Source organism: Neofelis nebulosa, chromosome 8 (assembly GCF_028018385.1).
Source record: "Neofelis nebulosa isolate mNeoNeb1 chromosome 8, mNeoNeb1.pri, whole genome shotgun sequence".
NCBI classification, from domain to species: domain Eukaryota; kingdom Metazoa; phylum Chordata; class Mammalia; order Carnivora; family Felidae; genus Neofelis; species Neofelis nebulosa.
The window spans coordinates 109,546,307-109,618,395 of record NC_080789.1 but is presented as its reverse complement, the minus strand read 5'-3'; the positions used below and the strand labels follow the sequence as shown (position 1 = coordinate 109,618,395).

Genomic DNA, 72,089 nt, shown 5'->3' with positions numbered 1-72,089 from the left:
TATGATTCATTAACTTATATTGTCCCATATTGACTAGGAGCATGAGAACAATTTCTAATAAAAAATAGTTGAAATTCTTTTTTTATTTTAACTATAAATAGAATGATTATGTTCCATCAATTTGATGATTGATAAAATATTTCCTTTTTTAAATTATTGAAGTACAATTATATACAATATTATATTAATTTCAGATGTACAGTATTATCTATCTATTATAAGTTTGTTTTTAATTTTTTTGATGTTTATTTTTGAGAAAGGGAGAGAAAGAGAGTGAGAGCAAGGGAGGGACATAGAGAGGATGACACAGAATCTGAAGCAGGCTCCAGGCTCTGTGCTGTCAGCACATAGCCTGAGGGGGGACCCGAATTCATGAACTGCGAGATCATGACCTGAGCTGAAGTCAGATGCTTAACCGACTGAGCCATCCAGTTGCCCCTTAAGTTTTTAAATTTAATTCCAGTATAGTTGCACATGTTGTTATATTAGTTTCAGGTGTATAGCATATTAATTCAGCAATTCTATACATTACTGCATGCTCACTACATATGTATAGTCATCATTTATCACAATGCAAATTATTGCAACATTATTGACTTTATTGACTATGCTATACTTTTCTTTTCCATGACTTAAGTATAATTTTCTTTATTTATTTTGCGCATTCTCTCACCCACCTTTCCTCTGGAAATCACCAGTTTGTTCTCTGTTTTTAAGAGTCTGTTTTTTGGTTTTGTGTTTTAGTTTCCACATATAAGCAAAATCATATGGTTTTGTCTTCTCATTCTGACTTATGTCACTTAGCATAATACCCTCTGAGTCCATTCATGATGTCAAAATTGGAAAGATCTCATTCTTGTTTATGGATGAGTAATATTCCATTGTGTATATATACCATATCTTCTTTATCCATTCATCTATAAATGGGCACTTAGTTTGCTTTTGTATCTTGGCTATTATAAATAATGCTGCAATGAACATAGAAATGCATGTATTTTTTTTTAAATTAGTGTCTTAATTTTCTTTGGGTAAATACCGTGATGGAATTACTAGATTGTATGGTATTTCTATTTTTAATTTTCTAAGAAAACTCTATACTGCTTGTCACAGTGCTACTCCAATTTGCATGCCCACCAACAGGGCGTGAGCATTCTCTTTTCTCCCATTCTCACCGAAAACTGTGATTTCTCATCTTTTTAATCGTAAGCATTCTGACGTGTGAGGCGATGTCTCATTTTGGTTTTGATTACCATTTCACTCGTATTTAGTGATGTTGAACATCTTTTTGTGTCTGTTCGCTATCTGTATGTCTTCTTTAGAAAAATGTGTTTCAATACTCTGCCTATTTTTAATCGGATTGTTTGTATTTTAATATTGAATTATAAAAATTTATTTTATTAACTCCTTATAGGATTTTTCATTTGTAAGTATCTTCTCCTATTCATTAGGTTGTCTTTTTGTTTTGTTGATAGTTTCCTTTGCTGTGCATAAGTTTTTTTTTTTTATTTTGATGTACTCACAATACGATATTTTTGCTTTTGTTTCCTTTACCTGAGAAGACGTGTCTATAAATATGTTGCTAATACTGATATCCAAGAGATTACTGTCTATGTTTTCTTTAATGAGTTTTATGTTTTCACATTTCACATTTAAGTCTTTAATCCATTTTTTTTATTTTTTTAATATTTATTTATTGAGAGAGAGACAGAGCATGAGTCAGGGAGAGGCAGAGAGAGAGAGAGAAAGACACAGAATCTGAAACAGGCTCCAGACTCTGAGCTATCAGCACAGAGCCTGACACAGGGCTCGAACTTACAAAATTGTGAGATCATGACCTGAGGTGAAGTCAGACGTTTAACTGACTGAGCCACCCAGGCGCTCCAGTCTTTAATCCATTTTTAATTTCTTTTTATGTGTTATGTAAGAAAGTAATCCATTTTCATTCTTTTGCATGTAGCCGTCCAGGTTTCCCAACATCATTTATTGAAAAGACTGTCTTTTCCCCATTGTATATTCTTGCCTCCTTAGTCATAGATGTATTGACATATAGGGGTGTTATATTTCTGAGCCCTCTATCCTGTTCACTGACATATGTGTCTATTTTTGTTCCACTACCATATTGCTTTGGTTACTACATATTTGTAGTATATCTTGAAATCTGGGATTTTTATACCTCCAGTTTTGTTCCTATTTTATTTTATTTTATTTTATTTTATTTTTTATTTTATTTTATTTTTTATCCTTTTAGCAGCTTCCAGTGCAGAGCTTGAACTCATGAGGCTGGGATAAAGACCTAAGCTGAGATCAAGAATCAGATTCTTAACTGACTGGGCCTCCCAGGAGCCACTCTAGTTTTGTTTTCTTAAGATTGCTTGACTCTTACAGATCTTTTGTGCTTTCATACAAATTTTAGGATTATTTATTCCAGTTCTGTGAGAAATGCTATTCATGTTATGATAAGGATTGCATGGAATCTGTAGATTGTTTTGGGTGATATGGACATTTTAACTATATTAATTTTTCTAGTCCATAAGCATGGTATATATCTCCATTTGTATCATCTTAAATTTCTTTCATCAATGTTCTATGGTTTTCAGAGTACAGATCTTTCATGTTCTTGGTTAAATTTATTCCTAGGTATCTTATCCTTTATTAGTGCAATTGTAAATGTGGTTGTTTTCTTAATATCTTTTTCTGCAACTTTGTTATTAGTGTATAGGAACACAGCAGATTTCTGTGTATTCATTACGTACCATGCTACTTTCCTGAATTCATTCATAAGTTCTAATAGTATTTTGGTGGAATCCTTCAGGTTTTCTATATATAGCATCGTGTCATCTGCAAATAGTAAAAGTTTTACTACTTCCTTACCAGTTTGGGTGCTTTTTATTTCTTTTTCTTATCTGATTTCTGTAGCTAGGACCTCCAGTATTATATTGAATAAAAGTGGTGAGAGGGGACATCCTTGTCTTGTTTCTCAGCTTAGAGTAACAGCTTCAACTTTGTCACCATCAAGTCTATTAGCTGTGAGTTTGTCATATATGACCTTTACTATATTGAAGTATGTTCTTTCTAACCCCACTTTGTTGAGAATTTTTGTCATGAACAGATGTTGTATTTTGTTAAATGCTTTTTCTGCATCTATTAAGATGATCATATTATTTTATCCATTGTTTTGTTGTTATGGTGTATCACATTGAATATGATTTGCAAATATTGAACCCCCCATGCATGTTTGGGATATATCTTACTTGTTCATGGTAAAAAAAAAAAAATCTTAAATATATTATTGTTTTGGGGTTGCTAATATTTTGTTGAGGATTTTTGCATATGTTCATCAGAGATATTGGTACCTTCTCAGAAGGGACCAAACTCCCTAGTTTCATTTTAATGCAAACCTTTTATCAGGATAAGGAAGTTTTCCCTTTATTCTTACTTTGTTAAGATTTATTGTAACAAATGAATGTTGAATTTTAGAAAAATAAGGTTCCCAAAAGGTTTCTTTTTTTGTAGTGTCTTTGCCTGGTTTTGGTATCAGGGTAATACCACCCTCACTGAATGAATTCAGAAGTTTTCCTTCTCTTCTATTTTTTGGAATAGTGTGAGAAAACTAGGTATTAACTCTTCATTAAATGTTTGGTAGAATTAAATTGTAATGGTATCTGGTCCTGGACTTTTGTTTTTTGAGTTTTTTATTATTATTACAGATTCAATTTCTTTACTAGTAATCTGAGTGTTTAAGTTTTCTTCTTTCTTTCTTTCTTTCTTTCTGAGAGAGAGAGAGAGACAGACAGAAAGCCAGTTTGGGGGGGGGGTGCAGAGAGAGAGGGAGAGAGAGAGAATCTCAAGCAAGCTACTCATTGCCAGTACAGAGCCTCATGCAGCACTCAAACCCACACACCCTGAGATTATAACCTGAGTTGAAATCAAGAGTCAGATGCATATCCAATTGAGCCACCCAGGAGACCTAGACTATTCAAGCTTTCTACTTCTTTATGACTCAGTCTTGGAAGATTATATGTTTCTATAAATTTATCTATTTTTTCTAGGCTATCCAATTTGTTGGCACACAATTTATCATAGTATTTTCTTATAATTCTTTGTATTTCTGTAGTGTTATTGGTTGCTATTTATCCTTCATTTTTTATTCTATTTATTTGAGTCCTCTCTCTCTCTCTCTCTCTCTCTCTCTCTCTCTCTCTCTCTGCCTTTTTTTTTCCTTGGTGAATCTGGTCAAACATTTGTAAATTTTGTTTATCTTTTGAAAGAACCAGCTCTTGGTTTTATTTGTATTTTCTATATCTTTTGGTCTATATTTCATTTATTTCTGCTCTAATCTTTACTATTTCCTTCCATCTCTTAGCTTTGGGTTTGTTTGTTCTTTTTTTCCCCTCTCACTCCTTTAGGTATCAGTTTAGGTTGTTTAATTGAGATTTTTCTTATTTCTTGATATAGGCTTGTATTGCTGTACACTTCTCTCTTAGAACTGCTTTCACTGTGTCCCAAAGATTTTGAATCTTTGTATTTTCATTTTTATCTGTCTCATGTATATTTTGATTTCCTCTTTGATTTCCTCATTGACTCATAGGTTGTTTAGTAGCATGTTATTTGTTTCCATGTGTTTGTGTTTTTTTCCAGTATTTTTCTTATTGATTTCCAGTTTTATACTAAGGTAGTAAGAAAAGATGCTTGATATGATTTCAATCTTTTGAACTTTATTGAGATTTTTTGTGGCCTAACATGTAATCTATCATGGAGAATGTTTCATGTGCACTTTAAGAGAGTGTGTGTTCTGTTGCTTTTAGATTAAATGTTCTGAATACATCTATTAGATCCATTTGATCTAATGTGTCATTCAAAGGCCCTGTTTCCTTGTTGACTTTCTGCCTGGATCATTTATCCATTGATGTATGTGAGGTGTTAAAATTCTCTACTATTATTGTATTACTGTTAATTTTTCCCTTTATGTATGTTAATATTTGCTTCATATATTTAGGTACTCCTATGTTGGGTCCATAGGTATTTATTAATGTTACAACCTCTTATTGGAATGATTTTTTTAATCATTATGTCATGGTCATTATCTTTAGCTACAGTCTTTATTTTGAAGTCTATTTTGTCTGTTAAAAGTGTTCCTACTCCAGATATTTTAAACTACAATTTGCATGGTATATATATATTTTTTTCCATTTTACTTTTAATCTGAATGTGTCTTTAGGTCTGAAGTGAATCTCTTACAGACAGAATATAGATGGGTCTTATTTTTTATCCATATAGTTACCCTGTGTCTTTTGATGGATGTCGTTAGTCCATTTACATTTAAAGTATTTATTCATAAGCATGTATTAGTCACCATTTTGTTAATTGTTTTCTGTTTCTGAAGCTTCTTCTGTTCCTTTTTTCTTCTCTTGCTCTCCTGCCTTGTGGTTTGATGGTTTTCTCTAATGTTATGCTTGGATTCCTCTCTCTGTATGTCTGTGTATATATTATAAGTTCTTGATTTGTTATTACCATTGGGTTCACATATAACATCTTATATGTATAACAGTATATAATAAGATGATGGTTGCTTAAGCTTCAATACATTCTAAAGCATTACATTTTTACCCCTCCCTACATGTTTTATGTATATGATGTCATAATATACATATTTTTACTTTATGTATCCCTTGACTATTTTTTGCAAATATAATTGATTTTACTACTTTTGTTTTAATCTCCATACTGGTTTTATAAGTGATTAATCTACAGCCTTTACTATGTGTTTGCTTCCACCTGTGATATTTTCTTTACTGACTTCTATTTATGACCTTTTCTTTCTACCTAAAAAATTTCCTTATAAAAGATCTGTATTGTGAAAACTATAAAACACCAATGAAAGAAAGTGAAGATGACACAAAGAAAGACATTTCATACTTAGGGATTAAAATGACATATATTGGTAAAATGTCTATATGCCCAAATTAATCTACATATTTAAAGCAATCTCTACCAAAATATTGCCAGCAGACTAGGACAAACAATCCTAAAGTTTGTATGGAATCACAAAAGACCCTGAATAGCCAAAGCAATCTTGAAAAAGAAAAACAAAGTGAGAGGCATCACAATTCTGTATTTCATGTTATATTACAAAGCTGTAGTGATCTAGACATTATGGCACTAGCAAAAAAACAGACACAGATCAATAGAATGGAAGAGAAGACTCAACGCTGAGTTTTCTGAACCCACACTGTATAATCAATTCATCTTTGACAAATCAGGAAAGAATATCCAATGGGTAAAGACAGTATCTTCAGTGATTGGTATTAGGAAAACTGGAGTATGACATGAAAAAGAAAGAAACTGGACCACTTTCTTATCCCATACACAAAAATAAATTCAAAATAGATGAAAAACCTAAATGTGAGACAGGAAACCATTAAAATCCTAGAGGATAACATAGGCAGCAACCTCTTTGACATTGGTCATAGGAACTTCTTACTAGATATGTCTCCTGAAGCAAGAGAAACAAAAGCAATAATAAACAATTAGCACTTAATCAAGATAAAGTTTCTGCACAGTGAAGGAAACAATCAACAAAACTAAAAGACAACCTTCAGCATAGGAGAAGGTATTTACAAATGACATATCTGATAAAGGGTTAGTATCCAAAATACATAAAACACTTATAAAACTCAACACCCAAAGACTACTAATCCTATTTAAAAATGGGCAGAAGTCATGAATAGACGTTTTGCCAAAGAAGATATACAGATGACTAATAGATACATGAAAAGATGCTCAATATCACTCATCGCCACGGAAATTCAAATCAAAATTACAGTGAGTTATCCCCTAATACCAGTCATAATGGCTAATAACACAGGAAACACCAGATGTTGGCAAGAGTGTGGAGAAAGAGGAATCCTCGTGTACTGTTAGCAGGAATAGAAACTTGTGCTGTCACTCTGGATAACAGTAAAGAGTTTCCTTAAAAAGTTAAAAATAGTACTACTCACAAACTTTTCAGAGTTTGTCATGTAGACATAGCTGTTATCTCAGAACGTCCATCAGATGAGGTGAGCTTGGGATCCTCCTAATTCATTTTCCAAAATTCCCTAGTTTCATTTTAATGCAAACCTTTTATCAGAATAAGGAAGTTTACCCTTTATTTTTACTTTGCTAAGATTTATTGTAACAAATGTTGAATTTTAGAAAAATAATACTCAAAAGTGTTGATATAATTACATGTTTTTATATGTTATGCCTTAATAAATATAATTCCATTAATTTAGTTTATTTTATCAAATCAGTACTAAATTTATGGATTTAAACCTATTTTCTCACACTCTATATTTTAAGACATTTTTGATCAATTTGATTTTATACTCTATATAAAAACTGCCTTTAATTTCCTTGATCCTCTCTTGTTTCATGTTTCATTAATTTCAGCTCTCATTTATATTATTTTTATCTCTCTAATTTTTTGGAGTTTTTCAGATGCTCCATTATTAATTTTTTGAGATGAATGTTGGCCCTAGAAGGCTTAATCTTGCCTTTCTAATATATACGTTTAAGACTATATAGTCTCCTGCTTATTGGTTTAGATTTATAACCATAGTCCACTAATTTGATATTAAAGTTTGATATTAATTATTTTGTGGGTTTTAAGGAAATATATATATATATGTTACACCTATTGTCAATTTTTTTATATTCTAACATACGATCATTTTTTAAATATATTCTGAGAAATTTTGAAAAGATAGGTTTCTATGTATTATATACAAAATTCTATGCCCATTATGCTAAGTCCACTCTTTTTTTTTTATTTTGATGTTTATGTCTGCTGAAGTATTTCTTTAGGAGGATTAAATTAATTTTTTTCTAATATTACCATGGATTTGTTTGTTTCACTTAAAAAATTTTTTTTTACATTTTATTTATTTTTGGTAGAGAAAACCAGAGCACAAGTGGGAGGAGGGGCAGAGAGAAAGGGAGACACAGAATCCGAAGCAGGCTCCAGGCTCCTAGCTGTCAGCACAGAGCCTGATGTGGGGCTTGAACTCACAAATCACAAACTCACAAACCTGAGCCAAAGTCAGACATTTAACCGACTGAGCCACCCAGACACACCTGTTTATTTCAATTTTTAAATCTGTCACTTTCTGATTTACCCAGTCTGAATTATAGTTTCTGTTTTATCTTTTTGTTAAGAATTCTTTTTAATTTCAATTATGCCTTTTGAATATCTGACAAATCTCTTTATCTAATATGTGTGTTTTTTTTATGGTAGTGGTAATTTTCCCATCTTCCAGTACCACACAGACAGCAAGATTTCCAGATGCTTTTTCATATTATTGTGTATTGTTTTCTAGCTTATAAGAAAGAATATTTTAAATTCTTTATTATAATGGTGGGGAGCTGAGTTGTAGCTCCCTCTTTTTATATATGCTCACATCTTCTGTTCCTACATAAGCATTGGAAGAGAAAGTTAAGTTTCTGGACCCTCTAACCTAAAATCTCTAAATGTCTTGCAGGCTTTAACTTCCTTAAACCACTATCTATTTTATCGCTCTCTTAGTAGTCCGTGGTTATTTCCTTTCATTTTAAACTTGTCTAATTAATTGGAAAAACATGTTGTTCGTTTTAAGTACATATAAAACATAAAGTTAGTCTTCTTTGTTTTCAGAAGTTTGTTGCTAGTTACACATTTTTTAATTTTATTTTATACATTTTTAATATGATTTAAAATTTCACACAGGATCTTATACACTTTAGCTTTTATAAGAACTTCATTTTAGACTACAGGTCATACTTATCATTTAGTTAAGAGTGCAGACTGGGGGAGGAAATTCTATTCATTCTGAGACTTTTGGAATATCTGAAAAGAAAAAAGCACTGGTCTGAACTTGGGTTTGCATTTGTACCCTCTCAGAAGAGACCACACTTCTTGATAGACTTTATAATACTCATATCCATTTGCAAGAGTGAAGATGTGGGTGAACTAAATATGTAAGTTAAATATATAAACATATATTTTAAAAAGATGAGCTCAGAATTATCATTGCTCATAAGATAACCATAGGTTCAGTAAATTCTTCTAATTTGTTAAATTGTGCTATGTTCTGTGGAAAAGGAGGATTTTATTCACTAAAGTATGAAATATAGTTGTTAAATTTGAGAGAGAAAGTATTTTGTAGAATTTTATTTCAATCTGGATTTCACCTCAATTATTTTACAAAAACTGCTTTTGTAAAGGTCAACAATGTCCTCCACATTGCTAAATTGATACTCACTTTTCACTTTTTATTTTACCTGACTTATCAATAGCATTAGACACAGTTACCACTTCCTCTTCATAATACTGTCTCTTCCTTTGACTTCCAGAACGCTTCTTACAAATTCATAGTTTTGTTCCAGTCACATTAATGTCCTTTCTCAGCCTCATCTGTTGGCTCTTCCTTTATTTTCTGACCTCTTATCAAGAAGTTGTCTCAGAATTTTAGTCTTTGATTTACTTTTCTAGCCATATTACTAGTTCTTTTATGATTTTATTTTATTTTATTTTATTTTATTTTATTTTATTGCTATCTATATGCCCATATATTTAAATACTTATCTTTAGACCACACATCTTTATGAAATCCAGATTGTTATATTCAGTTACATCATCACTTGAATATAATAAGAGTCTTTTCAAGCTTAACATTTCCAAAATTGGTTTCTTGATAAATTCATTCCAAATTGCTTTAACTACAGACTTCACCTCAGTCTGTAGAGATGAAATTCATCTTCCTAATGTCTCAAACGAAAGTCCATAGGCCCATTCCTGACTCTTCTCTCCCACACACACAACTAGCCAATACAAGAAGAAATCATGCTGTCTCTGCCTTCAAGATGCATTCAGAACTTATACATTTGTTCCCTATTAGTAGTTTGATCTACTAATATTATAGCTTCCTCCTGATTGAACTCTGAGCTCCAGTCTAGCCCCATGGAAAACTTACTCTAATGCAGTAATGATTTTTCTTAGAAATTAATGAAATCATGGCACTCCTTTCTTTAAAATGCCATTATGGTTCTTCATTGTATATTAAATAACAGTCAATATCTTTACAATGATCTACAACAGGATCTTCTGGGTCTGGACCACAGTTACCTCTCTACTGTCATTTCTGACTACTTCTCACTAAGCTCATTTGACTTTCTTGAGATTCTTTGAACATGTCAGGCATTCTCCCACCTCAGTGTTGGTGTTTCTTCTGCTTGAAACTCTCTTTTGGCCATGGCCACCTCTCATTTCCTTACAGTTTTTTGTTCTTATGGCATCGTTTCACCTGATCACCCCATTTAACAATGCAATCTGGCTGTTTTGCACACTCAAAATGCCTTTATCGCACTTTACTTTCTCTTTTTCCCATAGAGGTATATTTTTGTGTCATGCTATACAATGTATTTCCTATCTATCTTCTCTAGAATGTAAACAGTATAAAGATTAACAATAAAAACAAAATAAACAATAAAGATTATTGTTGATTCCTTGGTTCACTGAAATATGCAAACCACCTATACCAGAACCTGATACAGAACATGTCCTTAATTTTTATTCATTGATAAATAGATGAAAGGTACATCAATTAATATTTCATACATAAGAGTTTAAAACAAATCTTCTATGAGACATACTTAGCAACTTAGAAGAACTTTATGGTAAGTCATTTAAATTTATATGACAGTCCTTTATAGTAAAGCCAATTTAAACATGAATTTAAGAAATAACCAACTGCATACATAAATGAAAGACTGTGAGGTTCATCTGTTACATACATTATGGAAAGTGGTCTTTCTCATACATATACAAAAACAAAACTATGCCATTACCAGAGTACTACAAATTTTAAAGCAATTATCTTGATTGGTATATTCTATTAATTAATGCATACCAATTTATTTAAAACAGTCTTTTTTAACTTCTAAAGCATACTCACTTCTTGTAATTAACTGGTAAAAATTTTGATAAAATTGACATGATTAAAACCAAAGTGCCTTCTCGTTTATAAACACATAAAGTGTCAGTAGTGTAATGAAATCTTGTGGAATAATTGTGCCTCCTCTATACCAAATAAATTCCTAATTCTTTGATAAATTTGATTTTGAGAAAGAACGTTCACTTCAGTAACCTAGTTCTTTTATAAATGTAAAGTGAAAGGCAGGTTTGGAATAATATTGATCTTTCTTTTTCATAGATATATATGAGTTTTATATACATGGAGCTAGAACTATCTGGAAACTGCTTGTCAGGAGCCTGTCAGCTCAGTTACAGTATTTTATGTTATTGAATAACTTTTCTCTTGCTGCCGGTTCATGGTAAGGTTTGCTAAGCCTAATAGAAACATTTTAATTACAATTTGAACTCTAGTCACTTATTCTTTAAGATCTAGCTCCAGATCACCTTCTTCACATTATTAATGCTTAGTAAAATCAATTTGTAGTTTCTCAATGTGCTTAAATGGCTTCTCATTGTGTAGAAAAGATACATACCATTAGTATTCTATATAATGACAGGATCATTAGTTTGTAAATTGCTGGATAAAAAGTACAAGCAATATTGCTGCATCAGTTATTTATACAAGACGTTGTTTTCTTACATTTTTAGTCTGCCACTTTAGGTCCCTCATCCATAGCTTGCTGTAAAATAGAAGAAAAAAACACCTTAAATGTAATATGCAAGATCCAAATAACATGAGAGGTGTTCCCACCTAAAAAAATGTGGAAAAGATACTTGATTTTGTGATGAAATATGCCTTCACAGAAATACTCTTGATATGAAGCAGTTGCTCTTTAAACTTGCCTAACTATAGTTTAAGCATTCAAACTTATACCACGAATGTAAATAATTGCATTACATATATAGTAAATGCACTTATGATATATTTCAAATTAGACAAACATCAGATTAAAGGGGTTAGTTGAAGTGTATCCATGGATGGAGCCTTGATAATGTGTCTACATTCTGATAGAGCCTTGGTAACATAAATACTGTAGCCTGGCAGTAAATTAATTTTAGTTCATTTTTAGTATATATATATATATATACACATACACATATATCCACACATATATGTGAAAAATACCCAATCTGTATTTCCCTGTGTAAATAGGGACAGTAATATTAATTAAATATATCATGTAGATATAATTGAAAAAAACTAACATTTTGAAACAGCAACAATGAATAATGGAAATTAAATGAGCACTTGTTTTTGAAAAATCCATTTTATTTTGTCTGTTTTGTCAATAAAGCATATTTAAAGTTTAGAATAAGTATGATTAACATTGCTTCCTGGGCTAAATTAGTTGAATTTCATAGTACAATGGCTATATCAATAATTCTATTGCTCTGTATTATTATTAAAATTTTTTCTAATATGAGCTTAATGTTTTTGAACCATGTAAGAAACAATTATCTCAATTAATATTTGGATTCATAAAATAACCAATATTGCACATATATTATTGAATATTTCTATGATAATTATATATTGCGTTCTCACTGGTTGATTTCATCAATCCAAATGGCTTTGACATTTAATTACCTGCAAATATTTAACTTCAAATTTCATCTTGATCATAAACTCCAGATTCATATATTCATAGATACGCCACAATGAAATCAAGCTAACTTAGTCCCTTCATTTTAAGTGCAGCTCCACACCAGGAGAGTGCTGGAGAGAAGTTCCAGGTGGTAGTTGCTTACCAGTCCACATTGAAGTAAGAGAATAGAAGATTCCGAGAGGGAAGTCATGGAGATCTTAATAGAGATCTCAACAGAAAATATTTTGTTATTATATAAAAATTATTGCTGCAAAAATGGAATATAAATGAAAAAGTTAGAAAAAACTAAAACAAGAAAAATCGTCAACAAAGACTTGACTGAAATATGAATGAAAATGATATGTAACAATTTTTAATAACTGATGGCTTTTATGAGAGACAAATATACCCTTGGTACATGATTCAGATCTACAATGAACCCAATGAAAAGGAAGTCTAGACTTAGTACATCATTGAACACTATCTATGTAATCATAGTAGTGTACATTTTTTATGCTCAAATCTTTTTTTTTCTGATTAAAAAAATTAATCAGGGGCGCCTGGGTGGCTCAGTCGTTTGAGTGTCTGACTTCAGCTCAGATCATGATCTCTCAGATCATGAGTTTGAACCCCGTGTTGGGCTCTGTGCTGACAGCTCAGAGCCTGGAGCCTGTTTCAGATTCTGTATCTCCCTCTCTCTGCCTCTTCCCTGCTCATGCTCTGTCTCTCTCTGTCTCTCAAAAATGAATAAACGTTAAAAATTTTTAATTTATTTTATTATTATTATTTATTGCTCTTAAATTTAAATCCATGTTAGTTAACATTTAGTGTAATAATGATTTTAGGAATAGAATTTAGTGATTCATCACTTCTATTAAACACTCAGTGTTCATCCCAACAAGTGTGCTCCTTAATGCCCATTGCCCATTTATCCCATCCCCATACAAAACACCCCACTAGCATCCTTCAGTTTGTTCTCTGTATTTAAGAGTCTGTTATGGTTTGCTTCTCTCTGTGTTTTTATCTTATGTTTCCTTACCTTCACTTATGTTAATCTGTTTTGTTTCTTAAATTACACATGAGTGAAATCATATGATATTTGTCCTTCTCTGACTGACTTCGTTCACTTAGCATAATACACTCTAGTTCCATCTATGTTGTTGCAAATGGCCGGATGTTATTCTTTTTTATCACCAAGTAATGTTCCAGTGTGTGTGTGTGTGTATGTGTGTGTGTGTGTGTGTGTGTATGTGTGTATTTTTTTTTTTTGAGGAACCTCCAAACTGTTTTCCAGAGGGGCTGCACCAGTTTGCAATCTCACCAACAGTGCAAAGATTACCCTTTCTCTGCATCCCCACCAACATCTCTTGTTTCCTGAGTTGTTAATTTTAGCTAATATGACAGGTGTGAGGTGGGATCTCACTGTGTTTTTGATTTGTGTTTCCCTGATGATGAGTGACATTGAGCATCTTTTCCTATGTCTGTTAGCCATCTGGATGTCTCCTTTGGAAAAGTGTCTATTCATGTCTTTTGCCCATTTCTTCACTAGATTATTTGTTTTTTTTGGGGGGGGTTGTTGACTTTGGTAAGTTACTTATAGATTTTGGATACTAACCCTTTATCTGCTATGTCACTTTTAAATATTTTCTCCCATTCTATCAGCTGCCTTCTAGTTTTGCTAATTGTTTGCTTCACTGCACAGAATATTCTTTCTTGATGAGGTCCCAATAGTTCATTTTTGCTTTTGTTCCCTTGCCTCTGGAGACATGCCAAGTAAGAAGTTGCTGAGACTGAGGTCAAAGATGTTGCCTGTTTCTCGTCTAGGATTTTGATGGCTCCCTGTCTTGTGTTTAGGTCTTTCATCCATATTGAATTTTGTGTGTGTATGGTATAAGAAAGTGGTCCAGGTTCATTCTTTTGCATGTCACAGTCCAGTTTTCCCAACACCATTTGCTGAAGAGACTGTCTTTTTTTCCACTGTATATTCTTTCCTGTTTTGTCAAAGATTAGTTGGCCATATGTTTGTGGGTCTATTTCTAGGATCTCTATACTGTTCTGTTGAACTATGTATCTGTTTTTGTGCCAGTACCATACATTCTTGATGATTACAGCTTTGTAGTACAGCTTGAAGTTGGGAATTGTGATTCCTTTAGCTTTGTTTTTGTTTTTCAACATTACTTTAGCTATTTGGTGTCTTTGGTGGTTCCATACAAATTTTAGAATTGTTTGTTCTAGCTCTGTGAAGAAGGCTGGTGTTATTTTGACAAGGATTGCATTGAATATGTAGATTGCTTTGAATAGTACCAACATTTTAAAAATATTTGTTCTTCCAATCCATAAGCATGGAATGTTTTTCCATTTCTTTGTATCTTCTTCAATTTCTTTCATAAACTTTCTATAGTTTTCAGTGTATAGATATTTCACCTCTTTGGTTAGGTTTATTCCTAGGTATTTTATGGGTTTTGGTGCAGTTGTAAATGGGATTGATTCCGTGATTTCTCTTACAGCTGCTTTCTTATAGATGTATAGAAATACAACTGATTTCTGTACATTGATTTTATATCCTGCAACTTTGTTGAATTCATGTATCAGTTCTAACAGTTTTTTAGTGGAATCTTTTGGGTTTTACATGTAGAGTATCATGTCATCTGTGAAGGGTGAAAGTTTGACTTCCTCCTTGCCAATTTGGATGCCTTTTATTTCCTTGTGTTTTCTGATTACTGAGGCTTGGACTTCCAACATTATTTTGAATAAAAGTGGTGAGAGTGGACATCCCTGTCGTATTCCTGACCTTAAGGGAAAGTTCTCAGTGTTTTCCCATTGATGATGACATTATCATTGGGTATTTCATAGAGGGCTTTTATGATCTTGAGGTATGATCCTTCTATCCCTTCATTTTTGAGGGTTTTTATCAAGTAAGGATGCTGTATTTTGTCAAATGCTTTCTCTGTATCTACTGAGAGGATCATGTGGTTCTATCCTTTCTTTTATTAATGTGATGTATCATGGGGTGCCTGGGTGGCTCAGTCAGTTGAGCGACTGACTTCAGCTCAGGTCATGATCTCACAGTCTGTGAATTCAAGCCCCGTGTTGGGCTCTGTGCTGACAGCTCAGAGCCTGGAGCCTGCTTGTGATTCTCTGCGTCTCTCTGCCCCTCCCCCACTTATGTTCTGTCTCTCTCTCAGATATAAATAAACATTAAAAAATTTTAAAAATGTGATGTATCACATTGATTGTTTTGCAGATATTGAACCAGCCCTGCATCCCAGGAATAAATCTCACTTGATCATGGTGAATAATTCTTTAAATGTATTGTTGGATCTGGTTTGTTAGTATTTTGTTGAGCCTTGCATCCATGTCCATCAGGGAATTCGGTCTGCAGTTATCCTTTTTATTGGGTCTTTGTGTGGTTTTGGAATCAAGGCACTTTTGGCCTTGTAGAATGAGTTTAGAAGTGTTCCTACCATTTCTATTTTTTGGAACAGCTTCAAAAGACTAGGTGTTAACTCATCTTTAAATGTTTAGGGAAATTCATCTGGAAAGCCATCTGGCCCTAGAACATTGTTTGTTGGGAGATTTTTTATTATTGACTCAAACTCTTTGCTGATTATGGGTCTGTTTAAATTTTCTATTTCTTTATATTTCATTTTGGTAGTTTATATGTTTCTAGAAATTTTTCCATTTCTTCCAGATTGCCCAATATGTTGACATATTGTTGCTCATAATATACTTTTATTATTGTTTGTATTTCTAGGGTGTTGGTTGTGATCTCTCCTCTTTCATTTGTGATTTTATTTATTTGGATCCTTTCCTTTTTCTTTTTTAACAGTCTGGCCTGTGCTTTATCAGTTTTGTTAATTCTTTCAAAGAACCAGCTCCTAGTTTCATTGATCTGTTCTGTTTTGTTTTTATTTTGATATCATTGAGGTCTGCTCTAAAATTTATCATTACCCTTTTTCTGCTGGTTTTTGGCTTTAGTTTCCATTCTTTTTCCAGCTCCTTTAGGTGTAAGGTTAGATTATGTATTTGAGACCATTCCTCCTTTTTCAGAAAGGCCTGGGTTTCTATAAACTACCTCTTATGACAGTCTTTGTCGAACCCCAGATATTGGACTGTTGTGTTTTCATTTTCATTGGCTTCCATATACTTTTTAATTTCCTATTATTTTCTTGGTTAACCCTTTCATTCTTTAGGAACGTGTTCTTTAATCTCCAAGTGTTCATGGTCTTGTCAAAATTTTTCTTGTGGTTGATTTCAAATTTCATAGTATTGTGGTCTGAAAATATGCAATGTATGGTCTCAATCTTTTCATACTTGTTGAGGGCTGACTTGTGACTCAATATGTGATCCATTTTCCATGCATACTTGAGAAGAATATGTATTCTGCTGCTTTAGGATGAAATATTCTGAATATATTGCTTAAATCCATCCAGTCCAGTGTATTATTCAAAGTTGTTTCCATGTTGATTTTCTGCTTAGATGATCTGTTCATTGTTGTAAGTGGAGTATTGAAGTCTCCTACTATTATGGTATTATTATCAATGAGTTTTTTTTTTTTTATTTTGTGATTAATCTATATATTTGGGCCCTACTACATTGGGGCATAAATATTTATAATTGTTAGATTTTCATGGTGGATAGACCCCTTAATTATGACATGATGCCCTTCTTCATCTCTTGTTATAGTCTTTATTTTGAAATCTCGGTTGTCTGATATTAGAATGGCTACTGCAGCTTTCTTTTGATGCCCATTGTATTATAAATGGTTCTTCATCCCTTCATTTAAAATCTACAGTATCCTTTCCTATATATGTATTTTGTGAATTTGACTATGATATGCCTTAGTGATGGTCAATTTTTTTTAATTGAATGGAAGTTCTCTGTGCTCTTTGGATTTTGATGTCTGTGTCCTTCCCCATTAGGAAAGTTTTCCACTATAATTTGCTCACATAAACTTTTTACCCCTTTGCTATCTCTTTATCTTCTGGCACTCCTATGATTTGGATATTATTTCTTTTTTAATAAGTCACTGAGTTCTCAATGTCTTGCATTGTGATCTTTGCCTTTGTTTCCTTCTGTATTTCTGCTTCATTATTCTCCATAATTTTTAATATTCTATATCGCTGATTCGCTGCTATGCTTCGTCCATCCTTGATGTCATGGCATCCATTAGAGATTGCATATAGATTACAACATTTTTTTTTCAGTCTGACTAGATTTTGTTTCTTTAATCTCCAGAGAAAGGGATTTTCTGGTGTCTTCTATGCTTTTTTTCAGCCTAGTATTAGTATTTTCAGTTAGTATTCTTAATTTAATGGTTCTAAATTCTAGTCCAGACATCTTATTTGCATCTGTATTGATAAGTCCCTGGCTGTCATTTCTTCCTTTTTTCTTTTGGGGTGAATCCCTTCATTTTGTCATTTTGGAGGAAGAAAAAAATTAATAAAAAATAAAAAGAAGCAAAACAAAAAATCAAACAAAGGAAGTGAAATACTAGGTGTGTTTCAGTCTGCTTGTTGAAAGAAGCTTGATAGATAAGAGGAAAAAAAACAGAGGGAAAGAGAAAAATTAGGAAAAAATTTAAAAATCAAAAAAGTATATAATAAAATAGAATAAAATAAAATATGGAAAATTAAGTAGAATAAAATTTTTTAAGTATAAAAAAATAAAGTAAAAAACTCAAATTTTCTCTCTGTATCCAAGAAAAAGAAAGAAAAGAAAGAAAAAAATAATTTAAGCAAATACAGAAGCAAAGAAAACAAACGAATAAATGAACCAGCAAACGGAAAGAAACCTGAAAGAAATTATATCCATTTTCCCCTAGAACTGAAGCACTCTATACTTTGTGCACTAAGCAGGTGGAATGACTTGTGCCGGTCTTCTGGTTAATGTACTTGTAGGGTGCAGTGCCCGGGGCCTGGTGTAATGCTTCTGTTCTCCACTTACTGGGGTGAATCAGTGTGTTGCTCATGTACATGTACACATGTGCATGCACAGGTCTCAGTCCACTCCCCACCTCTACCTTGTCAGTGTTGCCTTCCAGGTGGCACCTCCCTCCAGAGCTTTGTCTCAGATGGGGTTGTGTTTCAATACCTCATATTTCAGAGACCCCCATGGCTTGGACCCTTGCTAACTCTCCAGGGAATGATCTCACTGAGCAGTGGCTGGGTGTGGCTTGCCCCAGAAAACATTCATGTAATCACGAAATTGAAGAGGTTCAGAGATTATGACTAATCACCACACACAGTGCCAGATTTAGCACCACTCTGGCATCTTTGTTCCAATACCAGCAAATGTGGCTGCCATCTGGGGTCCACTGGGACCTCTGCATGTGGGGGAGGCCTATGGCCTCTACCAAATGCACTCCAAGCAGGGGAAACACTTCTCCCTGTGTGGCTTATGGAGCCCTCAAACCACACTGCCTGCTCTTAGGGATTTGCCCTACTTCCTCACCAGAGCACCATCAGGCACTGAGCTCCAAAACTTCAGAGTCTGTATTCCATTTTTTTTTTAGAATTCTGGTGGTATTGAAACCCTCTCCTTTCTCCTTTCTCAATGGTTTTGGGGAAAATATTTCTTTTTCAGTCCCCTGTGAGTGTTTTCACTCTTTCTCTCTAGCTACTTTCAGGGGGGAGTACTTTTCTTGCATGATCCTGATGCACTACACTCTCCCCCTTTCTCTTTCTCTATCTCTGTCCTCTCTTCTTCAAAATGGCTCCTTACCCTCCACAGCTTTTCTCTCCCTAGTTCACCTCTCTGCACCATGTACCTACCAAGTATGTGGCTCAAATTATGCAGATAGTTACATTAATCCTCAGATCAATATCCTATGTGTTCAACATGGTTTGTTGCTGCTCTAGCTGCATTTCAAGGATGAGACAAGCTCAGAGTCTCCATGCTGCTTCATCGTCTTAACTCTTTCTACCCCTTTTATGTTCAATTTTTAATCAGTTTATAGACAAAGCACAGAGAACTTTATTGTCATAGCTTAACATAAAGACCATTATCCTTATAAGTGGAACCTAGAGAAATGTAGGGTATGACAAGTATACAATGCTAATATCTGTAGCTTGTAAAGAGACATTCAAATGCTTTCAGAATTTAGTGTTTCAAAATTAGAGATTTAAAAGTATTATTTATTATTTCAAATGAAACCAATACTGAAACAAACATAAGCAAAAGTACATGTACGTATATGTACACTTATAAGACATTATAGAATATGGATTGTAAGTTAACTAAATGCATACCTTTCACATTAAGGGATAAATTGTTATTTTTTAAAGTTGATAAAGCAAAGAAATGTAGTTTTAAAGTAGATGGAAAAGTTTGAAGACCCTTGGTCTAATCTTCTTAGTTTAGCTTGCACAACCCTTGGTCTTGTATATCAATGGCTTTCTCTATACTCCCAATGACTCTGCAGTCTTTACCCACTCAACATCTTTCCCTTTCTAGAGTATGCCTGTTTTCTCTCATTCAGGCCTCTCACACATTTTCCTTAACTCTTTTTTTTTTAACATAGCTGACTCCTTAGACTTCCTGTTTTGGGGAAGACTTCCCTGATGAGCTCAGATCTCTGCTGTGGGTATATCCATTGTGTTGTAGTATTTCTCCTCTTATGGCACATATTACTCTGTAAGATAACCCCATTTTTCATGTTTTAACCCTCCATAATAGATCCTATGAAGACAGAGAACTTTGTGGTAACACCTAACTCAGCAGAGTTCAAGACAAGAAGTAGATGCTTAAAATTATATGTGAATTTGCAGTCCTAACAATGACCTGAAGTGAACTAAACAAAAAAAAATATGTGCAATGTGATCAAAGACCAGGCATCAAATGTACTAAATCACTTTTATATTAAAAAAATTCATCAACCAAAATTATTTTATGTGAAAAATATTTATCAATAAGCAAAAAATATTCCATGTTAAATTTAGCATAATTCTTTGTAAAATATATATTTCAAAATCAGTATCTAACTCAAAAATGAATGTTCAATAGATATTTATTGGAGGATAAATTAATGAGATCACAGTATAGTATCATGTTTGAAAGCTCAGTATCGAAAAGTAAACACTCTTGGTTTCTTGGGATTAGTTATGTAAAAATTTGCCCACCACTGAAAGTCTCAATTTTCTTGTCTGTAAAACAGGGATAATATTGTATCTGTCTGGATTAATTTAAGGATTAAGAAAGAAAATGTAATTGTGCCTAGAAGGCACTATGAACAGTTATTATTATTAGATTTTTAGATTGTCAAAGAAAGATCAAAACTATAGTTAATAATCATGTAAAGTGGAAACACATTTACCAGTGTTCAATACCTTCCCAGAGGGTACTTTTTTTTTCCAAATAAATTTGGCTAAAAAAGTTAAGCTTTTGACTGAGTTCCCTGAGCCTTAGTTCCCAGGCTATGTTTACAATAGGTAATTTGTCTTTGTACCACTTTGAAACACTTTTTTTAATTGTAGGACTCTTTCCTCAGTATGTACTCAATACTCATTTTTTTCCCCCTCAAAGTTGTACAGTTGATAAGATGACCTTTAAGTTTGTTACCTTGGGTAAGTCTCGTGATTTTAATTTCTTCATTGATATATGTCGATATTTCAGTTTGTGCCTCTAGAAGCAAAAAAGATACTAAACATATTGAGAGAGGTTGTGAATAAATATTTAATGTAGGTCTTCAAATATAAGTTGCTAATAGCATTTCACAAAGCTTTGTTGAGATGGGCCTCAAATGGACAAGAAATTAGTGTGGGAATTTCAATCTAATATAGTTAGCAAATACAGTTTTGAAATGAGTAATTATTTGTTGTTACTTTGAGATCTTAAAGTACAAGGAACTATTTACACTATAAATGTAGATATACTGCCTATATGTTACTTATTTCCCTACCTTTATTGAGCTATAACTTCCATGTAACATTGTATAAGTTTAATGTGTTAAAATATCAACATGTGGGCATGTATTAACATTTGATACATATATATATTATAAAACGATTATCACAATAGCATTATTAATACTTTCATTATGTCAGAAAATTACCACTTCATATAAAAATTTTAATGTTTTTATTTATATTTAGAGAGGCAGAGACAGAGCACAAACTGGGGAGAGGCAGAGACAGAGGGAGACTGAGAATCTGAAGCAGGCTCCAGGCTCTGAGCTGTCAGCACAGAATATGATCTCAGGCTCGAACTCATGAACCACAAGATTATGACCTGGGCCAAAGTTGGAAGTTCAACTGACTGGGCCAGCTAGGCGCCCCTCCATTTCATTTTTGAGGTCAGAACATTTAAGATCTACTCTCTGAGCAACATTCAAGTGTGTAATACAATAATATTAACTACAATTACCATTGTGCACACTTTCCACAGAACTTATTCAAGTTATAACTGGAATCTGGCAGTTTGAACCCTTTGATCAATATCACCCCATTTCCCCACACCTCACTCCCTGGTAACCACCATTCTACTCTTTGCTATTAGTTGGTTTTTCAATATTCCACATCTAAAGGTATCATACAGTGTTTGTCTTTCTCTATGTAAGTTATTTCACTTAGCATGTTGCCTTAAATAATTCATGTTATCACAAGTAGCAGGATTTCCTTCTTTCTCATAGCTGAAAAATATTCCATTGTGTGTGTGTGTGTGTGTGTGTGTGTGTGTGTATTTATCCATTCATCTGTCAATTGTCACTTAGATTATTTCCATGTCTTAGCTATTGTAAATAATACTCTAATAAACAGGGAGTACAGACATGTCTTCAAAATGCTGTTTTCATTTTCTTTGTGTATTATATACCCAGAAGTAAGATTAGATCATATGGTAGTTCTATTTTATTTTATTTAAGTTTACTTTATTATTTGTTTTGTGAGAGTGAGAGATAGAGCAAGAGAGGAAAGAGCAGAGAGAGGGGAGAGAGAGACAATTCCAAGCAGGCTCCTCCCCGTCAGTGCAGAGCCTGATGTGGTGCTTGGACTCATGAACCATGATATCATGACCTGAGCTGAAGATAGACACTTAACCAACTGAGCCACCCAGGTGCACCTGGTAGTCCTAATATTTTAATTATTTGAGGAACCTCCTTACTGGTTCCAATAATGGCTGTACAAATTTACATTTTCACCAGCAGTACACAATTGTTTCCATTCATCCACATCTTTGCCAACACTTATTTCTTATCTTTTAACAATAGCCATTGAAACAGGTATCTCATTATAGTTTTGATTTGTGTTTCCCTGATGATTAGTGATGTCAATCACCTTTGCGAGTACTCATTAACCGTTTGTATGTATTCTTTGGGAAAATATCTATTCAGTTCCTCTATTTTTTAATTGCATTAGTTTCTTTTTTCCTTTTTTCTTTTTTTCTTTTTTTTTTTTTTTTTTTTTTTTTGCTATCGAGTTGTATGAGTTCCTAATTATTTTGGCTTAACCTCTTAGAAGATATATGAGTTGCACATATTTTCACTATTTCTGTAGGTTGCCTTTTCATTTTGTTGATTGTTTCGTTTGCCATCCAGAAGATGTTTAGTTTGATGATCATTAATTTTTACCTCTGTTTTGTATGCTTTAGCTATCATATCCAAAAATAAACTCAAAAACCAGATTCAGGGAGATTTTCCTATGTTTTCTTCTAGAAGTTTTTCTGTTTTAGGTCTCATGTTTATGTCCCTAATCCATTTAAAGTTAGTTTTGTAAATGATGTAAGATAAGGGTCAAAATTCATTTTTCTGCATGTGATTATCTGTTTTTTCTGACACCATTTATTGAAGAGACTATCTTTTCCCCATCTAGTATTTTGGACACTCTTGTCAAATATCTGATCTTATAAGTGAGGGTCTCTTTGGGGGCTCTTGATTCTCTCCCATTGGTCTATGTGTCTATTTAGGCAGATACCATACTATTTGATTACTATAGCTTTGTAGAATAGTTTAAATTAGGAAGTGTGACGCCTCTAGATTTGTTTTTCTTTCTCAGAATTGCTTTAGCTATTCAAAACTCTTTTTTGGTACCACACTGATTTTAGGATTGTTATCTTTATTTCTGTAAATAATGCCCTGGAATTTTGATAAACATTTAATTGAATCTACAGAAGGATTTGGGTAGTATGGACATTTTAGCAATATTAATTCTGATCCGTGAACAAACCTTACTGAATGTTTGTGTCTTCTTGTATTTATTTTACCGAAGTTTTGTAGTTTTCAGTATATAGCACTTTCCCATTCTTAATTAAGTTTGTTTCTCATTTTTTATTAGTTTTGGTGTTATTCAGAATAAAAGGGTTTTCTTTCTAAGATACTTTTTAAGATACTAAGATGTCCTAGTCTTGTTTCTGATCTTGGAGGAAAAGCTTTGTACTTTTCATTACTGAGTATTTTGCTGTGAGTTTGTCATATGTGGCCTTTTTTTTTTTGTTGAGGTATGTTCTTCCTACACCCAATTTGTTGAGCTTTTTTTTCATAAAGAGATATTGAATTTTATCAAATGATTTGCCTGCATATATTGATAGAATTGCATGATATTTATCTTTCATTTTATTAATGTGGTGTATCACATTTGTTAACTTGCATATATTGAGCCATCGTTGCATTCCAGGGATAAATTCTGCTTGATTGTAGTTATGATTTTTTTTAAGTTCATTTATTTATTTTGAGGAGGTGGCGAAAGGCAGAATGATAGAGAGAGAGAATACCAAGCAGGCTCCATCCTGTCAGTGTGGAGCCAGGGGTGTAAGGTTCAATCTCATGAGCCATGAGATCATGACCTGAGCCAAAATTGAAAGTTGGACAAAATGATGCATTACTTATAAGAGAACTTCCCGACTTTATATGTATGTTTGAAGGGTGGGGGAAGCTGGGAATTTGCTTTAGAGAATCTCATTAGGCATGGGTGTGCATTTTTGTACTATGCTTCTTGCAGCAGTAAAGCAGGATATGTAAAAATGTCCTCATGCAGAAACAGTAGAAGGCCCAAGATCAGAATTGATGAGGATTTTTAGTATTCCATAATGTAACCACATGAAATCAACATTAAGAAAATGATGTATGGAAACATTTGGTACCCTCCTTCTCTGCCATCCGAAGCCCACATGTAACATTTCTCAAATAAGAACCAGAAATACACAAGCAATGTACGTTAACATTTTAAGAGACCACTTGTGAGGCCAAGTGAAACATACAAGCATTTGTTTTTCTTTATTACTAGATGGACAAAAGTTGAAAGATACTTAGGGCAAGAAATAGTTTTAGTCTCTTCCCACCCACACTACTTCTTTCCAATTTTTTTGTCCCTTAAGTCCGTATGTCATGAGCAATTTTTCAAAAGAAATATACCAGCCAGTTTCCAAGCAATTAAACTTAGACTTGACATAAAATCATAATATAAGAAAAGGATTAAATTTTCAGAAGCAAAAATGGAATAGGAAGGATTCTCTTTGCCCTTCTCTTTCCTGGCCACTAACAAAAATAAATTTTAGGAAGAAAGAGGAGGAGGAAAGAAAGAAAGAAAAAGCAAGCAGAGATAAAGAAGTAATAAAGCATGAGTTTTGTGTTCTGAGAACACCTGTGTTTTATTTGGAAAGACAATAAAACACATCATCCAAAAAGCAAATACACAGGGGCTTAGAATGGTCCTCTTTCAGCTTTGTACCAGCTACATCTATGGTACTCCTTTGCTTTGGTTAAGAATGGTGCATAAACTCTTTCGGGAATATCAGGTTAACCAGGCCAGATTGTATATCTCATTTGTATTTCCTGACAGAGTCCTATCACTACTGTGTTGTCTTTCTGCAAGCAGCTGCATTTGTAAAATGGTAAAAGTGCTCTCTCTTCTCTGTGCCCTGGTGATGATGGGAGAGAAACCCTGGCAAATTACAGAAAGAACATAAACACATATCTTTTTAGAGAGCTGTGAATCACTCCTTCTTACTCCATTCCTCACCCTGCTCCAAGAAAAAAAAATCGCAAACTTCTGTATTTATACTGACAAGAGATTTTCCAGGGACTTAGAGTAAGAAATTCAAATTTTTTTAATGTGATTTCTGACAATATCATTCTTGTTATCTTTATTTTAATGGCGGCTTTCTAAAGATACTGTGTGCAGATCTAACTTTATTTTCATAGAAGGCTATTTCTAATTAGAAAAGTAGGTTTATTATCAAAGGCACTAATGTCTATTTTTCATGTCCAAAACATTACTATAGGTAATTATGTACATATTATTACATAATATTAATATTATGTAATATTGGTAATTATGTAATATTAAAAACAAACTTTATTATCATATTTCCAAATGTCTTGTTGTTTCAAACATAAAGAAAGAATGTCCAAATAACTGCTCAAAATTTTTATTCTATGTTTTAGTGTCACAAAGATGACTTTAAGTGTTTTGTGTTTTAAATTGTTAAAAGCTTCTTAAAATAAATACCACTTCCTAATTCTCAAGTAGTGTTTGATAACTTCACTTAAAGAGGAAATATAAACACAGAGTGTTTTGTTGCATTATACCTTGATCCTTCATTAAAATATACGCACTTCTATTTTGGAAAGTAAAGCTCAGATGACAAAAGTTTTAATCACCATTTCTTCTGTCACATGATGTCTAACAGCTTGCAGAAAATGATTCATCAAAATAATCATGGCTTTAGTGCTCTAAATTTGGATTTAGACTCTAATGATAATTTTATTTTCATGCAAGCAGTTGGAACTTCTTGTTACAACAATTGCAGAGCAGGGCTGAGAAGCTTGGTATACCTGGAATCTAGACATGATTCTAAAAACAGCATAAGTTATGGAGTACCAGAAAAAAAAAAAACAGGCACCTAGAACATCATTCTTTAACATGTGGTATTATCTACCATATCTGTGTTCTATATATTGGAAATAAGTGGGCAAATACAATGATTCATTCAGTGTATTTTACTCTCAGTTGTCCATTTAAGCCAAAGTAGAGTCAAAGCTATAACTGAAAACATTTTACATTTGTCATTTAACTAATAATAAATATTATTGTAATATTCCCCTACTGTTGAGTCATGTTATAATTGACTTGTGCACTATTCTACTTTTCTATATTTATAATCTGCTTCCCTAAACCATGTCTGGGAGTTTGCTAGAGTTTAGTAGTTCCTTAAATTATTTGATAATTAAACTAAATTATTATGTGATTTCACAGGAGTGAAAAAACATTACCAGAAGTTTGTTATCTAATCATGTAAAATAAACAAACAAAAAGATCTGCTAGATAATAGCCTCCCCTAAAGGTAGAGATGCTGCACTTAAGTGATTTTCTTTCTTAATAAATAAGTATTCAGAAATTATCAGGCTCTGATAAAATGGATCAGTATTTGAAATACCAGATTTACATTTGCTAAACCTCAGCACAGTTACTCCTCTTTATGCCAAGTATAAAGTTGCTTCTACTGATATGTTAGAACAAAAGGTGCTCTGAGAAGATGGAGTTCAATTGGAATTTTAATCACACACAAAACTGCACTGTATCAAGCCAAAATGGTATTAGAAATTATAATATTAATTTGGTCCATCAGTTATTATTTTTAATTTTCTGAATTTACCGTGACCAAGTGAAAATCCCTAACTATGACAAAATTTTGGATGGTAAGGATTACTACACTCCCTACACAACGAGCAATCATCCACAATAATCTCATTTCAGTGGGATAAATGGGCACTGGGAACTGAAACACAGCAGTCAGAAATGAAGGCAATATCAATTATGCCACCACAAGATCAGCAAAGAACTAGACATTAATTATTCAATCTCTATGTCTAGAGTCATGCCACAGCACTATTTGAATGTGTAGACAATGTGTGTTAAGTCAGGTGTTCTGCTCCAAATCCCAAACTTGCTTAAACAGTTATAAAATAAACCTTAAGAAGTTGCTGTGTTTATGACATAAAGCAGGGGCCAGAAGTGGAATTCTGGGAGCTGCTATAATTTACTTCATAAAATTGCTTAAAACTGGCCCTGGGGGAAAAGAGAAAATGGAAAATGGGTTTAATTTAATTTCTCTTACTTGAAATTATGGAGTGGCTTTTACAGTCCTGCCTCACTTGACTGACAGCAAAACTTTTCCCATGATTGTATAATGTTTCCTGACTTATGTGAAAATGTGGTAAAGGAACACATGGGGTAGGGTGAGAAAATTAAACACTGATGAAAATGCTTCCATTGATACAGAGTCATGACAAGACTTGATGATATGTCCATAAAGCATGTCCTGGCACTGAATTATTTAACTCTGGAGTTCCCTGAGGTCTAACACATGAACTGGCAAAATGTAAGACTTTAGGATCTGGTGACAAATGTAGTCATCAAAAATTCTGGAATTCAGTGAATTTTGTCAACATGGCTTCAACATGAGGGCTGTGCAAAATAGATAGATTTATTAAATGCAGAACTATAAAAGTCAGAAATTGTTATGCTGGAATGAAAGAACAATGAAACCTTTTAGGATTGTTGAGCATATCTGATAAGAAGCTGAAATTTACTGCATACAAGCAAATCATTTCATATCATATTTTTATCACTAGCAAGACATTCTTTTTAAAAGAATAACCTTAGTGAGGTACCAGAAAAAATAAGCACCCAAAACATAATTCTTTAACATGTGGTATTGTCTACTATAGTTGTGTTCTTTGTATTAAATACATAACTAATATGGCTAACAATATTATAAGATTATTCCTTGATAGTGTAAATTGAACTTTACTATTTAATTATTATTAGACTATTGTTGAATCTTAAAATGAATCATGTAAAGGTTAATAGCTTCCTTAATGAAGAAACATTATGTAAATCTGCATCATGGTGGTTTTATCTTTCTATTATAAAGTTTAATGCTGGATTAACTTAAGTAACAATACACTATGCATTGAATAGAAATGTTGTAATGAACATAGTTTGACACTGGGTTCCTGTGTGATATATGAAATTTAAAGACACTTTAAAGGGTTAAAATAGTTTAGTCACAAAAATATTAGTGGATATATTTAATATAGATACTTTATTTCAAAAATATTTAGTGTTTGTAAGATCTTAGTCAATGAACTTGTTGAGTCATACTCTTTGGTATGGACATTATTCTTATTTGCACAATAGGCATAGCATAGCCTACAAAATACGTTTTTTAATGTTTATTTATTTTTTACTTATTTATTTTGATAGCACAAGCAAAGAAAGGGCTGAGAGAGGAGAGAGAGGATATGAAGCAGGCTTTGTGCTGACAGCAGTGAGGCCGATAAGGGGCTAGAATTCACAAACCACAAGATCATGACCTGAGCCGAAGTTGTGTGCTGAACCAACTGACACACCCAGGTGTCCAAGAATGTCCTACAAATTAGACTGGCCTGTAATCATTTCTATGTTTATCTTAGTTGTACAGATTGGCAATATTGTGGCTTATCCACAGATATTTCTAAATATGTCACTGGATACATATCTATCAAATTGCAACTTTTAGTCTTAATAATAAAAGCTCCTTTAACAATATGTGGGGGGTTTTTTAGCCAGAAGAATAAGATGAGACGAAACTCTGCAATTTATTTTTTTATCATACTTATCACATGTATGTGATTGCCAATAAGTATGGAAGAAAATACTTAAATTGTAAAAATTATGGAGCCATATATCTGTCATCCAGCACATGTAAGAGGGATTATAGGTGGTATAGTAGTATTAGAGAAAGATTAGACAAGCAAGTTCAATAATACATAATTTTATATAGGGAGGGATATAGTGTAAGCAGTGGAAGAAATGCTGATTGATCTTTTTTGGTCATATTTAGAATAAAAAATATTGTTGAGTATACTGTGGACCTGTTTGTTCTACTTTATTTATTTATTTATTTATTTATCTATCTATTTATTTATTTATTTAGAGAAAGAGAGACAGAGTGCAAGTGGAGGAGGGGCAGAGAGAGAGAATCCCAAGCAGGCTCCATGCTGATGACCTGGGGCTTGATCTCACAAACTGTGTGATCAATCCCACAAACCATGAGATCATGACCTAAGCCAAAATCAAGAGCCAGTCACTCAACCGAGGAACCCACCTGCCCCAGGTTTGGTCTACTTCTGCAATCTTGTAATCAAGTTGTTTTAAAACCTTTTGACAACTATCCAGAATATAAAATTCATTGATATTCACAATAGGAAATATATTAGTCTTTAAGTCCAGTAAACACACATACACACAAATTGACAGAATTGAAAATATTATGAAACTATACTTACCTATTAAGATACTTGTGTTTTCTATTGTATAGTTTAGTATAAATAGTAAGATACTGTATACATTTTATTCTAATTTTATGTGTTTTTAAAATATCAATTTTATAATTCTGTAATGTGTGGTGACCTGCAGAATGCAAAGCACTGTCTAATGCTGCTGTTCTCAAATGGGGTGATTTTGTACCCAGGGGGATATTTGGCATTGTTTGTAGGTATTTTTGACTGTCACAATGGGGAGAGTACTGACATATAGTGGGTATAGTCCAATCATCTTATAATGCATAGCACAGCTCCCTTCAACAAAGAATTATCTGGCCTAAAATATCCATAGCACTGAGGATGTGAAACCCTCATTTAATGTATTGCACTGCAGAGACTAAAATGTTAATACTACACTTTCAGACTTCCTTTGAGTCTGATTTCTAACTGTGATTTGCATTTTATCAATATATTTGGAAGTATTTAATTCAAATCTGATTAGGCAGAGAAAAAGGAGGAAGGTCAGTCACAAAGCAACACTTTTGAGAAAAAGATCCATGGCAGAAACATGGGAGATTTGCAACCAGAAGCTTCCTGACTTGGCAGGTTCCCTCAGTGACAGTGGCTGCTTTCCTGTTCATAGAGGCAGTTTTAAGTCCAATGACAGAGAGGTGTTCTTGCAAACCAAGCATGAGACCTGATCCTGCAGCTGTACAAATTGCCTGGTAATAAATTCTTGTCTGCCCAAAGTTTAGAGCCCTGTGAATTATCAGTAAATAAGGATAAAATTTACAATGTCTCCAAGATAGTAATATGTACATTTCATAACCTCAAATCAACCAATGAGTTGGCCAATGTGTAATCATTCAGTTATTACAGCACACAAAGATACCAGTACAAATGGAAAACATTTTGAAGCTGATATGCCCTGATTCGAAAGACCCCCCGAAAACAAACCACCAGAGTCCAGAGTCAAAGCCAAGCGGCAAGGGTCGTTTATTGCAGGTTTGAACTCGGTCCTCCGCGCACTTGTTGCCGGTGACGCAAGAGGCCCTGAGCAAGGATCTTACAGCTTCTTTTATAGACAGGCACAAACAAGTTAGGGATTTTTTTTTGAGGTTACAGAGTTGTTATAGGTTGACATTTAAATTTGAACGCTCAGCAGAACTTGATTGGTTCCCGCCTTTATTTCAAACCATTCAGCAGAACTTGATTGGTTCCCGCCTTTATGTCAGACTATGGGCTCGCCCTGGCTGGTTTCGGGAACGGCGGGGGAGGGGAAAGATCTTTTATTTGCAGTTGTGAGTACACCTGGTAATTTTTCTCTTAGCCTCTCATTCCCCCCTCTCTTTGGTGCCTTAAGAGCCAATCTTGGATCTTATGTGTCTGACTCAAATGTTTTGATAATGACGGGTTGGTATTGGGTCCTAAGGACCATCAGTTGGATCGTGTTAACTCGGTCTTTAATAAAGGCAACTAGTTTTTTAATAATATAAGGCCCGAGGGTGAGGAGAAGGAGGAGTATAAGGGGTCCCGCTAGAGCAGAAAGCAGGGTGGCTAGCCATGGGGACTGATTGAACCAAGACTCAAACCAGCCTTGTTGTTGTTCTCGTTCACGCTTCCATTTGGCCAGGCCTTCTCTAACTTTAGCCATGGACTCTCGGACTACTCCAGTGTGGTCAGCATAAAAACAACATTCTTCTCTTAAGGCTGCACATAAACCTCCCTGTTGCAGGAAGACTAGATCTAGCCCCCTTCGGTTCTGTAGAACCACTTCAGAAAGGGAGGTCAGAGATTTTTCGAAGTGCGAGATTGAGTCCTCAAGTCTGGCTATATCCTCATCAATGGCTGTCCTTAGGCTATTGAACCCTCGGTGCTGAATGGCTAGTGATGAGATCCCTGTTCCTGCCCCTATGGCACCGAGGCCAAATAAGGTGGCCAAGGTTATGGCCGTAAAGGGTTCCCATTTGTTCTTATTGACTCTCTTGCTTCCATCCCTTCTGTCCACAGATCATATATAACATTTTCTCGGTGGTAAATAACCCTTGGAAATATTAATATCATGATACAATATTCGGGTGACAAATTAAAAACATCCCTGCTAACACATGGGGTGAGCCCTGACTTAGAACAAATCCACCAGCTGTCAGGAGCTGGAATCATCCATTTAGATTCACCTATAGGGCGACTAGTCTGGGCACAGAGCTGAATATGGCTAGAGGGGACCTTTCCAATACAAGTCCCGTTGCCAGTGACCGCTTGCAGTGTGAGGCTGGGGCCCTTTCGATTCCACTTGCAAGCTGCTGGTGAATCTTCGTCTGACTGTGAAAAAGGGGCAGCTAGTCCTACGGCTTCATAGAAGGGGGGTTTTATATCATAACATAGCCAGCAGGCCCTTGTTGCCTCAGGGTCCAATCGGTTTAAGGCCTCATACACTGCTGTTAGCAATTTCCATAGGGAGTCTATACCTTCTGGGATAGACTTGTCTCTTTTTTTTTCTTAATTTTTTTAAATACTTGATTTGGCCCTACCGGTTGTAGGAGGGGAGACTTTTAATTTTATTTGAATGGCAGTCCCAAAGAGGGGATATTGATATAAGTAGAGTCCCCAAGTGAGTCCTAAGACCCACTGCCTGTCCTTTTTTCCCTCCTCTGTAAATCTCACACGAATAAGGTTACAGTTTTCATCATACCTGGTGCGGATACATGGTTGGACATAGGACATTTCAATAAATTGGGGTTTTACTTCCCACTTCCATTCCCTATCATTGGAGGTGACACAATTCCAGGCTGTGCAATAGAGGTTTTCAAACCCCCCACATGTGTGCCTCATTGCCCCCGTCCTAAATCCCGGACATGGATAAAATCCATTTCTACTTATTGATACCCTCCTTTGCAGTTGCCTCCATTTACCTCCTTCCATTTCTTTTAATGGACTAATTTTTTCTAAATTAAAATATAAATCTAGCCACCAGGTATTTAATGGGGCAGTTCCTAGGGTTTTGTTGTAGACTTCATGAGTCTCTAAATTAGCAATTTCCCATGTCAAATTATAGGGGTCAGGGGAGTTTGAATTTACAGACAGAATTTGCAGAACAATCAAGAGAAGGGTAAGTACCATAGTTACAGCTCAGTCCGTTGGCGGCATAGGGTCAATTTCAAAGGATTGTCCTTAGTCCGATCAACAGTACAGGTTGTCTCTGAAGGTCCAATGAGGTCTGAGAACGGGTCCACTGGTTTGGCGTGGGCGAAATGGATCCAGGTGGCGATTCCGTCTACTTTGATGGCAGTAGGCATTGTCAGGATGACCTGGAAGGGTCCTTTCCACCTGGGCTCCAGAGTTCCCTGTTGATGACATTTGACGAGGACCCAATCCCCTGGCCGGAATTGATGTGGAATAGGTGGGGGTCCAGTCTCATAGAGTTCTTTTAATTTGGGCCATACATCTTCATGGACCCTCTGCAAGGCTTGTAGGGAGAACAAGAATTCAAGACTATTATCGTCCTCAGCTTTGATAAGGTTATCTTTTAGGTTAGGGATGATGGGGGGTGGTCTACCATGTATTATTTCATAGGGTGTGAGTCCCAGTTTGTATGGGGAATTATGCACCCTGAACAGAGTGTAGGGAAGAAGGACCACCCAATTAGCACCAGTCTCCATGGTCAATTTGGTTAGGGTCTCCTTTAAGGTTCTGTTCATTCTCTCTACCTGTCCTGAGCTTTGGGGTCGGTATGCACAATGTAATTTCCAATCAGCCCCAAGTATGGAAGCCAGTCCCTGACTTACCTTAGAGATGAATGCAGGTCCATTGTCTGACCCTATCATTACTGGAAAACCATACCTGGGCAGGATTTCTTCTAGGATCTTTTTGGCTACAATCTGTGCCGTTTCATTCTTGGTTGGAAAGGCTTCAGTCCATCCTGAAAAGGTATCTACAAAAACTAGCAAATACTTATATCCATATTTTCCTGGTTTTACCTCAGTGAAATCTACTTCCCAATAGGTCCCGGTCTGCTCCCTCTTTGTCTTACCCCTGTTGTCTGAGGATTGCTGCTCGCATTGTTGAGTTGGCACACTGTACATTTAGTGACTACTTGATCGACCTTATCAGAGACATTTCTGATTTTTAGTCCAGTCTGCCTCAGTAAGTCCAGCATTCGCCGGGAACCTAAGTGGGTACTGCGATGGATCCGCTCTAGAACTTGCCATCCTAGTTTATCTGGGAGTATAATGCTGCTTTTAGAGTCTCTCCACCAGCCATCTTTGATTTGGGTCATAGGAAGTTTACTCATCCATTGAATGTCGCTTTCTGAATACTCAGGGCTGGGGGGCAATTCCCGGGGTCCGGGGTCTGGCAGCTGTAGGGTCAGCAATTGCGCTGGGGGCCGAGCTATGTTTTTTGCAGTCTGATCGGCCAAATTGTTGCCCTGGGAAATTGGGTCGGTTGTCTTCTGGTGTCCTGGGCAATGTACAATTGCTAGCTTTTTGGGTTCCCATAAGGCTGCTAGCAGGGCTAGAATCTCTTCTTTATTTCTGATGTCTTTCCCTTCAGCTGTGAGGAGCCCCCGTTCTCTGTATATCGCCCCATGTACATGAGCGGTGGCGAAGGCATATCGGCTATCAGTGTACACGGTTAGCTTGCGGTCTCTTCCTGACTTTAGGGCCTGGGTTAAGGCTATTAGCTCAGCCTTCTGGGCCGAGGTTCTGGGGGGTAAAGCTTCTGCCCACACCACCTCGGTCTCTGAAGTCACGGCCGCCCCCGCATACCTTTGTCCTTGGTGAACGAAGCTGCTTCCATCGGTGAACCAGATGGCGTCTGCGTCTGATAATGGCTGATCCTGCAAGTCTTCCCGGACCCCATAAACTTGAGCCAGTATGTCGGCGCAGTCATGAAGTGGGGTTCCCATGTCTGGGTCTGGCAGCAGTGATGCTGGGTTCAGGGCCGTTGGGGGGGTGAAGATGACCCTGAGGGGGTTCAACAGCAGTCCCTCTGACTTGCAGATTTGAGCCTTCTTTGCTGAGGCGCGGTAGCCTAGAGTTCCCAGAGTTCGCAGGAGACCTTCGGTTCCCTGGATGCAGGTTTCGGGTGTCTCGGCAGCTATTAAGAGATCATCAACATACTGTAGGAGAGTTATATTAGGGTGTTGTTGTCTGTACTCACTTAAATCTTTGTGTAGAGCCTCGTCAAACAGGGTCAGAGAGTTCTTGAATCCTTGTGGCAGTCTGGTCCAAGTGAGCTGGCCATTTATGCCCCTGTCTGGATCTGTCCACTCGAATGCAAATAGCTCTTGACTTTTAGGCGCTAGTGGTAGGCTGAAAAAAGCATCTTTTAGATCCAGAACAGTATACCATTGTTTTTCTGGACTGAGGGCGCTCAGGAGAGTATAGGGGTTAGGAACGGTTGGATGTATGTCCATCACCCGCTTATTGACTTCTCTCAGGTCCTGCACTGGTCTGTATTCCCCGCTATTGGGTTTGCGTACGGGCAGCAGGGCGGTATTCCATGCTGAGTGGCAGGTGCGTAGGACCCCGAAGTCAAGGAGATGGCAGATGTGTGGTGTGATGCCATTTTTGGCTTCCGTGGGCATAGGGTATTGGCGCACACGGACGGGGTCCGTCCCAGGCTTAACCTCTATAAATAGGGCTGGGCGATGTTTTGCTAACCCCATACCACCTGTTTCTGCCCACGTGTCTGGGAAGCGTTGAAGCCAAGGCTCGATGCCCTGATCCTGAGGAGTGGGTTCCTGATGGAGCCTATATTCATCTTCTAGTCTCACAGTAAGTACAGATATGGGTTGGTTGTGGAAGTCAGTCACTGTGGGCCCCCCCGGTTGGAAATGAATTTGGGCCCCCATTTTGGTAAGCAAATCCCTCCCCAGCAGGGGTCAGGGGCTGTCGGGAATGACCAGGAAGGAGTGGGTTACCTTCCCAGTTCCTAAGTCCACAGTCCTCTGAGTTGTCCAGGGGTACTTCTTTATTCCGGTGGCCCCTTGTACCCAGGATGATTTTTCAGATACTTTTCCATGGGGCTTGACCAGAACTGAGTGCTGTGCCCGATATCAACTAAGAACTGGACTGGGGTCCCCTCCACTTGCAACGTTACCCTAGGTTCGGGGAGGGGACCCGAACCCCATCCTCCCTATTCTGTATCTTGGGTAAACAGTATGGGGGCTATTTTAGGCTGCCATTGCCCTTGGCTGGGGCGGGGGTGTTTCTTCTTGGAGCATTCTGTATCCAATGGCCCTTCTCTTTACAATAGGCGCATTGATCTTTATCTAAGTGCCCCCTGGGAGGGCGCCTTCTGGGGGTGGCTGTTCTTTCTGGACTATAGCGGCCAGGACTTTAGTCATTTTCTCTGTGGCTTTGATCTGGCTCTCTTCTGGGGCGTCCCTGTTGTTATAGACCCGTTGTGCTACACAGAGTAGATCCTGGATCTGTTTACCTCCTAAATCCTCTAGCCTTTGGAGTTTCCTTTTAATGTCAGGAGCTGCTTGATTTACAAAGGACATAACGACTGCAGCCTGGTTTTCAGGGACTTCTGGATCCATGGGAGTAAACTGCCTAAAGGCTTCCATTAATCTCTCTAAGTAAGCAGCTGGACTCTCTGCCTTTCCCTGTACGACGACCGAATATACCTTACTTAGCCAAATTGGTGGGCTTGCGAGCTGCAGCCCGGAGACCCGCCATTAGAGTCTGGCGATAAGTGAGTAGCCTTCCCCTACCTTCTGCTGTGTTGTAGTCCCATTCGTCCTGTGGAGGCCTGGTTAGGGGGAAAGCCGCATTAATGAGGTCAGGGTTAGATGTCGGCCAACCGTCGTCTCCGGGAACCAGCTTTCTTGCTTCTAATTGGATCCTCTCTCGCTCCTCTGTAGTGAACAGGACGCGGAGGAGCTGCTGACAGTCGTCCCAGGTGGGCTGGTGGGTGAACATGACACTGTCTAAAAGAGCTATTAGATCTTTAGGGTTATCAGAGAATTGAGCGTTCTGCGTTTTCCAGTTGTAAAGGTCACTGGCGGAAAAAGGCCAATACTGGAGTCGGGGGTTGCCTGTTTCATCGGGGGGTCCTATTTCCCGCAGGGGTAGGGCCACAGTGGAGTCGGGGAAGCGAGAGTTTGGCTCACGCTGGGTGCGCCCACGGGTACGACCGGCTGGCCCCTCGTGGTTGGTTACATTTTCAATGGGGCTCGGCACGGCTGCTGCCTCCCGTCCTCCTGGTTCCGGCACAGCTACCGCTTCCCGTCCTCCCGGTTCCCCTAGGGGGGCAACTAGCGGGTCGACTGGTGGGACGGCTGCCGGGCAGGGCCTGGGGTGAGAGGGGAGGGGGATGATAGGGTGCAGGGTCTAGGAATAGTTGGTCCTGACTATCAGGCAATATGGGATACAAGGGTGCGGCTGGCGTCCTTGATTTTGGGGGACCTGCAGGCCGCATGGCAAGGATCTTACACGTTCCCGAGGATAGGAAGGGGGCCAACCAAGGGGGTGGATTTTCCACCAAACTCCGCCATACAAGAATGTAGGGAATCTGATCCGGGTGTCCCTCGCAACCCGGTAGAAAAATCTTTGATTTCACCTTAGCAATTATAGGGAGGCAGAAAGTTCCTTCGGTTGGCCATCCAACGCCGAAGGTTGGCCATTCGGAGCGGCAGAGGGTTATTAATTTTCCCCGCCGGATGTCTAAACTCAAATTCTGTCCTCTGGTTCTAACATCCCTGAAGTTAGCAACGAGGAGAGAAAGAGGAGTGCTTTGAGATTGGCCCATCTGTATCCTGGAGGTGGAGGAAAGAATTAAAAGGAGAAACAGTAAAGTTATGAGGATTTCTGGCTGGGCCAGGCCAGGTCACCTGTGAAAGAGAAGGAGTTTAACACTTAAAGGTTGTAGAATAGAGAACACAACACTTAACACAACACTTAACACAACACTCAGATCGCTAGCGCGTTTCGGGTGTCTGCCACCCAACCAGAAAAATTCCGATGGGCCCAAAAAGGTGCCCCAGGCGGGTGCCAGTGGACATCTCCTACTGGACCCTACCAACTGCCCTATAGCGCGTCCGCCAGGGCCGTGTCAGTCCCCGATACAGATCCCACGTGGGAGAGCCAGAAATGAACAGACAAACAGAAACGGACAGAGCCAGCTCACTTACCGATCGGTCTTAGGAACAACCCGTTGACTTGGGGTCTGGTGGGTTTGGGGGTATCCCGGACAAGCCCCCAAATGATATGCCCTGATTCGAAAGACCCCCCGAAAACAAACCACCAGAGTCCAGAGTCAAAGCCAAGCGGCAAGGGTCGTTTATTGCAGGTTTGAACTCGGTCCTCCGCACACTCGTTGCCGGTGATGCAAGAGGCCCCGAGCAAGGATCTTACAGCTTCTTTTATAGGCAGGCACAAACAAGTTAGGGATTTTTTTTTTTGAGGTTACAGAGTTGTTATAGGTTGACATTTAAATTTGAACGCTCAGCAGAACTTGATTGGTTCCCGCCTTTATTTCAAACCATTCAGCAGAACTTGATTGGTTCCCGCCTTTATGTCAGACTATGACTGGGTGCACCCTGGTTGGTTTCGGGAACGGCGGGGGAGGGGAAAGATCTTTTATTTGCAGTTGTGTGTACACCTGGTAATTTTTCTCTTAGCCTCTCAAAGCAAGGAAGCATTGAAAAAAAAAAAGTAATTATTTTGAGTTATAATTATTTTTTTAGATAAAAACTATAGCCAAAAATGGACACACCAAAAGTAAGACATAAGTAATTAAAAAGCTACTTTTGAGGGGTGCTTGTGTGGCTCAGTCAGTTAAGCATCAGAATCTTGATTTGGGCTCAGGTCATGATTTCACAGTTTCTGAGTTTGAGCCCTGCATCAGGCTCCACTCTGACAATGCAGAGCCTGCTTGAGATTCTCTTTCTCCCTCACTTTCTCAGCCCTTCCTACACATGCTCGCTCTCTCTCCCCACCGCCCACAAAATAAACTTTAACAACAAAAAAAGGCAACTTTTTATGGCATACCATTTCATCCAGGGTGAGATAGCCATAAAATAAGTTTTATAATCAATTAGATCCTTCCTTGTACAAGTTTTCAATTTTTATTGAAAATATTTGAAATATGTATCACCAGATATTTGTAACTTTTCTTAATGGTTTAAGAATATTTTTTTTTATTTTTTACCAAGCATTAACACATTTTATATACAAAATGTTGTTTCAACATTATGTTGTCTACAATTCTACCTTACAATAATATTATCCACACATTGGTGGGTGGAGGAAGCATGACATGCCCCATTGGAAAGCACTTTATTAGGAGAGTTACATATTTCTCAAATGTACACATTTCTTCAAATGTGGACAAGACAGATAAAAATCCTCTCAGAGTAAAATTATTTGTGTAATTGAACATTCTATTGCTTCATGGAAAAAAGGAAGCTGAAAATCAGAGATGTAGAAATATACCCTCAGCCTACAGCCACCATATGGAGGTTATAATTCAAACATGTCCTCTAAGCTCAGGGTTCTCTCCAGCCCACTCTGGCATATCCTTAGATGACCTGCACTTAGACCAGAGAAGCATTACATTGTCTTGGATCTTCAGAGGTTCTTTTACTATCTGAGGATCCAGGATTTTCCCTCTCCAATTTATGTGAAATAAATTTTGCCACTTCATTTTCATGATGTCACTCTTTAGAACCTACTTATTTATTTAACAAATAGTTGTGCTGATGGTGCTGATGGCAACCTGAACTAATTATTTCACTTCAGTTTTTCATTTTAAACTGGCAATAATAATGATATGAATTTTCTGAGTCTGCTTGGGTGATCATATATATATATATATATATATATATACACACAATATATATATTGATATATATACAATATCATAATAAATATGATAAACATATATAAATATAATAATTACTTATAAATATAAATAAACACATAAATGTATATGTAAATTATGTATATATTAATTGTATAATGTGTTTACCACACAGACAGGCCCATGGTAAGGAAGTCATAAACATTATCTTTTGTTAATAAATAGGTTGAGCTTTATGGCAACAATTTGCCTTTTGGCTGTCTGAGATGCCAATTGGCTAAGATTGCTAGATTTTCCAATGGGGTAAGAAGAATGTACATACAGTGAGGGTGAGCCACTCAAAGGACTCTGAGAGTTTGCACAATGGAATAAACATTTACTGATATGAAAGACCAAAAGTAGTGTAGGCTGTCCTGGAAGATATGCAGAGGTAGACCAATGAGATAGTTACCAAATGAGATAGTTACCAAAATAGAACAGGATGTCGCTAAATTAACCAACAGGAAAATTAACCAGGAAAATGAGAGATGCAGTTCCATGATAAATAAAAGCTTTGCATAAAATCCAACAAGGTACAGACTTGAAGAAAAAGAAATCAAAATATTTTTAACAGCCAAGAAAGAGAAAATGGAAAAGTAATTATTATATTTTTAATATTAACCAAACATTTAAATGCATACTTTAGGGTCTTCTAAAAAATAATATTGGGAAACATGTTGATACTGTACAAGGTTTAAAAAACAATACTTTTAGAGCACCTAGGTGGCTCAATTGGTTAAGCAACTGACTCTTGATTTTGGCTCAGGTCATGATCTCACAGTCTTGGGATCAAACCCTGTGTCAGGCTCCACACTGGGCATGGAGCCAGCTTGGGATTTTCTCTTTCTTTTTCTCTCTCTGCTCCTCCCCTATCACATGCCCTCTATCTCTTTTAAACAATAGTTAGAAAATTTTCACTATAGTGTTTTTTTTCACCAATACTAAACTATTTCACTAAAATTAAAATAGAGTATTTTAATTCTTTTCTAAATGCCTGAAACTAGAAAATCAAGCAAGTCATAAAGAGGGACAAATGTCTCTAAATCTGATAACTATTATCACACAGGATCTTTTTTGGAGTGGTATTATCAGATTTAGCAAATAAAAATACAAGACACTCAGTATAATTTGATTTTTAGATAAATTAAACTTTTTTTTTAGTATAAGTATATTCCAGATATTATATGGGGCATAGTTATATTTAAAAATCTTTGTCATTGCTTATCTGAAATTTGTAGTTAACAAAGCATTTTGTATTTAATTCTAGTACCTCTTTTTGGTAGATGTTTTGTTTAAAGTAATTCTAGATGTTGTATATAAACCCTCAAATCTCAGTAGCATAATACAATAATATTTTATTTCTCATTATAACTCATATGACATTCCCAATTAAGTGGCTTTCCAATCAGAAGGAAGAAAACCCCTTCTACATTGTAGTTCCATTTTCAAAACAAGGTATGCAGATTTGATCTGGGGGTTGTTACCACTCTAGGCAACTAGAAGCTTCAAGTTTGACATCTAGAAATCTTCTCCGCTGACTATCCTCAGAACTCAGAAACTGATTTTTATTTTGACCTAACCATTAACCATTGTTTTCTTTTCTTTCTATAGAAATGCCTCTTGTTTGATCCCTGACTTCTGGAAGCATAGGCCTAACTTTGAAAACACATCTGCATCACCATCTCCTGAAATGAGTTTAACCAAACTGATCTATTGTCAGAACTAAGACTGGTTCAATGAGATGGATTAATTTACCAGTGCAACTTTTAATGTTTGAAACTTGATGGAAGTTTTAGAGGAGGGAACTGTAGGGGCCAAGGGAAGGCTGCCCCAAGATGGGCCACTTTGGCATGAATATTATTTTGAGTTAAAAGTAATCAAAACCCAGCAGATCCAGGAAAAGCTCTCTTGCTGATCCTCAGTTGCCTAAATTTACATTTGAATGAGGCACCTGTACCAGGAAGAGAACTATTAACAAAGACTAACTTTTACCTAAGAAAGTCACTCCCATAAAAGGGCAACTTTGTTTTTCAAAACATCGTTCGCCTTCCTGCTAATGGCTTTCCTTTCCTATGTATCCTAAGACCCTACCCCTCTCCTTAGTTCATATAAAATTCATGCTGTCTCATTGTTTTTGGAATCTCATGTCTGTGTAGATTCCCCATAAATATATATGCCTATTAAATTTCATTTTCTCTTGTTACTCTGTCATGTCCATTTGATTCTGAGTCCAGCTAGAAGGACCTTGTAGCATAGAGGAAGTTCTTCCTCCTCAACAAAATGGAGCCCCATTATTGAATGAAAGGGACAGGTTCAAATATGACTTACAGCCTTCTAATCATATTTCATTGCCTGGAACTCAAATGCATGATCACCATTACCCAGGAACTATAGTGTAACATGTGACCCAGGAAAAGAGATAAAAAATTGGGTTATTACCTAGTCTCTGCTACAAATATTGAAAACAACACCAAAATATGAGAACTGCATCATGGAAGATCTTTACAGCTTATAAACATTCAAGAAGAAAATTACATTAATATAATTTCTAATAGTAAAAATGTAACTTATACAAAAGGTAAAATGGACATCTAGGAATGAATTGCTATTTATTAAAATGGTTAATTAAAACGCAGGTATGCTATCTACATATATTTAGTTATCAACTGTGCATGTAAATGTACACAATGCACATGATCTTATTTTATTCATTAATTCCTTAAGAACTTCTAGTGAAAATGATACTACTTTCCTGAAAATCTCTATAAAGTTGGTTGTGTTATTAACTGTGTTTGGAAGCTATATTTGCACATCTTTATTTCTCCAAATCATACTAAAAATTTTCAGTAATTGCCATTGTAGTATAAGAGTTCCATCCAAGTAAATGCAAAATGCAAAATAAACAAACAGATAAAATACAGATTGAATTATTGATCTAAGATAGTAAACTAAAAGAGCAAGAAGAGGTAAAATAAAATTTATAGTTACAATTCATCAGTTTAATTAACATAAGTTAAGAACACTTGTAAATGACACTAAAAAATATGAAAGAGAAAAAAAAAAAGAAAGTAAGAATAAGAGGCCAATAGAGAGGATATAAAAACCAAAGGAAGCTAAGAGCAACCTTCTTAGGCCAGGAAATAGGGACACGACACAAAGGGAATAAGAAAGAAGCCAGAGAAATAAACAGAAACTAGCATTGTGGTTCCTTAAACATATAAGCAGAGACACATTGGAGAGATTATTTTAAAGCTGCTGCTTTTTCACTACTTTTAAGTATAAGGAAGAAATTTAATTTTGATTCAAAAGAACAGCAGAAACACAAAACTAGGTAAGTCATGAGTAGTAATGTATGAGAGAATGGGGTATTTTTAAAGATGCAAGCAATTAGCTTCCTGTTGCTTATTTGATGTAACTGTCACCTCATCAAGAACTTTTTCACTTGGTGCCATTACCTAATAATTTACTATCATCAATTTTCAGAAAAAGCACTTTATCAGAAGGAAAACTTTCTGAAAGCCACAAACAAGCATGAAGAGCCCAGAGGCAAAAGATTTGTAGAATCTTTAAAAGATAGCTAGAGGCAAGAATTTGAGCAGTGGAAGAAGATCACCAAAAACTTGTCTGCCTAATAAATGCTCTACAGATAAAAATCTATTCAAAGCACAACCCAGAAAATAGAATCAACATCATGCTACTGCAGTCTGCTTCTGCAACCTTGCTAGAATCAAGCCACAGGTCTCCCACTTACACAGAATTAGTCACAAACAGCCTGCCTGCAGGAAGAGCAAAAAAACATTTTAATAATCAAATCCAGTGACAACATATATATTTCACCATGTCATTCTCAAGGTGCAAGCTGGTTTATCTTCTAGAATAATTCAGGGAACAAAACATGATTATCTATAATAGAAAATGTATTGGCCTAATACCTTATTTAAAAAAATAAACTATAACTACTCCCACTGAAAGATATAAGTTGTTCAAGACCTGTTCTTTATCTGAAACTTAAAAGCACTGCTCCAAATAATGGCACACAATCCTGATTCAATTCTAGCTTCAACAGCATAAAGTCACCTTCAGATCTATCCATTTGGGATAACATTGTTTTTTCTCCTGCTGACTCATAATGTAATCCTAGGAGAAGCAAGGTGAGATAAAGCAAATATGAGAAAAGTGTTAAGGATAATTCTATCCAATCCTGTGTTATCTTTACCCAGTTTAATATTAGCAGCATTACAGTATGTCATGAGATATGTGAGTGAGATATGTAGAAAAGCTTTTCTCTTTCTCTCCTTCCTTTCTTTTCCTCTTCTTCTCTTCTTTCTCTCTTGCATGTTCTTTCTTTCTTTCTCTTATACACATAATCAAAACTTAACTCTTCTTTCCTATCATATTTAATTCAGGTTTTTTTCTAGTGTAAATGGAATGAGATGGTTATTATTTGGCATTCCAATTCCTTCCTTTTTATACCTTTCTCTTCTATGGGTCTTTCCCCTTTGTCTGTCCCATGTCCTCCATTTGGCCTATAGCCTACATTATCTTATTAATGCTTTTCTTTTAGGATTTTCTTGCTTTCATAAAACTACAATCTCCTGAGTCTTAAGGTAATTTTGATTACACGCTATGATAAAAAGAAATCTTAAAAGCATGTAATAAGCCAGTGTTTCATGATTCATTATTTTTGGCTCCATGAGATAATTGCATACTAACTGGAGAACTTTAGAGAAACAAAACCTAATCTAAAGGTGAGGTATACATGACTCACATAAAATTTTACTGTCTTTAGCACAACGTTCGATGTCTCACCAATTTCTTATATAGAGCTGAGTTTGAGGAGATAATTTGTAGTCACTGCCTGACAGCTTGCAGGGTTGGCTGGAACAATTCAAAAATACAGAAATATGGGGTGCCTGGGTGGCTCAGTCTGTTGAGCATCTGACTCTGGCCCAGGTCATGATCTCATAGCTTGTGAGTTCGAGCCCCATGTCGGGCTCTGTGCTGACAGCTTGGAGCCCAGAACCTGCTTCAGATTCTGTGTCTCTCTCTCTCTCTGCCCCAAACACACTCGCATTTGGTCTCTGTCTCTCTCAAAAATACTTAAACATTAAAAATAAATAAATAAATAAATAAATATACAGAAATGTGATACAGGAATAATCTGTGAGACAATTTTCTCACAGAATAGTTCTTAAGGTTTTGGAAAAATAGTTATTATTAGACAAAACCAAATATAGTATTTGCCAAATTACCTCGTTTCACAGCCAGTATGAATTAAGATAGACTAGTCATGTGTTAACAATTATCTTAAGTATTTTATCCATTATTTATTTAATTTTTACTACAACTCCTTGAGATATGTACTATTGTCCCCATTTTGCAGAAGAGAAAAACCAAGGTTTGCTTGTTGAGAACTGGTAAATGCAGAGCTAAGATGCAAACCTAAGTCCACCTGACTGCAAGGTAGGGCTGTATGCCCTATGGTTCAGTATATGACAGAATGACATTGAGACTCAAAGTTACTTCTTGTGGTTAGAGGTGTACACCCTTGAACCTGATGCAGAGCTCTCTCCAGTGTTTATCAGCTTCACAGTAAGGGGGCCATTTATGCCTTATTGTGGCGGGTACAGATTAGATATGTGAAAATATGTGAAAATTCTTCATATAAAAAGGTCCTTTGGGGAGGAAGAAAAGCCTATTTTCTTAAGTTCTAGGTCCTATCTATCATTGAGTGAGCATTTATCATACACTATCCCAATAGATGTTTATATAGGCATCAGGGCTTATTTACAGATAGTGAATACAGAAGAATATTCAAATATTAAATGGAAAAAATAAAATAGTAGGTAAGTTTTAAATACAATAACAAATTTAATTTTCTTCTAATCTCAAAACAACTTCCTTAATGTTAAGATCCATTTTACCATTTAAACACCCACATTTATCTTGCTCAAGTGACAGAGATTTCATATTAAGAATATTATGATATGTAAGTATCTTTTAATTTCCCCTGTAACTGTTGTTAAATGCTCCACAACGCAGGGCTTAAAATTCTCATCTTCTAATCAGATTAATTTTTTCTGCCTTACATTAATTTCCCCCCAATCAGTAGAATTTATAATTTTGGAAGACACTTTTTTTTTTTTGCAAACTATATTTAATTCAGGATGGTGTTATCTCTGTTTTTATGTTTTATTTTTATTTTCTTTTAAATTCATGCATTTAATTTTGAGAAAGAGAGAAAACACAAGCAAGGGAGGGGCAGAGAGAGAAGAAGAGAGAATCCCAAGCAGGCTCTGTGCCTTCAGCAAGAAGCCTATTGCAAGGCTTGAACTCACGAAATGTAAAATTATGACTGAGCCAAGATCAAGAGTCAGATGCTTAACCATTTAAGCCACCCAGGTGCCCCACATTATCTCTTTTTTTAAAAGTAAATATTGTTGTGAGTCACAGTGTGTAAACAATAGCTGTCCTGCAATTCCCAATCTATTTCAATTCCCAATCTAAATTCATTTCATTTCATTTACTACTGCTGATGACACAAACCTTAAGGAACAACAAGGAAGACAAAACAAAACTAAAATAGTCCATTTACTTCAGCTTTCCTGCTGAATAATTACTTCTGGTGTTTATGTGATATCTGCTTCCTTAGGCCTGTTTCTATGTGTGTTGCCCTTACAAATAGTGGAAACACTGTAATGGAAAAGGATTTACACTAATTGCTGGCAAATCCTTTATTATCCCATTTAAAATGGAATGAAAATGATAAAGACGATACTACCCTTCCACCTTTAGTTTGTGATAAGTCATCCAAAATGGAAAATTGAAAAGGTGAGTACACTGAAGTGTACTAAATAAAATGGTGGAAGTAAAGTAGAATTTGAAAAAATTTACACAAAAGTAAAAAATATAGTAATAAAAATTAAAGAAAGATATTTTTAATAAAAATTGAAAATAAAAATGAATTTTTCTCTTTTTCTGTATTCCAGAAAAAAAGAATTGCAAAAGAGAAAAAAGAAAGAAAAAAAAATTGAATAGATGAACCTGTTAACAGATTGAAGTAGGACTGAAATTGCTTTGTTTTCCCCTAGCAGTCAGTTTATGTAGCTCTTTATAGTCCATAAATTAATCTGGCTGTGAGGCTTGTATTCTTGATCAGCGAAGTTGGCCCAGTTGGGCGGGGCTCTGATCTCCACTAGATGGCGCTGCCAGCCTACTGGGGTGGGTTGTTGCAGCGTTCCTAGGTGCATATGCGCATGCGCAGGAGCAGTGAAAATGGCACCACCCAGCTACCCATCTGTTCTCCCGGATCAGCCATCACGCACCTGTCCTCTGTCTTCAGCTCTCCTCCACTCCCCACTTTTTCACTCTCCATGACCAGGTCCCAGGAAGTACCTCTCTCCCAAGTTTTCTCTCAGTTTTTTCCCAAGTTTTTCCCTGCCTCTTATTTCCAAAGGACTGTGACTTTGACACATTCCGCCACTCTGCAGGAGGGTCTCACTGATCAGTGGCTAAATGAGCAATGTCCTGATACCGGCTGCACCCAGGAATGCCCACTGGACTCTGTTGTTGCTGGTGCCCCAAGAATGTGGCCAGGTGTCAGCCCACTCCAGAAAAAGTTTGCCAGGCAGTGTAACAGCAGGATTTCAGGGATTATGGAAAATCACAACACACATCTGGCACCAAGCCTTCACCCTTAACGACCTTGCCCCAGCACCAACGAATGTGGCCGCCTTCTGTAGTCTGCTGAGACCAGGTGGCTTCAACAGTCTCTACCAAATGTCCTTACAGCAGTGGAACTGCTTTTCCCCATGGGCCCAAGAACCTCCCAGACCACACTCTGATCCTGGGGATTCACCCTTCCCACCAGAGCACCGCCAGGTATCGAGCTGTGGAGTTGCAGCCTTTGCAGTCTCCTTGTTTACACTCTTAATGGAATTTAAACCCTCTCCTTTCTCCTTTCTCCTTTCTTCTTTCTCCCTATTTAGTTTAGTCCCTGCGGCTATTTCCAATTTTCCACTTTCTCTCTAGCTGCTTTTGGGGAGGGGTGTTTTCCCCATATTCTTCTACCCCCCAGTCTCTGCCTCTCTCCGCCTGTAAAAGCGGTTCTGTACATTTCATGGCTTCTCGTTCCCAAGTTCAACTCTCTGTGCCGTGTACCTACTGAATTTTGTGGTTCAGGTTGTGTGGATTGTTGTATTAATCCTCCAATCAGTTTTCTAGGTGTGTAGGATGGTTTAGTGTTGATTTCATGGACGCGAGACACACAAAAACCTTCTATGCTATTCTGCCATCTTGGCTCCTCTTTATTTTAGTCTACTTGAGTGTACTCACATTTTCAAATTTTCAAACAATTTCCTTTTTTTCCTTTGTTTTACTTTTTTTCTCTTTTTCATTTCTTTTCTTTTTCTTGAATACAAAAAGAGAAAAACTTCATTTTTACATTCAATTACTTTTAAAAATATTTTTATTTAATTTTTATTACATTATTTTTCACTTTTATGTATTGTTTTTCAAATTCTTACTTCATCATTTTATTTTAGTCTACTATACTGTATTCACTTTTTCAAATTTTCAATCTTTTTTTCTTTTTTTATCATTTTTCTCTTTTTCATTTCTTTTCCTTTGTCTTAAATACAGAAAATGAAAAAATCATATTTATTTTTAATTTTTATTAAAAATATTTTTCTTTAATTATTTCTACTATATTCTTTACTTTTGTGTATATTTTTTTCAAATTCTATTTTACCCCCATCACCTCATTTTACTCTACTTCAGTGTATTCATTTTTTCAAATTCTCAAATGATTTCCTTTCTTTTCTCCCCCCGCCACCTTTTTTTCTTTCTCTAATCTGTCAAACCTCTTTCAACACGCAGACCAAAACACACCAGGATCTAGCATCATCAATTCAATTTGTGTGTGTGTGTGTGTAATTTTTAATTTTAATATTTTTTAATTTAAAATTTTTTAAATTTCAATTTTTCTGCCTCATTAATTCCTTTTCTCCATTCCAAAAGACAAAACAAAGGAATTCACCCCTAAAGAAAGAGCACGAAGAAACGACAGCCAGGGTTTTAACCAACTCAGATACAAGCAAGATGTCTGAATCAGAATTTAGAATCATGATAAAAAAAATACTAGCTGGAGTCAAAAATATATTAGAATCCCTTTCTTCAGAGAAAAAAAGAAGTAAAAACTAGTCAGAATGAAATTAAAAATGCTATAACTGAGCTGCAATCACAGATGGATGCTGCAGCGGCAAGGATGGGTGAGGTAGAAGAGAGAATCAGTGATATAGAGGACAAACTTATAGAGAATAAAGAAGATGAAAAAAAGAGGGAGATTAAGGCAAAAGAACATGATTTAAGAATTAGAGAAACCAGTGACTCATTAAAATGGGACATCAGAATCACAGGGGTCCCAGAAGAAGAAGAGAGAGAAATAAGGGTAGAAGGCCTACGTGAGTGAATCATAGCAGAAAACTTTCCTAACCTGGGGAAATACACAGACATCAAAATCCAGGAGACACAAAGGACCCCCATTAGATTCAACAAAAACTGACCATCAACAAGGCTGATCATAGTCAAATTCACAAAATACTCAGGCAAGGAGAGAATCATGAAAGCAGCAAGGGAAAAAAGATCCCTAACCTACAAGGGAAGACAGATCAGGTTTGCAGCAGACCTATCCACAGAAACTTGGCAGGCCAGAAAGGAGTGGCAGGACATATTCAATGTGCTAACTCAGAAAAATATGCAGCCAAGAATTCTCTATCTAGCAAGGCTGTCATTCAAAACAGAAGGAGAGATTAAAAGTTTCCCAGATAAACAAAAATTAAAGTAGTTTGTGACCCTAAACCAGCCCTGCAAGAAATTCTAAGGGGGACTCACGGAGGGGAGAAAAGATTGATATATATATATATATATATATATATATATTTACATATATATACCTATATATATATTTATATTTATATATATATATATACACCAATAATATATATATTAGATATATATTATTGGTGTATATATATATATATATATATATATATATATACCAAAAGCCACAAAGATTAGAAAGGACCAGAGAACACCACCAGAAATTCAACTCTACAAGCATCATAATGGCAAAATATTCATACCTTTCAGTACTCACTCTAAACGCCAATGGATTCATTGCTCCAATCAAAAGACATAGGGTAACAGAATGGATAAGAAAACAAGATCCATCTATATGCTGTTTACAAGAGACCCACTTTAGACCTAAAGACACATCCGGATTGAAAATAAGGGAATGGAGAACCATCTATCATGCTAATGGTCAAAAAAAGAAAGTCAGAGTAGACATACTTATATCAGACAATCTAGACTTTAAAATAAAGTCTGTATCAAGAGAGGCAGAAGGGCATTATATCATAATCATGGGGTCTATAGACCAAGAAGACCTAACCATAATAAACATTTATGTGCCAAATGAGGAACCACAAAAATATATAAATCAATTAATCACAAACATAAAGAAATTCATAAATAGCAATAACATAATAGTAGGAAACTTCAACACCCCACTCACAGCCATGGACAGAAAATCTAACCAAAAAATCAACAAGGAAACAATGGCTTTGAATGACACATAGGACCAGATGAACTTAACATATATATTCAGAACATTTCACCTTAAAGCTGGAGAATAGACATTCTTCTCCAGTGCACATGGAATGTTCACCAGAATAGACCATATACTGGGACACAGACAAGCCCTAAGTACAAAAAGATCGAGATCATACTGTACATCTTTTCAGACCACAATGCTCTGAAACTCGAAATCAACACCAAGAAAAAATTTGGAAAGGTAACAAATACTTGGAGACTGAAGAACATCCTACTAAAGAATGAATGGCCTAACTAAGCAGTTAAAGAGGAAATTAAAAAGTATATGGAAGTCAATGAAAATGATAACACCACAACCCCAAACCTCTGGGACACAGCAAAGGCAGTCATAAGAGGAAAGTATATAGCAATCCAGGCCTTCCTAAAGAAGGAAGAAAGATTTCAGGTACACAACATAAACTTACACCTTAAGGAGCTGGAAAAAGAACAGCAAATAAAACCCAAAACCAGAAAAAGACAGGAAATAATAAATATTAGAGCAGAAATTAATGCTATAGAAACCAAAAACAAACAAACAAACAAAACAGTAGAACAGAACAATGAAACCAGAAGCTGGTTCTTTGAAAGAATTAACAAAATTGATAAACCACTAACCAGTTTCATCAAGAACAAAAAGGAAAGGACCCAAATAGATAAAATCAAGAATGAAAGAGGAGAGGTCACAACCAACACAGCAGAAATAAAAACAATAAGAGAATATTATGAGCAATTATATGCCAATAAAATGACCAATCTGGAAGCAACGGACAAATTCCTAGAAACATATCCACTACCAAAACTGAAACAGGAAGGAAAAGAAAATTTGAACAGACCCATAACCAGTAAGGAAATCAATTTAGTAATAAAAAATCTGTCAAAAAACAAGAGTCCGGGGCCAGATGACTTTCCAGGGAATTTCTACCAAACATTTAAGGAAGGGTTAACACATATTCTCTTGAAGCTGTTCCAAAAAAAAAAAAAAAGAAAAGAAAAGAAAAAGAAAAAAAAAAAAAAAGAAATGGAAGGAAAACTTCCAAACTCTTTCTATGATGCCAGAATTACCTTGATTCCAAAACCAGACAGAGACCCCACTAAAAAGGACAACTATAGACCAATTTCCCTGATGTACATGGATGCAAAATCCTCAACAAGATACTAGCCAACCGGATCCAACAACACCTTAAAAAAATTATTCACCACGACCAAGTGGGGTTTATACCTGGGATGCAGGGTTGGTTCAATATCTGGAAAACAATTAACATGATTCATCACATCAATAAAAGTAAGGACAAGAGCCATATGATCCTCTCAATAGATGCAGAGAAAGCATTTGACAAAATACAGCATCCTTTCTTGATAAAAACTCTCAAGAAAGTAGGGATAGAAGGATCATACCTCGAGATCATAAAAGCCATATGTGAACAACCCAAAGCTAATATCATCCTCAATGGAGAAAAACTGAGAGCTTTCCTTCTAAGGTCAGGAACAAGACAGGGATGTTCACTCTCACCACTGTTATTCAACATAGTATCGGAAGTCTTATCCTCTGCAATCAGACAACACAAAGAAATAAAAAGCATCCACATTGGCCAAGAGGAGGCCAAACTTTCATTCTTTGCAGATGACATGATACTCTATATGGAAAACCCAAAAGATTCCACCAAAAAACTGCTAGAATTGATTCATGAATTTAGCAAAGTTGCAGGATACAAAATCAATGCACAGAAATCAGTTGCATTCCTATACACCAACAATTAAGTGGCAGAAAGAGAAATCAAGGAATCAATCCCATTTACAGTTGCACCAAAACCCATAAAATACCTAGGAATAAATCTAACCAAAGAGGTGAAAAATCTACACACTGAAAATTATAGAAAGCTTATGAAAGAAATTGAAGAAGACACAAAAAATGGAAAAAGATTGCATGCTCCCGGATAGAAAGAACAAATATTGTTAAAATGTCAATACTACCCAAAGCAATCTACATATTCAATGCAATCCCTATCAAGGTAATACCAGCATTCTTCACAGAGCTAGAACAAATAATCCTAAAATTTGTATGGAACCAGAAAAGACCCCGAATAGCCAAAGCAATCTTGAAAAAGATAACCAAAGCAGGAGACATCACGATCCCAGACTTCAAGCTATACTAGAAAGCTATAATCATCAAGACAGTATGGTACTGGCACAAGAACAGACACTCAGATCAATGGAACAGAATAGAGAACCCAGAAATGGACCCACAAACGTATGGCCAACTAATCTTTGCCAAAGCAGGAAAGAATATCCAATGGAATAAAGACAGTCTCTTCAGCAAGTGGTGCTGGGAAAACTGGACAGTGACATGCAGAAAAAGAACCTGGATCACTTTCTTACACCAGACACAAAAATAAACTCAAAATGGATGAAAGACCTCAATGTAAGACAGGAAACCATCAAAATCCTGGAGGAGCAAGCAGGCAAAAACCTCTTTGATCTTGGCCACAGCAACTTCTTACTCAACATGTCTCAGGAGGCAAGGGGAACAAAAGCAAAAATGAACTATTGGGACCTCATCAAAATAAAAAGCTTCGGCACAGTGAAGGAAACCATCAGAAAAACTAAAAGGCAATCGACAGAATGGGAGAAGATATTTGCAAATGACATGTCAGATAAAGGGTTAGTATCCAAAATCTATAAAGAACTTATCAAACTCAACACCCAAAGAAACAAATAATCCAATGAAGAAATGGGCGAAAGACATGAATAGACACTTCTCCAAAGAAGACATCCAGATGGCCAACTGAGACGTGAAAAAATGCTCCACATTACTCATCATCAGGGAAATACAAATCAAAACCACAATTAGATACCACCTTACACCTGTCAGAATGGCTAACATTAACAACTCAGATAAGAACAGATGTTAGCAAGGATGCGGAGTAGGAGGATATCTTTTGCATTGTTGGTGGCAATGCAAGCTGGTGCAGCCACTCTGGAAAACAGTATGGAGGTTCCTCAAAAAGTAAAAATAGAACTATCCTACGACCCAGCATTTGCACTACTAGGCATTTATCCACGAGATACCGGTGTGCTGTTTCAAAGGGACACACCCCCCCCATGTTTATAGCAGCACTATCAACAATAGCCAAAGTATGGAAAGAGCCCAAATGTCCATCGATCGATGAATGGATAAAGAAGATGTGGTATATATATACAATGGAGTATTCCTCAGCAATCAAAAAGAACAAAATCTTGCCATTTGCAACTACGTGGGTGGAACTGGAGGGTATTATGCTAAGTGAAATAAATCAGTCAGAGAAAGACAAAAATCATATGACTTCACTTATATGAGGACTTTAAGAGAAAAAACAGATGAACATAAGAGAAGGGAAACAAAAATAATATAAAAACGGGGGTGGGGACAAAACAGAAGAGACTCATAAATATGGAGAACAAACAGGGTTGCTGGAGGGTTGTGGTAGATGGGATGGGCAAAATGGGTAAGGGGCATTAAGAAATCTGAAATCATTGTTTCACTATATGCTAACTAATTTGGGCATAAATTTTAAAAAATAAAAAATAAAATAAAAAAAGGAAATATACAAAATGGAAAATTGAAATGAAATATGTTTTCAAGGCGTGCCTGGGTGGCTCAGTCAGTTGAGTGTCTAACTCTTTGTTTTGGCTCAGGTAACAATCTTGTGTTTTGTGGTTTTGAGCCCTGCATCAGGTTCCATGCTGACAGTGTGGAGCCTGCTTGGGATTCTCTCTTCTCTTTCTCTCTCTCTCTCCCTCCCCAGCTCTCTCTCTCCCTCCCCAGCTCTCTCTCTTAAAATGAATAAATAAGCTTCAAAATAATTGTAAAAAGAAATATGTTTTCAAAATAAGTTCACCTGAATATTTAACTGATTGGTTGTTGTTGTTGTTCTCAAAAAGTGTTTATTTTAAAAATAAAACACACAGCTAATTACTAACAGATCCTTACTTATCTTTAGTTTCACTGTAATAAGACAAAAGTTGGCAAACCTATGTTTAGTAATGTTTCATTATTTTATCTTATTTGGAAATGATATGGATATTTAACAAACTCAACTCATCATCTAATTCAGCAAAATTCCAAAATTTCAGGTTATCAAATATTTTGGAAGCCACCTAAAAGTTGCCTCTCAAAATTTTAATCTAGTTACGTCCATTCAATCTACTATTTTTAGCTATCATTTTCATACTATACACAAAACTTCATGAGGCATTAGGCAAAGTCAAACTTATTCTTTTTATTTTTTACAAAGTTACAACAAAGAACCCATTTGACCTTCATTAAATACAGGTAAAATAAGTCTTACATTTAATGCATTACACTAAAGATAATTTTATTTAAAACAACAACCTTAAATTAGCTTTAGTACCAAATATTTTCCAAGATCACATGAACAAGAAAAAATATTTTGGTTAGCATCTATCTTTTAGAGTTATGTAATGCCCAATTCTTATAAACATTTGCCTTCAAATCACTACACAGAGCTCTTTTACAAATGAATCTTAGCAATACCATCTGGTGGCGGAAAAAATATCATGCATTTATATATGGACACACAACACAGTTGAGATGCAAACAGTCTTCTAGTTTTTGTTCTATTTGTGGAAAGTGCATTAAAGGCCCATTTCCAAATAACTCCCTCTTTTTTTCTTGTTTTTGTGAAATACTTTTCCCTAAAATTCTTCTAATTCTACATATTTCAGATTAGCTCTTAGGTCAGAGAGAAAATGAAGTTAGAAAATTAACATCACGGGGCGCCTGGGTGGCGCAGTCGGTTAAGCGTCCGACTTCAGCCAGGTCACGATCTCGCGGTCTGTGAGTTCGAGCCCCGCGTCAGGCTCTGGGCTGATGGCTCGGAGCCTGGAGCCTGTTTCCGATTCTGTGTCTCCCTCTCTCTCTGCCCCTCCCCCATTCATGCTCTGTCTCTCTCTGTCCCAAAAATAAATAAAAAACGTTGAAAAAAAAAAAAATTTAAAAAAAAAAAAAAAAAAAAGAAAATATAACTAAAACAAAAAAAAAAAAAAAGAAAATTAACATCACAAAGGCAAAGAAAGTATCCACACTTTCTCTAAAGTGGAGATTTGGTACATATCTGTCTATTATGAAAGGTGCTAGAAGCTGGACATAAAAGCTATTTTAGCAGTATGTGTGTGTGTGTGTGTGTGTGTGTACTTTTTTTAGTGTTTATATATATTTGAAGGAGAGAGAGGCAGAGCATGAGCAGGGAGAGAGGGAGACACAGAATCCAAAGCAGGCTTCGAGTTGAGCTGTCAGCATGGAGCCTGATACGGGGCTCAAACTCACAAACTGTGAGATCGTGACCTGAGCTGAAGTGAGATGCTTAACCGACTGAGCCACCCAGGCACCCCAGCAGTTTTTATATTTTTTAAAAACCTCTTTGTCCCTTTTATTTATTCAGTTTCAGACAATTGTGGGCTATGTTTACATTTTAAAGACATAAGAGTTATCATTTCAAAGGAGAGAAAGAATAATTTTGTTTTTTTCCTAAGTTCTTGGTAATTGTAGTTTAAAATTTACCTTTGTTTTTCTTAAGTACAGGATAATTGTTTTAATACCTTAATCCTTCATAATATCCACAAACGGTTAAGAGAAATAGATGAGATTTGAAATTGGTCGTTAGGTGGGCTTTGACTTGTTTCTAGAGTTGCATTTCTGGTTTTATAGAGATTTGTAAGACAAACAGTTGTTTTTTAATTCTGTGAACTACATTACAGCTTGAATATCAAGAGATTGGCCTGCCTTTTAAACTAAATTTGCTTCTTTATATTAGGACTATTTTTAACTAAAATTGCAATCAAAAGATTTTTATCTTTGTAAAATCTGTATAAAGCATTTTAACAAAAGCTTTCTTGGCTGTAGATCATTTGCAGGAGAGCTTACGAGAAATTTTTGGTCCTTTTTTCCTGTGAAAGAGGTTTGTGAAGAGTCATTAGTCTTTTCAATCTCTAAATTTGGTAAGATCTTTTCAAAGGGGAGGTAAAAGACCTGTGTGTATTTTGCTGCTGTCCAAGAGACATGGATTCTTCTGCAGTGAAGATACACCTGCAAAGGATATGCCTGCCAAGAACATTACCTAGGAATGCCTAAAGCTGGCAGAGCCAGATTATCAATCCATGGAAGGTAGGAGCAAAGCAAATCTCATTGCGATTTCTCAGGTCCTTTTGTTAAATTTATTTATTGGCTTTCAGCATACATGAACAACCTATACACTTTGAACCTAGAGATTAGGCCTGAGAGCTCCCTGCAAATATTATGGGGAAAGGTAAGTTAACAAGTACACGAGGCTAGAATTTAATGGAAATTTACATTAGATGTGAATATTTATTTCTAAGTCTTAAGTCTAATTTCTGTGATTTTATTTTGTCAATGGAGTCTCTAAGGCTAGCCATTATAGTAATAGGACAATTGAGAACTCTCTATAAAGAATATTATACCCAGTTTAAAGGATCCATTATCTGACCATTTACAAGTAGGATCTAATAACAACTCAAATGAATATGGCATAGATGATATAACCCCATGAACAAAAGAGGCTTATTCTCCAAAATTAATCCAGAAAAGAAAAAACCCTTCATTGCACATGCAATAAGGATGGTGTGGTAAAAACAATGACTCTGGCTTCTCACAAAATTGTGAGACACCTCCAGTCCTGCTAATAAGTGGCACTGGACAGGCAATACTGGAATGGAACTTCTATAGCTTTCTCTAAAGTGCAATTAGGGATGGAACAATAATCATTAGTAGAAATTCTATAAATCTTGGAATTCTTGCTATTAGAAAGAATTGCATTACTAATGAAGTTAGTGTTCTGAAGTTCAAATCACAGTTAACAGCTTTCATTTATACTAAAGACAGGGGAAGTATAATCAATTTCAAAGCTTAATTTAATTTTATTTATTTTTATTTCTTTTTGTTTCAAGTTTTTATTTAAATCCACTTAATATATAGCGCAATATTAATTTCAGGACTGGAATTTAGTGATTCATCACTAACATATAACACCGAATCTCGTTACAACAAGTGCCCTCCTTAATACCCACCACCCATTTAACCCAACCACTCACCCACAAAGCTTAATTTTATCACAAATTTATGAAACATTTCCTAGCAAATATCTCTTTCTTTGAAGAATTAACTTCTTTGTAGATGCTGAAATAATTTAAAGCTAATGAAAGCATTATTATTCTTATAATTTTATTAAAATATTTGTTCTTCAAATATATTTTTTAGAGGGGTTAAGATGGCAGAGCAGTATGAAGACGCTGAGCTTGTCTTTTCCCTGAAACACAGCTAGACCAGCACCAAACTATTTTGAACACCTAAGAAATTGATCTGAGGATTAACACTACAATCTGTATAACAATGGTCACAGACCTTGGCAGGTACACAATGCAAAGAAGTGAATTGGGGGAGAGAAAAGCCACAAAGGTTAGAGAGCCATTTTTGCAGAGAGGGGACAGAGAGAGAAAGAGAAAGGGGGAGAATGTAGCACATAGAGATTGTGCAAGAAGATCACTCCCCCTGAAAGTAGCTGAAGAGAAAGGGAGAGAAAGAGTGAAAAACTTGCAGGGAATTAAAAAGAAATCTGTTCCCCCAAACCGTTGACAGGGAGAAAGGAGAGGGTTTCCATACCACCAGGATTCTATAAACAGTGGAGCACAGAGTCTGAAGATTTGGAGTCCAGTGTCTGGTGGTGCTCTGGTAGGGAAGTAGGGGCAGAAGGCTTCTGTGAGAAAATTATACCAGAAAACTTTCCCAATCTGGGGAATGACACAGACATCAAAATCCAAGAAGCACAAAGAACTCTCATTAGATTCAACAAAAACCAACCATCATGAAGGCATATCATAATCAAAATGAAAAAAATATATGCAGAAAAGGAAAACAATTATGAAAGCAGCAGGGGAAAAAAAGTCCATAACCTACAAGGGAAGACAGATCATGTTCACAGAAAATCTGTCCACAGAAACATGGCAGTCCATACAGGACTAACAGGATATAGGAAAAAATATTCAGCCAAGAATTCTTCATCCAGCAAGGCTGTCATTCAAAATAGGAGAGACAAAGCGTTCCCCAGACAAAACAAACAAACAAACAAACAAACAAACAGGCAAACAAACAAACACTAAAGGAGTTCATGAGCATTAAATTAGCCCTATAAGAAAGTTTAAGGGAGACTCTTTGAGTGTAGAAAAGACAAGATAAAACAAAACAGACCAAAAGCAACTAAGACTGGGAAGGACCAGCGAACATCATCAGAAAAACCAAATCTACAGCCAATAGAGTGTCACTAAATTCACATCTTTTATTAACCACTCTAAATATAAATGGACTAAATGCTCCAATCAAAAGACATACAGTTTCAGAATAAATAAGAAAACAAGACCCATCTATTTGCTGTCTACAAGAGACTTATTTTAGACCTAAACACATCTGCAGTTAGAAAGTAAGGGAATGGAGAACTAACAATCATGCTATTAGACATCAAAAGAAAGCCCAAGTAGCCATACTTATATCAGACAAACTAGATTTTAAAACAAATACTGTAACAAGAGATGAAGAGGTCATTATATCCTAATTAAGTGATCTACCCACCAAGAAGATCTAACAATTGTAAATATTTATGCCCCCAACTTGGTATACAAAATATATAGATCAATTAATAACAAACATCATGAAACTGATTGATAATAATACCATAATAATAGGGGACTTCAACACCCTACTTACAGCAATGGATAGATCATCTAAGCAGATAATCAAAAAGAAAGAGATGGCTTTGAATGATACACTGGACTAGATGGACTTAATAGATATATCCAGAACATGTCATCCTAAAGCAGCAGAATACACATTCTTCTCAAGTACAAATGGAAAATAGATCACATACTGTGTCACAAATCAGCCCCCAGCAAGTACAAAAAGAGCGAGATCATACCATGGATATTTTCAGAATACAACGTTATGAAACTTGAAATCAACCACAAGAAAAAAAATTGGAAATGGCATGAATACTTGAAGACTAAAAACTATCTTACTGAAGAATGAATGGGTTAACCAAAAAATTAAAGAGGATATTAAAAATTAGATGGAAGTCAATGAAAATGAACATTCAAGAATCCAATACCTCTGGGATACAGCAAAAGTGGTCCATAAGAGGGTAGTTTATAGGAAACTTGCCCTTCCTAAAGAGGGAGAAAGGTTTCAGATACAAAACCAAAATTTACACCTAAAGGAGCTGGAAAAAGAATGGAAAATAAAGCCAAAAATCAGCAGAACAGGGGAATTAAAAGATTAGAGCAGAAATCAATAATATTGAAATAAAAACACAACAAAACCAAACAGTAAAACATATCAATAAAACCAGGAGTTTGTTCTTTGAAAGAATTAACAAAACTGCTAACCCCCTGGCCAGATTGATCAAAAAGAAAAAGAAAAGGACCCAAATAAATAAAATCAAGAATGAAAGAGGAGAGATCAAAACCAACCACAGAAATACAAACAATAATAAGAGAAAATATGAAATAATATGCCAACAAATTGAGCATTCTGGAAGAAATTGACAAATGGCTAGAAATATATGAACTGCCAAAACTGAAACAGGAAGACATAGAAAATTTGAACACACCCATAACCAGTAAAGAAATTGATTCAGTAATCAAAAATCTCCCAAAAAAACAAAAGTCCAAGGCCGGATAGTTTTCCGGGGGAATTCTACCATTTAAAGAAGAGTTAACACGTAGTCTTTTGAAGCTGTTGCAAAAAATAGAAATGGAAGGGAAACTCCCAAACTCATTCTATGAGGCCAGCATTCCCTTGATTCCAAAACCAGACAGAGACCACACTAAAAAAAGAGAACTACAGACTAATTTCCCTGATGAACACGGACGCAAAAATTTTCAACAAGATATTATCCAACTGGATCCAACAATGCATTAAAAAAATTATTCACCACAATCAAGTGGGATTTATTTCTGGGGTGGAGGTCTGGTTTAATATCATCAAATCAATCAATGTGATACATACCACTAAAAGAAAGGATAAGAAACACATGATTCTCTCAATAGATGCAGAAAAAAACATTATACAAAATATCACATCCTTTCTTAACAAAAACCCTCAAAAAATTAGGGATAGAAGGATCATACCTCAAAATCATAAAGGCCATATATGAAAGACCCATAGCTAATATCATCTTCAACTGGGAAAAACTGAAAGCTTTCCACCTAAGGTCAGGAACATGACAAGAATGTCGACTTTCACCATTGTCATTCAACTTAGTGTTGGAAGCCCTAGCTTTTCCAATCAAACAACAAAATGAAATACAAGGCATCCAAATTGGCAAGGAGGAAATCAAACTTTCACTCTTTGCAGATACATGATAGTCTGTGTGGAAAACCCAAAAGCCTCCACCAAAAAACTGTCAGAGATGATACATGAATTTTGCAAATTTGCAGGATATAAAATCAATGTACAGAAATCAGTTTTATTTCTGCTCCTGGATAGGAAGTACAAATATTGTTTAAATGTTGATACTACCCAAAGCAATCTACATATTCAGTGCAATCACTATCAAAATACCACCAACATTCTTCACAGAGTTAGAACAAATAATCCTAAAATTTGTATGGAACCAGAAACCAAAAATAGCCAAATCAATCTTGAAAAAGATAACCAAAGCAGGAGACATCACAATCCCAGACTTCAAGCTATACTAGAAAGCTGTAATCATCAAGATAGTATGCTACTGGCACAAGAACAGACACTCAGATCAATGGAACAGAATAGAGAACCCAGAAATGGACCCACAAACATATGGTCAACTAATCTTTGCCAAAGCAGGAAAGAATATCCGATGGAATAAAGACAGTCTCTTCAAGTGGTGCTGGGAAAACTGGACAGTTACATGCAGAAGAATGAACCTGGGCCACTTTCTTACATCAGACACAAAAATAAACTCAAAATGGTTGAAAGACCTCAATGTAAGACAGGAAGCCATAAAAATCTTCGAGGAGCAAGCAGGCAAAAACCTCTTTGATCTTGGCCTCAGTAACTTACTCAACACGTCTCCAGAGGCAAGGGAAACAAAAGCAAAAATGAACTACTGGGACCTCATCAAAATAAAAATCTTCTGCACAGTGAAGGAAACAATCAGCAAAACTTAAAGGCAACTGACAGAATGGGAGAAGATATTTGCAAATGACATATCAGATAAAGTGTTAGTATTCAACACCTATAAAGAACTTACCAAACTCAACATCCAAAATACATGAATAATGAAGCAACAGAAAGAGAAATCAAGGAATCAACCCCATTTACGATTGCACCAAAACTCACAAAATATCTATGAATAAACCTAGCCAAAGAGGTAAAAGATCTATACTCTGAAAACTATACAAAGCTTATGAAAGAAATTGAAGAAGACACAAAGAAATCAGAAAAACATTCCATGCTCATGGAATAGAAAAACAAATATTGTTAAACTGTTGATACTACTAAAAGCAATCTGCATATTCAATGCAATCCCTGTCAAAAAACCACCAGCATTCTTCACAGAGGTAGAGCAAACAATCCTACAATTGGTATGGAACCAAAACAAAACCCAAGTAGCCAAAGTAATGTTTAAAAAGAAAACCAAAGCTGGAGGCATAACAATTCCCGACTTCAAGCTGTATTACAAAGTTATAATCATCAAGACAGTATGCTACTGGCACAAAAAACAGACAGATAAATCAGTGGAACAGAATAGAGAACCCAGAAATGGACCCACAAATGTAAGACCAAGTAATCTTTGACAAAGCAGGAAAGAATATCTAATGGAAAAAAGTTTCTTCAGCAAATAGTACTGGGAAAATTGTATAGTGACATGTAGAGAATGAAACTAGACCACTTTCTTAGACTATACACAAATATAAATTCAAAATGGATGAAAGGCCTAAATATAAGACAGGAAACCATCAAAATCCTAGGGGAGAAAACAGTCAACAACTTCTTTGACCTCAGTCACAGCAACTTTTTACTTGACATGTCTCCTTAGGCAAGGGAAACAAAAGCAAAAATGAACTATTGGGACCTCATCAAGATAAAAATCTTCTGCACAGTGAAGGAAACAATCAGCAAAACTAAAATTCAACTGATGGAATGGGAGAAGATATTTGCAAATGACATATCTGATAAAGGGTTAGTGTCCAAAATGTATAAAGAACTTGCCAAACTCAACACCCGAAAAATAAATAATCCAGTAAAGAAATGGGCGAAAGATATGAATAGACAGTTTTCCATAGAAGACATCCAGATGGATAACACGCATGAGAAGATGTTCAACATCACTCATTATCAGGGAAACACAAATCAAAACCACAATGAGATACCACCTCATAACTGTCAGAATGCCTAAAGTTAAAAACTCAGGAAACAACAGATGTTGACAAGGATACAGAGAAAGGGGAGCCCTTTTGCACTGCTGATGGGAATACAAACTAGTGCAGTGACTCTGGAAAACGTATGGAGATTCCTAAAAAAAATTAAAAATAGAACTACCCTATGACCCAGGAAGTGCACTACTAGGTATTTATCCAAAGGATACAGAAGTGCTGATTTTAAGGGACACATGCACCTTGATGTTTGTAACAGCACTATTGACAATAGCCAAATTACGGAAAGAGCCCAAATGTCCAATGGATGAATGGGTAAAGAAGATGTGGTGTATATATACAATGGAGTATTACTTGGCAGTAAAAAATAATAAAATCTTGTCATTTGTAACAACATAGATGGAACAGAGTGTATTACGGTAAGTGAAGTAAGTCATTCAGAGAAAGGCAAATATATGCTTTCACTTATATGTGGAATTTAAAAATTGAAACGGATGACCATAGGGGAAGGGAGGGGAAAATAAGATACAAACAGTGAAGGAGGAAAACCATAAGAGACTCTTAAATACAGAGACCAAACTGTGAGTTGCTGGAGGGATATTGTGTGGGCGGATGGGCTAAATGGTTGATGGGCATTAGGGAGGGCACTTGGGATGCACAATGGGTGTTGTATGTAAGTGATGAATTACTAAATTCTACTCCTGAAACCATTATTACACTATATGTTAAATAACTTGGATTTACATAAAAACCTAAAAAAAAAACCTCACACACATATAAACCAACTTGGATTTACATAACATTTTTTTAAACTTAAAAATTATACACACACACATATATATATATATATATATATATATATATATATGGGGCGTATATATATATATATATATATATATATATATATATATATATGGGGCGTCTCGGTGTCTCAGTTGGTTAAGCATCTGACTTCAGCTCAGGTCATGATCTTGTGGTTCATGGGTTCAAGCCCTGCATCAGGCTCTGTGCTGACAACTCAGAGCCTGGAGCATGCTTTGGAATCTGTGACTCCCCCTCTCTCTCTGTCCCCTCCCCAGCTCATGCTCTGTCTCTCAAAAAATAAACGTTAAAAATTTTTTTAAGTATATATATATATATATATATATATATATATATATATATTTTAATTTATATACTTTCCAAGGTATGTATACTTTCCAAGGTAGTTAATATATATATATATATATATATATATATATATATATATATATATATATATACATATACATATATTTTAACTAACTACCTTGGAATCAATGTTAAAAAATAAACCATAATCCATGCTGTCTTTTTCTGGACAGAGAAGATATGGATGATTGATATTTTCATATCAGTGAATAAATATAGTAAATTACTACCTTTTTACTACATAGCAATGAGCTGCTTAAATAAAGGTAGTTTTAATTTTTAAAAATGGATATGGAAATTGATTAATTTAAACATATTATTTTAATAACTGTACCCAGATAGCTTTGAATTTATATTAAATTTTCATTGATATTATAACATAGCTCTTTGCAGAGTCTAATTAAATTTTTGAAATTACCTTTAGGATATTCATTTTATCTGCATTTAACATATGGGGTAATTTATCATCTGGACTAAGTTTACTAAACAGGTAATCAATGGAGCTATAATGAAAATTTATGTGGTATGACTGCCTAGTCTACCTCTTTCAACACTATGATCTGTACATCCTGTACAAAGATGTACTGTCCTGGTATCATCACTGTTGCCAGACAATTCAGTTGCTACTGGACAAGTATCAGATCTTGGGAAGTCTATATCCTATATCAGGAAACTAGCTTATCTTGAGATGTGTTAAACCAATATACACCAATTACTTTTTATGACATATCATATGTCTTCTCTGTATTGGATCTGTTATTAAAATATAGTGTTAAATGTGAGCTATAGAGTCCAACGACTCATTCTCTCTCTCTTCTTTTCTTTTTTTTCTCATTAATTTTTTATTCTTTCAACATACATTCACTGAGCACCAACTAGCACCAGTGCATGAAACTGGGATAGAACTAAAGTAAAAAATAAAAATAAAAGAGTTTATATTTAACCTCAAGGAAGGCACAATTTGTTACTGGGGTATAGAACCATGAAAATAAGTGGAAAAAAGCCTTTAGGTTCTATGATAGACTACTGTAGAACATATATAGAAGGTGCTCAAGAAGGAGGCATTTACCCAATCTTACTGAGGAAGCAGAGAGCAAGGCCAGGAAAGGATTCATCAGGAAGAAACACCTGAGATAAAGCTTGGAAGATGAAGAGGCATTTCTCAATAGAAAAGAGAGAAAACATTCTTGGAAGAGGAAACAGCATGAGTAGAAGTATGGGAATGTCTATCATAACTGCAGAAATGCAACTAGCATGGTGGGTCAAGATAGAAAGGCAAAAGAGCACAGAGAGAAGAGACCGGAAAGGTAGAGATGTCAAATTATATATGGTCTTGATTTTATAAGGATAAGAACTTTAGACTTGTGCTTTTGGCAAAAGGAAGTTATTGAAAGATTTTAAGTAGGGCAAGACGATGGTTAGATTTTCTTTTTAGAACACAAACTAAGGCAGCAGTTTGGGAGATCTTTTAGAGTAAGTCAGGAATGGAGGGAGAGAGAACAGATAACAGATGATTGCAATGGGTCAGGAGAAGACAAGGGGCTGTACAACTATAGCAATGAAGATAGAGAGGCAATGATGGATCTGTCCATGGGTTGTGGACACTAATGGAATGGGGAAGTCAATTATTATATCATAGCAACAATTATGCTTTTGTACCTGGTCTTTCTGACTTAGGAAAGTAAGTAATACTGGAAAATGACTAGGTTCTTGGAAAAGACAACTTTAATTGTTTATGATAGATGTTGTTAATAAACATTTACTATGTGTGCATGCTGATTTGCACTAAAAACAAAAGAAAAATTAAACACAGTTCTAGTCCTCAAGAAACTGACATTCCATTAAATATATTCAGTAAGACATTGGATATAATTGTGTAATCCTCAGTACAGAAATTCCAACATATACATAATATCAGATGCCCTGTAAGTAGGTGAAGGTATTCATGAGAAACATGGAGGGTAAAATAGATGCCTATGGAAATACAACACTTGTAATTATATAGGAAAACATAGAAGAAGGGTCAGAGATGAATAACCATAGGAGAGTGCGATAAAGAACAACATAAGGGAGAAAATTCAGGCTGGTAGGTTTGTACACCTAAGAATCTTTGAGCAACATGAAAACAAGCTGAGTCCAATAGGTGTGTAATCAGACTGTTAGTCTGCAACTTTAGTGAAAGCAACTTCAGAGAATGTGTGGAGTGAGGTTGTATCGTATGGAATGCATGAGAGACAGGAAAGGGTAATGCATGAGTAGAGTCTATTCAGGTGAACTGTTCTTTGACTCTTATGGGACTTTACATAGAATATTCTGGAAAGGATGTAGTTTTCTTTTTCAACTATGAAAACAAACAAAAAACGCCACACAAATATCTGACCTAAATAAACTTTGAGACTAATATCTGAGAAAAAAAAATTGCCAATGCTCTGTAGCCTAGCCCTAAAGATACTATGATAAAATTATTTTTAAGTGATCATTGGAAGAATAGATGAACACGATCAAAAGAATACCAGAAGCCACAAGATGATGCAGTTTTAAAAACATATCTAAGCCCAATATAAATACAAAGCACTATTATGAACAAGGTTTCTGATTCTAAACATATAGTAATAAGTCAATTTATATTATTATGTAAATATTCTTTCTTTTAGCATTGTAGCTACACTCATTTGATCAATAAAAATTTGTTAAATAGTATGATAACTACTTAGGATCACATAGAATAGCTAGCAAGACTTTAGGATTTTCTTGTAATTTTAGTTTAAATAGACATCTGTGGGATTGTAGTATATGCCACAGAAACACATTTGCAAATGACTTGGACCCCTGACAGTCTACGAATTAAGTGGATTATTAACTAGTGTGCATTCCAGGCAACTGCTCTTTCTTGTGGGAAATGCATGTAATAGCATTCTTTTTTTTAATGTATAGATATCTGTGCAATTTCTTCATCCATGCTATTTTTTGAACCTATTGACAAGAAATGAGAGCAGAAATCCTTGATGAAATGGTTTAGTGAAATGGTTATAACATTATAGTATTTTTAGGGGACACTCTAGCATAGTATGACATACTTTCAAGAAAGAGTCTAGGAGCGCCTGGATGGCTCAGTCGGTTAAGCCTCTGACTTCAGCTCAGGTTAGGATCTCGTGTTTGTGGGTTCATGTCCAGTGTCAGGTTCTGAGCTGACTGCTGGGAGCCCGGAGCCTGCTTCAGATTCTGTGCGTGTGTCTCTCTTTCTGCCCCTACCACGCTTGTACTCTGTCTCTCTCTCTCTCTCTCAGCAATAAATAAACACTTAAAAAAAAATTTTAAAAAGAGTCCAAAGAATAAAGTTGGAGAACAGAAACAAAGTTTTGTTCATTTTTTTTTCTTTCTTCCTTGAAAATTCAGACCAAAACCCTTAACAGGGGAAAGTGTGGCAGGGTTGGAACCAGAATTTCAAGAAGATAGTAGCCTAGTAGCACAGCAATGATTAGACAAGTGGTTGCACCACTGGGGAGTGGAAATAGCTCAGTGGAATCCAGACAGGACAGACAGCCTACAGCAGTGATCCACTGGGTTATAGGTATTGATTACAAATAGGCAGCTGAGTCAATATTAAGTATACTGAAGACATTTTTCTCACTACAGAAGAAGGTACTTACAAATATGGAAAATGGAGAAACTAAAAATGGATAATTTGTTAACTTGGAATTATGAATATCAGTGTGAATTCAGAGTTTCCAATATATAATGATAGATATAAAAACAAGTAAAAATATAAATGCTGATTTTAGGTGTATATATACATTTCCAACTCCTTATTTTGCTTTCAGAATATCATTCTTCATTAAAAAGAATCAGGACTCCTTAAAGAAATGGATGATTCAAGGACTGAGGCAAGGAAAGTACTAGATATGTGGATATCAAAGCAAATAATAATAGCAACAGATTGTAGCTTAGTGAATAAAATAGTAATCCATAAATTTATAATAATATGGAATAAGTGAATAAATAAGCAAGAAAAAGAGAAAGCTGTTCCTGAGGGTGTAATGCCAACAAAGAAATTGGAAGATCACAATATGGCAACCATAATAGTAATGGATTCTAGTAAAATGTTCACATGTTCTTAAAGTATCTGTCCACAAAATGTTTGTTAAATATAAAGGGAAATGTGGTGGGAAAACCAGCGAGGCAACATTTCATCAAGTAATTGAAACCAACATCACCTATAATGGGGCACAGCTAAATTATGTGCAGCCTATATGTAATAAGACACCATATCACTTCTGTGATATTCCTGTTAAAGTACATGCATAGCCCAAATCTACTCATGAGGAAATATGAAAAAGATTCATATTAAGAGAAAAAAATAATTCCATGTGCATATTGCATAGGCAGTGTGTTAGGTAGTGAGTGTGGTTGGAGTGAAACAGGATAATTATGCAGATAATAATAATAAAGTCATAATAGTTGAAATTATTGGTAAATACATGTGGTTTCTTTATACTATTCTATTTTCTTTTGTGTAAATTTTTTTTTTAGCCATGGACAATTTGTTTGATCTTTCTGAGCCAAGCACAATGGAACAAATGTTAATTAGATATATTCAGAGTCTGCTGTTTTCAGATATGTGGTATTTTTATAATTGATTTTTGTTAATGATATTACTGAACTTAACTTGATGGCTTCTTTGTGTTAGACAAGATAGCTATAGCAGATATGGGCTACTGGTCAGGATATAGGAAATTTTGTTCTGTCCTAGTGACCAACACAATGTACTATGCCAGGAGTCAAAGATGTGCACTCTAAAAACTAATTACATCGCAGCACCTGTACTGTTACTACTCTGGTCCAAGTCACCATCGCTTTTGCTTGAATTATTGTAATAGCAATTTAAAATTCCTTATGATCTTCCCCACACAAACAACTTACCTCACTTTTCACAATATGTTTTTGATATAGTTGGCAGTGGAATCAACTTAGAACAGAGGTGAAACTCCTTTGTTTAGAACACTATTGATTCCCCAATTAGCAAGAATGAAAGGATATTCCTACATGACCTTCAACCCTCAACATACAGGTAGCTTTCTGATGGTGTCTCTTAATATTCTCATTTTGCTCCCTCCAACTACATTGGCATTTTTGCCATTTTTTTAACACACAGGCAGGCTTCTGACCCATAGATTTGGCCCTCATTATTCTCTTTGCCTGAAATACTTTTCTATCTGATATTCTTATAGATCTTTCATTTTCTTTATCATGATTTAAATATTGCATTCCCAAACTATCCTATTTGAAATTGCTCCCTATGTCTTTTTAATGTAATTTAATTAACTACAGCACTTATTACCAACAACAGGGCATATTTTACTTGTTTATTATCTTTCTTCCTTTGGTATAATATAAGCTACATGGGGTCATGGATTTTTTTTTTGTCCATTTTGTTCACTGCTCTATCTTCAAGATCTGAAATACTTCTTGACACATGGTAAATAGGATGATTAGTTTCGTGTGTCGACTTGGCAAGGCTGTTACTGATGAGTGCTCAGTTATTTAATCAAAAAAATTGATAGCTTTGAAGGAATAGAAACTTTTTAACATACAAGTTACCAAAACTGACAAGAGGTAAACAGAAAATTTGAACAGCTCTATAAAAAAAAATGTTGATTTTTTGTCAAAACCCTCATGAGAGAGAAAGCTCCAGGACTGAGTGGTTTCATCAGTAAATTATATTCTATATTTAATGAAGAATTAAAGCCAATACTACATTATCTTTTTTTAATACAATACTGGGAAAGCACTCTCTAACTTTTTTCTTTTACTTTTCATTTTTTATTTCAAATTTTATTTGAATCTAGTTAGTTAACACATGGTAAAATTGATTTCAGGTGTAGAATTTAGTGATTCATTATTTACATATAATACCTTGTGCATATCACAAGTGCCCTTTTTAATAATATCCATCACCCCTCTAGCCCATCCCCCACCAACTTCCCTCCATCAAGCCTCAGTTTGTTCTCTATAGTCTCTATTTTAAATGGAGCAAGTATAATGACAAAGAGTTTTCCAAGAAAGAAAAGAACATTGAAGACTAATATCCACTATGAGCAATAGTGAAAACTCCCTTAATAACATATTTGCAAATTAAATCCAGCAATATGTTAAAAAAAGATAATATATTTGACCAAGTAGGCTTACCCTAAGATCTCAAAATTGATTTATCATTAGGATAGCAATCAATGTCACTCACCATAATAACAAAGCAAAGAGAACATTTATATGATTTATTCAGATGTAGAAAATTTAATTGACAAAATATTAATACTTATTTATGACAAAGTCTCTCAGCAAACCAGGGATACAAGTAAATATCCTCAATCTCTTAAATGGCATTTATAAAAAAAAAAAAAGCTACATGCATCATACTTAAAGGTTTAATATTAAAAACTTTCTTCCAACACTTGAGAACAAATCAAGGGTGTTTACTTTCACCACTTCTATTCAATATGATAGCCAAGAGACTAGTCATTTCAATAAGGCTAGGTAAGCAGAAAAAGGCATAAAGGCATAAAGATCAAATGGATTATGTAAAATATTCTATTTACAGAAGAAATAATGTTTTACTGACAGCACTTAAGAAATATACAAAGAACTAGGGGTGCCTGGGTGACTGAGTCAGTTAAGAATACGACTCTAGATTTTAGCTTTTAGCTCAGGTCATGATCTCACAGTGAGTTTGAGCCTGGTGTCAGGCTCTGTGCTAACAGCTTAGAGCCTGCTTGGGATTCTGTCTCCTTTTCTCTACCCCTCTCCTGCTCACACACTCACTTTCTCTCTTTCAAAAAAAAAAAACTTAAAAAAAGAAATATACAGAGAACTAATAAATAAAATTAGACAAATTAATATACAAGACTGTATATTTAAATATTGGCAGCTAACAGTAAAAAGAAATTCTAATTTTTTATTTATCAAATTAATAAAAAATTATCAAAAATAAAAAATAGGTATATATTTAACAAAAGATATGCATATCATCTGCACTGAAAATAACGAAATATTGCTTAGAAAAATTAAGAAAATAAATACAGAAATTATGTACTGTGTTTATTGATTAGAAGACCCAATACTGTTACCATATAAATGATTCCCAAGTTCATCTATAGATTCAAACATTATAGAAATCACGATCCCAGGTGACTTTTGTTGACAAATTGGCAAGGTATTCTCAAAATTTTAGGGAAATGCAAAAGACCTTGACACTTTAATTTATAAGAAAATGCAAATGACCTTGAATAGCCAAAAATAACCTTTAAAAAGAACAAAGCTGGAAGTCTTAACTCTCCTAATCTATAAAGCTATAGCAATCTGTGCTTTTTGATATTAAACAAACTCTAAAACTATTTAGTAGTATGACTCTGGGAAAGTCCCTTAAGATCCCTGAACTCAGTTTCCTTATCTGTAAAAGGGTATGCTGTAAGATAAGTAACTTAGGGCAATGTTGGTCCCATACTAAGTAAATAAACATATTTCAGAAAAAATTACTATTTGGGAGAAAAATCAAAGTACTGTGTAGAATAGTTTAGGTGATTATGGTTATGGATATAGATACAGATAATCATTTCTTATGTTTGTATTTCACTTTAGATTTTTTAAAGCAGTTTTATGGATGAAACTCTGGATTTTGAGGAGATATTTAAAATACACTTAGGAAATAAATATAAGGCACATTTAATAAATACAAAACTCTGATAAAGCTGTTTATATCATGGGTATTATGATATAATCTCATCACAGGGCAGTCATGAAATGCCTTACATTTATACTGAAAAATGTGCACTTCATTTTCTTGAATTCCTGGTCTCATCTAGCCCATGAAAACCTAATACATATTCTCATCCTCTTAATCTTCAATTGTTTTTACTATATATTTCCATTGTAGTCATAATCCCATATGTAATATTTGCTTTTTATGCCTTTCCCAATGCCAGGCAATATGTTCCTTGAAGCCAGGCAATGCATCGTTTCATTGTTTTATCCCTGGCAAACTTCATATCTGGCACATAGGTGCTGGGGTAAATTTTTTACAGTTTCCATTAATCCACTGTTGATGTGATTATCATTTACAACTATATTCTCCAATATAGGTCTTTCCAACCTGGATGAGAAAATGCATGTTCAAATGAATAACCGGGAGGAACCAGGC

At 35.5% G+C, this 72,089-nt stretch overlaps 1 protein-coding gene across 1 annotated transcript; it reads right to left on the bottom strand.

The window, feature by feature from the left end:
- Positions 1 to 33,803: 33,803 nt before the first annotated feature.
- Positions 33,804 to 35,860, bottom strand: LOC131483905 (uncharacterized). Its single transcript, XM_058682262.1, has one exon. The coding sequence runs from the start codon at positions 35,667 to 35,669 to the stop codon at positions 33,804 to 33,806; it is 1,866 nt and encodes a 621-aa protein (XP_058538245.1). The 5' UTR covers positions 35,670 to 35,860.
- Positions 35,861 to 72,089: the final 36,229 nt, after the last annotated feature.

Coding starts and splice junctions, on each gene's coding strand:
- LOC131483905 (XM_058682262.1), bottom strand. CDS start 35,669: ATGGGGGCCCAAATTCATTTCCAACCGGGGGGGCCCACAGTGACTGAC.